The following is a 69913-nucleotide window of genomic DNA, read 5'->3' on the forward strand; positions in this document are numbered from 1 at the left end:
ATCCCGGGCCCGCCCCGCCCTCCCACCGGAAGCGCTCACCGGCGCCGGCGGCCAATCAGAGCCGGGCAACGGTTGTGCGCATGCGCAACTCGCCACGGAGACCTGCCCGCCGCCATCTTGGAGAAGGGCGCGGCCCTTTGCCGGGCGCTGAGGGAAGGGCACGCCCGGAGCTCCGCCTGGCCCCACCCCCGCAGCACTGCGCATGCTCTGAGGGATCTTTCCCGCGCGGCAGGAAATAGGAGGCGATTGGGCTGGACCGTGGTGGGCGTGGCTATGACTGGGCACGCCTGGTGTGGGCGGGGCTTGGTGGGATTGGGATTGGGGAGGGGGATTGGGATTGGAATGGATTGGAGATGGCATAGGATGTGGTGGGATTGGAGATGATTGGGATTGGGGAGGGGGATTGGGATTGGAATGGATTGGGGATGGGATGGGATGTGGTGGGATTGGAGATGGGATGGGATTGGGGATAGGATAGGATGGGATGGGATTGGGGTTAGGAATAGGGAGGGGGATGGACCCAGGCCTGGCCCTGATCCTGCAGCTGGAGCCGGAGCTGTCCCTGGATCCAGCCCTGCGCCTCGACCCCCGCCATCCCCCAAGGCTGCCTCCTGGCTCCTGCCCCAGGAAGAGCTCCCAGCGCTCTGGATGTGGCTCCTGGCTTTGTGCCCGTGCAACTAATTAAGTAATTAAGCAATTAAGCAAACCAGGGAGAGGCAAACCCCCCAGCCCTTCCAGCCCTCCCCAGCAAGGACAGCAAAGCTCCATGGCAGGGAATCCTCTGGATGTTCCATGTCCTGGGGTTGCCTCAGCCTGGAGCTCCTTGTGGCCGCTTTTCCATTGCTTTCCATCACTTTTCCATCACTTTTCCACTGCCTGACCTGGCCAGGAGCGAGGACATCCCAGATCATTAATCTGGGGGATTAATGTTAGGAAAACATTAATCACAACATTGAAACCCAGGCCCCAACTGCTGCCCCCCAAAATCAAGGAGCTGGGAACCACTGGTGCTATGAGGGTGTCTGAGTTAGGTTTTATGAGCTTTTGGGATCTATATTACACTTGAGATAGCTTAGCTACTTCAGATGGCATAAAATTAGCAGGATGGCTTTTGTGGTAGTGTTGGAAACAGAAAAGTTTCAATAAAAGGCAAAATAATAAAGTTTTTTACAGAAAACTGAACTAAGGTGAAAAGTTCTTACTCTTAGTAAAACATGTCACAAAAACCATTAGTTTCTTTGTTCTCTTCTTTGTCTAATAAATTACTTTTAAAAAATTTTCACTTTTATCTAATTAGCTATCTTTAAAGTAAAGTTTCTAAAGTCTTATGAAATGTCTTTTTACCTAATTAAAGAAAAAAAAAAACTTTTGAGCCTTTTTTAAAGAAACAAAAGATAATTTTGCTGCTCCATCACCAAAAAACACATTCCTACCCACTGGAACTCCAGACCTGCGAGGCTGATGCAGATCAAAGCATTCCTCATGGCTCCCAAATTCCTGTGGCACCTGCAGCGACGAGAGGTGGCTCAGCTTAAGAGGCTTCAGAGGGGACAACAGCCCTGTGGGGACATTGCAAAGGCTGGCACTTCCCTCAGAGGATTAAACCCCGGGAGGAGGGGGAGTGATCCCTGCGTGGGGCTGGGGCTGGAGCTCGGGGCTGAGCGGCCCCGTGGGTCTCCAGGAGGATTTTCCGTCATGGAGGATTTTATTTTTGCTCTCTCAGCAGAGCACTGAGCCCAGGAGCCCCAGTCCTGCTCGTCCCTGGGGGGAACGCTGCTCCTGGGCCTGGCAAGGGCTGGAACTGCCCAGGGAGGAGCAGCTGAGGAGACACGGCCCAGAGGTGCCCATGGATCCTGGAGGGCACCCCAGGCAGAGCCCCGGCTCCAAACGCTGCCTCGGCGTCACCTCCAACCCTCCCCAACCTCCAAAATGCCCTGCAATGCCTCCAGCCCCTCCAGAGCCCCTCCAATCCCTCCAGAGCCCCTCCAATCCCTCCAAAACTTCTCCAATTCCTTCAAAACCTCTCACTCACCTCCACAACCCCTTCACCCTCTCCAAAACTTCTCTAACCCCTCCAAAACCTGTCCATCTCACCCAAAACCTCCACAACCCCTCTAACCCCTCCAAAGCTTCTCCAATTCCTTCAAAACCTCTCCATCACCCCCAAAACCTCTCCAACCCCTCCAAAACCTCCCCTTCACCTCCAAAACCTCTCAATCATCTCCAAAACCTCCCCATCACCCCCAAAACCTCTCCAACCCCTCCAAAACCTCCCCTTCACCTCCAAAACCTCTCAATCATCTCCAAAACCTCCCCATCACCCCCAAAACCTCTCCAACCCCTCCAAAACCTCCCCATCACCTCCAAAACCTCTCCAACACCTCCTCAGCCCTTCCAACACTCCCAGAACCTCTCCATCACCTTCAGAACCTCTCCAAAACCCCTGCAACCTCCCCAAAATCTCTCCGACCTCTTCAAAACTTCTCCAGCATTTTCAAACCCCTCCGAACTCTCCAAAATCTCTCCAATGTCTCCAGTACCTCTGCAAATTCTCTCTGATATTTTCAACCCCTCCATGCCTCCAAAACTTCTCTGACTCCCCCAAAACTCTCCAATGCCCTCAAAATGTCTCTGATATCTCCAAAACTCCTTCAAGACCTTCAAAACCCCTGGAGCACCTGCAAAACCCCTCCAGCCTTCCCCAAATCTCTCCAACATCTCTAAAACCTCACTGAAATGTGCCAAGTCCCTCCAACACCCTCTAAAATCTCCCACCTTCAAAATCCCTCAAACACCTCCCAATATCTCCCTGCATTTCCAAAATATCTTCAGCATCTCCAAAGCTTCTTCAGCACGTCCAAACTTCTGAAAAATTCCCCCAAAATCTTCTGTTGCCTCCAAAACTCCTCCAACACCTTCAAACCCCTGTGACTCCTCCAGAATTTTTGATAAACTCTTCCAAAACCCCTCTGAAAGCTCCAAAACACCTGCAACCTCTCCAAACCCTCTTCAACATTCCCAACACCTCCAAAACCCCTCCAGCACCTCCAAAACCACTCCAAAATCCCCAAAACTCCTCCAAAACCCTTCCAAACACCACTCCAGCATCTCCAGAACCTCTCCAAAATCTCTGCAATATTTCCTTCCCCATCAAAACACTCCGATGCCTCCAAAACCTCTCCAACACTCCAAAATCTCTCCAACACCTCCAAATCCTCTCCAACACCTCCAGAACTCCTCTGACACCTCCAAACCCCCTCCAAAACTTCCCCAATGTTCCCAGCACCACCAAAACCTCTCCCACACTTCCAAAGCCATTACAACACCTCCAAAATCTCCCTAACACCTCCAAAGCTCCTCTGCCTGCTCCAAACCCACTCCAAGAGCTGTGCACCCCCCGGCTTAGCCGAGGGTGTCCCCTCCGTGTGGGGCTGGAGCTGGCCCCTCGGCAGGGCTCCCATGGGATGCGCAGCTGGGCGGGCTCGTTGCCATGGCGATCATTAAAGGATAATCCCATTACCAGCGTTTGTCATCCCGGCAGGGCTGTGTGGACACGTGCTCTGAGGAGCTGGGGACAGCAGGGACAGGGATCTCCCGAGCCTCCCCAGCCAGGGACCTGCTGCTCCCACCGCCGTGGAGTGGGGATGGGCTTTTTGGGGTCCCTGAAAGAGAAGCAGCTCAGATGCCTGGGATGAGGAGGGAGGGAGGGAGCAGCTGATGGGAACCTAAAGAAGGAACCTCCTGCCAATCTCCTGCATCCCTACAGGGAGACTTCTCTATCCCATGTGTCCCTGCAAAGGCCAAGGATGTGGAACAGGGATGTGAGGCTGACTTTTGCAAGCCTTTGATTTAGAAACATCTGTCCCAAGGTAAAGGAATCATAAGGCATGGAAAGGTTTGGGTTCAAGGTACATTAAAACTCATCTCCTTCCACCCCCCTACCACAGGCAGGGACAGCTCCCACTATCCCAGGGTGCTCCAAGCCCTGTCCAGCCTGGCCTTGGGCACTGCCAGGGATCCAGGGGCAGCCACAGCTGCTCTGGGCACCCTGTGCCAGGGCCTGCCCACCCTCACAGGGAACAATTCCTTCCCAATATCCCATCCAGCCCTGCCCTCTGGCAGGGGGAAGCCATTCCCTGTGTCCTGGCTCTCTAGGCCCTTATTAAAGGTCTGTGTCCATCTTCCTTCCAGGCCCCCTTTAGACACATCCAGGTGTCCCTGGTGTCCTTGGTCTCACACAGGAAACCCCAGGGCTCACATGGCCCTGTCAGGGACCTCCTGTTGTTGTTGATCCAAGAAAAGACAAGGTGGGAATTCCCCATCAGCCTCCAGCATCACTGGAGCATGAGGAGGAGCCTGTCCTGGGAATGCAGCCATGCCAGGCCCCAGGCCTGCTTTTCCCATTGTTGGAAGCACCATTTCTCCAAGAAAATGAGCAGCCGCCCAAACCAGTGACTGTACCAGCCCTCACTTCAATGTGGGGCTCTTCCATCCCTGAAGAGGGAGCAGCAGGGCTTGGACTGCACCTGGACCTGCCCCCAGGCTGGAGAAGCCATCCACCTTCTTTCTGAATTTATTTGCTAACTTTATGTTTTAAAAACACAGAAGGAATTGAAATGCCATGGAGCTGAACAGCTGTTCGGGGAGATGAAGGGAACAGGATTTGTGAAAATAATTTGTTACCACATGGTTTATCTCTCAATTTTTATTGCAAGCAGCCACTGAAATGCCTGTTCTCCAAGCCTCCTGCACTGCTCCAGCCTTGATTCCAGCCCCTTCAATCCTACGTTCAAATACTCATCTCATTTAATTGCTCTGTTCCCATTTTGCAGCGTTTGGGTTTTGCCCTCAGGGTGAGTCTGAGCCTCACACAGCTGGCTGTGCTTCCCCTCACATCCCTCCCCTCTGCTCCCATCTCCTTTATTGTTCCTGCCACAAACCGAGCTGCAGCTCATTGGGAATGAAACGGAGAAATGAGCATTTTACTGCCCTGCCACCTCATGCAAAGCGATTTGATGAAAAGGGTTAAACTGTGTTTTATAAGTCCAATCAAGCAGCCTGGAAAAGTTTTGTCCACAAAGCCCCACGGCTCCCCATGGCTCCCAAGTTCCTTGGCAAGGAATTTGCTTATTTAGCAAGCAGTAAAAACCCAGCAGGTAAAAATTCCTGAGTCCAAATTCCTGAGGAAAGTACAGAAGTGGATAATTAATGACATGAACCCAGCAGAGCCTGGGGACAGGGAGCTGTTCCCTGGGATGGGGCTGGGTCCTGCTGGGGTGTCCCAGGGGTGCAGGGTGCTCAGCTGGGCACACTGCTCGGGGTGGCCGTGGTGGCTGAGGGACCTCTGTGGCTTTGTGGCCACTGCTGGTCCTGGCCAGGTGCTCCTGCCATTCATCTGGGACTGTTCTGGGCTTCTGGCACTGATCCCACCCCTGGGAATGGCTTCCCAATGCCCTCTGGAGGGTGGCTGCTCCCAGCCTGGGGCTGAACAAGCCCACGGGGACTGGGCAGGTCCCCAAAGGACTCTTGGAGGGGAGCACAGCAAACCCAGCTCCAGCCAGGTTTTGTGGGTCTGATGGCTGGAGAGTATTGAAAGAGAGCCCTGGAAATTCAACCCAGCCCTCCCAGCAGCTCCAGAGGCAAGGAGCAGCTGGAACCAGGGCACGTCTCTCCCTCTGCTCTCTTGCAGGTGGGGAGAAAGGACTCGTTCAGGCTGTGGCTTCTTTTGAACCTACACCAAGTTCAGTCTGTCCCAGCCTTCTTCCCTGATCTCAAATCCACCCAGACAGCACAGCAGGGGGTCCTGAGCTGCCCTTCTGTCCCTCTCCCTGCTCTCAGCATCCCACGGCTCTGGGGGACACCATGCCTTGATCTGAAAAGCCAGGAAGGCAGGAGCCTCCCCTAACATGGAAAATGTAAACCCCCTCCCTCTGAATTATTGTAATTTTGAAATTAAGAGGCTCTTGGTCAAAGATATGGGAGTAGCAGTAACAGTTCTTTACTAGGAAAATTAAAAATACAAATGCAATAGTCCAAAAAAAGAAAACAAACCACTGCCAGAGTCAGAACATGCCCTGTCCCCCTATGTGTCAGGATGGTGGCACAGTCCCATCCCAGGGGGGCTCAGCCCTCCTGCAGTGCCAGCTGTGCTTCTGCTGGAGCAGGGATCCTGCACAAGGCTGGAGTTTTCCTCTGGAGCTCCAGGGCTGCTGGAGATGGGCCTGCTCTCCCTCTGGGAATGCAGTGGGCAAAGGCTGCTGTGCTGTTCCAGGCTCAGATTGTATCCAGGTAGGAATGCTTGGCTCCTCCCCTGGGCGGAGCATCTCCCCATGGGATGCTGGAATTTGATCAGCCCAGCAGGGACACTCAGTGGCCATGGACAGCAGAGATCTCCTGGAGGGAGGATGGGCTGTGGGAGAGATAAAGAAAACTGCCCCATGAAGAGCAGAGAACTGCCCAGCTCTGACAGCTGGGAACAGAATCCACCCCCCAGCCACACCTTCCAACTCAGGACACACCAGCAGAGCTGCAGGTGGTGCTGGAGAGGGATGATGGAACCTGGGTTCCCATGGGCAGGGTCTCATCCTGAGGGTCTGTCCCTCACCAGGAGCTCCTGTGGGGCTCCACCAGCAGCCACACAGATTTGTGACTGGCCCCTTGGTCCAACATTGTGGTGGATTTTATTTTGTGAGGCAGGAGTGTCCTGTAAGCCAAGAGGGGTGTCCTCTTTTTCCAGGAAGCAGAGGGTACAGGGGGAAGCCATGAGACACTGGGCACTCTCATCCTCTTCCTTTTTTCTCCAGGTTTCTGCTCCACTCTGCTCAGCCCATTATCTAAGGCATTAAACTTTAACATTTTTGTTGCTCCTGCAGCATGTTCCTGGTGAGTGGGTGCCTGGGTGGATGCCAGGCCCTGGCACCAGGGGACCAGGGGGCCTGGGGACCTGATCCCATGCACTCCCCCAGTGCTGCCTGGGGGATGCTGGTGCTGCTTCTCCCAACACCCAAGGACCAGCATGGACAGAGGGTCTTTGCAAACACCCTGCACAGCCCCAGGGGAGCCAGGCTGGCAGAGCTGGGGGTGCTCCCCCGGAGGGGAGAAGGCTCGAGGGACACCTCAGAGCCCCTTGCAGGGCCTAAAGGGGCTCCAGGAGAGCTGGAGAGGGACTGGGGACAAGGCATGGAGGGGCAGGACACAGGGAATGGCTTCCCACTGCCAGAGAGCAGGGATGGATGGGATATTGGGAAGGAATTGTTCCCTGTGAGGGGGGGCAGGCCCTGGCACAGGGTGCCCAGAGCAGTTGTGGCTGCCCCGGGATCCCTGGCAGTGCCCAAGGCCAGGCTGGATGGGGCTTGGAGCAGCCTGGGACAGTGGAAGGTGTCCCTGCCATGGCAGGGGCTGGGGTAGGAGGAGACAAGCTTTTAAGTTTCTTCCAACCCAAACCATTCTGAGATTCCAAGATTCTGTGAGACAAAATTGGGATCATCAGAGTCTCCTGGGAGGACAGGGCCCAGAGTAGCACAGCCAGGAGCTTTCTGGCCATGAGGAATTCAAAAGCCATCGATTTCTGCCATTAGCAGGGGTGTGGCTGGAGCAGACGCCACAGGCAGAGCCACTCACTGAATAATTCAGGGAGAGATGACGAAGCCCAAGGCCAGGCTGGGGAAGCCTCTTCCTGTTCTCCTGCTCACCTTCCCAAGGACGTGGCTTTTGCTCCTGGCCCAGGACACTGGGTACAGGCTGGGGCCAACAAGGATTCGGTCCCAAGGACCTGGGGGACGCGTGTTGGTCCCAAAGGATGGGGAACAGCGACACATCAGGGCTGTGTGACTTTGGGGGTCCTGACCCAGCCTGGCCTGGTGTATCCCCATGGAACAGCTGGACACTGCCCACAGCATCGGTCCATTTTGGGACAGGGACACTCATGTGGGGGCAAAGGGACACAGGGCAGGAACACTCATCAGGGGACACAGGGGCACTCATCAGGGGGCAAAGGGACACTGCAGTGGGGCAGGGACACCCCTCAGCAGGCACCCTGGGGCTCCCGTGCTGTGCCCTGTCCCACCGTGCCCATGCAGGGGGAACACCCAGGGGCGGCTCCCAAGGGCACCTCTGCCACCGCCAGCAGGCACGGGCCACCCACGAGCACCGGGGCTAAGAGATTTCCCCCTGCTTGTGCCACGTCCCCCGTGCCAGGGCTGGCCAGAGCCTGGGGATGTCGGGGGGACACAGCACGGGCTCCCCAGTGGCCCGCGGTGCCCCGGGCGGGCGGGCTGGGTTTGCCCGGTCTCAGCCCGTGCTGGCGAGCCCGGAGGCAGCAGCGGGCACCGGGAGAGGGCGGCTGGAGCACGGGCAGACGGCATTGGAGGAGTTAATTTCCAGCCTCGCCGCGGGAGTCGGGAGCTATTAATACCCGCACGCTGCTTTAGCTGTCAGAGCGAGCGGCTGCTGTGCCGGTGAGACGAGCCCCGCGGAGCCGCCGCTCCACGACGGCACAACTTTCCCCCTCCGTCGGTGTGTTCGGCTGCCGGGCCCTGCCGGACCCTTCCAGACCCTTCCAGACCGCGCTGGGTCCTGTCAGAGCCCGCCGGACCCCACCTGCTGCAGGGGACATTCCCCTCCCCGCGGCACGGCCGCTGTCCGGTGCCGAGGGGCAGCCGCTTCCCGCGGCCTCTGAAGCCCCGCAGGGCTCGGCCGGTGCCTCGGCCCAGCCTGCCGGAGCCCTGGTGCCGCTGATGCCAGCCCAGGTCCCTGCTCGCACCCGCTGAGGCTGGCAGTGCCGCCGGCCGGGCAGCGCCATGGGTGCCGGGGTGGCTCTGGGCATCACCGTGAGGGCGGCGCGGGACGCGGCACAGCCCGGAGCCGCCTCCGTGCCCGGGGAGCGGCCGGTCCCGGCGCTCAGCCCGGCCGTGTGACGGGCTCGCCGGCACCATGGCCCCGGGAGGGCCAGCGTGAGCCTCCGGGCACCGCCGGCACGGCGAGGAAGATGCCAACCCCCCTCCGGCACTGCTCGCCCTGCGGTCGCCCTCGCCCGGGCGCGGTGGCCACCGGACCTGAGCCATGGATTCCTTCTGCTTCGTCTGCTTCCAGAAAGAGGAGCTGCAGCCCCTGCACCTGCACAGGTCAGTGCCAGCCCGGGACAGCCCCGGCGGGGGCACAGCGCTGCTGGGACACGCCGTGAACGCGGGGAGGACACGGCACGGAGCGGGCACCGAGCCGGGCCGTGCCAAACTTTCCTCGGGAGCGGGGGCGTCCTCTCCCGGCAGAGGAGCCCGGAGCCGGTGCTGTGTGTCCTCCCGGGATGTGCTTCCCTGGCAGCAGGGAACCCGCTGGGCATCCCGTGCCGTGCCGTGCCGTGCCGTGTCAGCTCAGCGGTGCTGCTGTGCCCATGGGAGCAGTGGGGCTGTGGGCAGCAGCGTGTGCACCCCAGGGCCTCCCGGAGCCATCCCAGAACCGCCCCCGATCCATCCCGGAGCCGTCCCAGCCGTCCCCGCTCACCTGAGCAGGGCCTGGGCAGTCTCTGCTCCTCCTGCCTGGCCGGGCCCGGGGCCCAGTGCAGGTGGGGGGTCCGCAAGGAGAGCCTCAGGCTCCCCGAGGCTCGTCCCTCTGGGCAGCAGCACCGGCGCTCGCCTCCCCCTTTCCCGAAATCTCCTCTCCCATCGGCGCTGCTGAGCGACAGCCAAGGAGAATGTGCGGAGCCGGAATGAGCCGGGCAGCCGGCAGGATGCGAGGCGCGAGTGCTGGCACATGTTGTGCCCAACTGCTCCTCGGTGGCACTGAGCCACTGCCGGCTCCTGTCCCACGCTGCCGGCCCCGAGCACAGCCACTGCCTGCTCCCTCCAGGCACTGGCTGTCCCCAGCGAGGTCTGGGGGCCCCAGGGCCATCAGCTGGATCAGTCCAGGCAGTCTGGCCTTCCTGATGGGTGGCAGGAAGCTGTGGGGTTTGTTTTGGTGTAAATAATGAGGGTTTGGAGCCTCAGTTCCTGTGAGTCAGTGCCCAGGTGGGGAACAGGGGTCGGGAGGGCCTGGCTGTGGGTGCTGCTGGCCAGGGCCGTGCACAGAACTCCTAGGGCTCCTGTCCCACAGCCCAGCTCAGAGCTGACCAGCGGCACCCAGCCTGTGTCAGGCCACAGGTGGCATGAGCCTGGCATCCTCAGCCAGGCAGGGAGCACCTGGGGTGGCAGTCTGGTGGCCCAGGGTCCCGTGTGGTGGCTGCAGGGACCGCCCCTCCCTGCTCGGGGCACAGCGAGGGATGGACACCCATGGCTTGTGCCAGAGGCTTCTCCCTGTGCTGCCCGGCTTCAAGGTGGGCTGCACTGGGGGTGGGCTGTGTCCCGTTCCTGAGCACCCCCCTGGTTGTCACCAGCTTGTCCCCGGGTCTGTCTCCATCCCACGGGCTCACAGCTGCCATCGCCTGTCACCTCCAGCAGAGCCCCACCGGAGTGGGCTCCCCGGGGTGACAGGAGGTGCTGCCAGAGGTGCTCCCTGCTCTGTCACCGCCCCTGACACTCCCCGACCCTGTCCCCAGTGCCAGGGGCGGTGCTGGGCCCCACGCGTGGGTGCTGTGGCAGTGTGTCTGTCCTCCATGTCTGTCCCCACGTGTTTGCCCCATCATGTTTGTCCCCCCATCATGTTTGTCCCCCCGTGTCTGTTCCCCCATGTCTGTCCTCTCGTGTCTGTCCCCATGTCTTTTCACCTATGTCAGCCCGTGTCTGTTCACGGCGCCCGTCCCCCCGTGTCTCTCCCCCCGTCCCCGCGTGTCCGTCCCCCCGTGCCCGTTCCCGCAGCCTCTAGATGGTGCCAGGAGAACGGGCAGCGAGCGGAGGCGGCGGCCGGGCGGTGCCGGGTGCTGTGGGGTACCGGGGTACTGGGGGTGCCAGGACGGGCCCCGTGGCTCTGCCCGTGCCCCCAGCTCAGCCCCTCCTTCCCCTCGAAGAAACCCGTTGTGCTTCTTCCGCCCATCCCAAAGAGCCCCTGCGTTCCCGTTCCGTCCCGGTGGCTGAACAGCCGTCACCGTGCTCCGGGGCCAGCGCCATTCCCAAGGTCCCGCCTGCGGCCGGTGCTGCCCCGGCCCGGCCCGGGATCCATCCCTTGGGACGCTGTGTCCGCCGCGCTCGGTCCCTCGCAGCCCCGGGAGCACGGGACGGGCTCCGGGCCGGGGCAGCCCCCCGAGGGTCGGACCCCCTGGCAGGGGCTCGGCGTGTGCCCATCACCGCCGGGGCTGTCCCACGGCTCCGGGCCGCGGCCCCTCCCTGACCTTGAGGGCAGCCCCCGGGAATCCCCCCGGCTGTCACCGCCTGGGGTGGCAGCTCGCGCACGGGGGGACACCGAGCTGGGGGCTCCGAGCCCTCGCCCCGGGCAGCTCCGGCACCCCTTTCCCCTGGGAATCCCCGTGGGTGGGCTCTGTCCCCAGAGACCGAGGGGACACCCGGCGCCCCCGGCACGGGCGGTGCCCCCGGGCTGGGCGGGGGCTGCTGGCCCCGCGGGCGGGACACCCGGAGCCCCCGGGGGAGCGGGTCCCCCCGCCCGGGCTGCGGCTCCCGGCGTGCTCCGCTCCCGCCTTCCCTCCCTCCTTCCCTCCGCTGCTCCTTCCCAGCATCCCCGCAGCATCCCCGGCAGCTTTGGCTCCTGTCACCGGAGCGCGACAGGCGCGGGTGGCCGTGGGACCCCGGCCCGCGGCCGTGTGGGGCTCAGCCCCTTGGCTCCCGCTCTGGCCGAGCCATGGCGAAGGGACAAGCGACCTTCACGCTAAATTCCGAGGGGATTCGGCACGCTGGGAATATTTTGGGCTTTCCAGGTCATTTCCCGCTGCCCACCCTGTCCAAGCACATCCCACGGTGTGCACGAGCCGGATGTTCCCTTTCCGAGCATAAATCCCAGGGGCACTCGTGGTCCCTTGGGGAGGCGGGGGCTCTTCGCACGGTTTGGGATTGCACGAGGTGATAAACATGTTTGATCTGGCTCCTTTCATCTCGTTAATCTTAATTAGTTATTAATATTCCGGGAGTGCTTTGAAGGCCACGAGCTCAGTGCGGGCGCTCCCTGGTACAACTGGTGTTACTATGGCTCAGTGTGCGTGTCACCCATGTGCCACCGAGGGGCAGGGACGCCCCAGAGGGACCTGACTGCTCCCATGGAGCCCCGTGGAACCCCCTGGGGTCACATGGAGCCCTGCTGAGTCCCACTGAGCCCCACACAGCCCCGCTGAGCCCCATGGAGCCCACAGAGCTCCACAGAGCCCCGTGGAGTCCCAGAGAGCCCCACGGAGTCCCAAAGAGCTCTGCTGAGCCCTGCAAAGTCCCATGAGGACCTGCTGAATCCCGTGGGGTCCCACAAAGCCCTGCCAAGCCCCACAGAGTCCCACGGCATGCCACGAAGCCCTGCCAGGCCCAGCTGGTCGCAGTGCCAGCTCAGCCCCTGTGTACCCAGGGCACAGCACCAGGATGGTGACACTGGGGGCTGACCCACGTGTGGGGCGTGTGACAGTGTCCCTGCAGCCTCCCCGCGGTCCCCGGGCTGGCTCCCCGGGCACCGGCACCTCCCGCCTGACCTAGAAACAGCCCCGAGCTATAAATAGGGAGAGAGCTGACAGAGAGCTCGGAGGAGCCGCGAGCGGGAGGCTGCGGAGCCAGGACGGCACCGCAAGGACAGGCAGGGGACACGGGGGGAGAGGGGCGAGGCTGGAGCCACCCCATCCCTAGCGGCCCATGGAGGGGGCGGGCGGCTGCGCCCGTGTGCTGCTGCGGTGACACCGAGCGCAGCCCAGCTCTGCCCATCTCCCCGCTTTCCCTCTTTCCCGCACCTCCACTGCTCAGAGACTCTCCTGCCCCGTGCCAGCCCCGTGCCAGCCCCGCAGCGGCCGCTCCGAGCAGCGCCAGCCCGCACCCAGCCCAGCCCGGCTGGCCGGGCACTGCGCTCCGGCATTTCTCCTCCCAGCGCCGTTCCGATGCCTCCACCCCGCTGGGAATCACCCACCCTTGGAGCGTCCCAGCCGCAGGAGCCGGGAGCTGTGGCAGGACCCGAGCGGAGGGGGATGGAGGGAGCGGCCCCGGGAGCCGCAGCCGCCCCCGCCGCCCTGCCCGGGGCTGGCCGTGCCCGTGCGCAGCTGCCGGGCGGGAAGAGGGTGACAGTGGCACAAATTAAAGCAGAGTGTGATTCAGCCTCTTGCCTTAAAGTCATTCATGAAAAGCCTTAATTGCTCTGCATCCTCAGCGCGAGCGGAGCGGAGCCATCCGTGAGTCAGAGCCGATGGCTCCCCGGCCCTCCCCGCTCCCTGCGGCCTCGGGGGGCAGTGGCACGGCTCGGTCCAGCGGGGGGCACAGCTGATGTGTGGGAACAGTCCTTGTCCCCCTCGGAGGTGGGGCAGCCCCACCTCTGTGGGTCCCTTTAAAGTGACAGTGCAGGAGCCAAGGGACCTGGCACCCAGCCGAGAGACACGGAAGTGCCAAAGCAAATCCTGGCCGGTGTTAAACATCCCTGCTTGGCCTTGGTGGGCACAGAAGGAAATCCGGGAAGATGAAGTGTGTGCAGGGATGCTCCAAGAGGGAGCACAGTGCCAACCCCTCGCCTTCCTCCTGGAAAGCTGTCACTGTCCCCCAGGCTGGGGGTGCCTGGGAGCTCCTGGTGCCCAGCTCCGGCATCACTTGCTGAAAGTGTTGCCAAATTTAAGGCACCTGAAGGGAAGCCCCCGTGATATGCTTGCCTCATCTGGCATTCCCTGGGTTGGCCTGAACGTTCCCACCATTCATGAGCCACAGGGGAAGCCACATGTCCTGCACACATTGAGGAGCAGCATTTTTGGGGGCTGTCTGTGCCATGGTGGGCATCACCTGTGCCATGGTGGCTCATGTTGCCCAGAGAAGCTGTGGCCACCCCATCCCTGGAGCTGTCCAAGGCCCTGTTGGATGGGGCTTGGAGCAGCGTGGAAGGGGTCCCATGGCAGGAGTTGGAACGAGATGATCCTGAAGGTCCCTTCTAACCCAAACCATTCCCTGACCCAGGGTGGGCATCACCCACCTACGGGGGCATCACCTGTGCCAAAAGAGAGGGAACAGAGTCTGGGAGGGCTCAAGGACAGCAGGGCCCAGGGAAGCAGGACATGGTCCTGTGCTGGTGACCCCCGGATCAGCCTCGGGTGGGGTCGGGTGTGAAGCCGCCCCCTGCGGAGCACCGCTCCCATCCCCATTGTCCCCAGCTCCGCGCTCTGCTCCGAGCCGAGCCCGCGGTACCGGAGCTCCGCACCCGGCGGGGAGGGGGCGGCTCAGCCCCGACCCCCCTTTCCCGGGCTGCTCCCGCACCGACTCCCCCCGGCTACATCGGGGGGCGGGGACAGGCAGCGCCCCGCATCGCGCATCGCTCATTCCGCATCCCCCCATCCCCGCGGGGCCGGCGGCGGAGCCCCCCCGCGCCTCCCGCTCCTCCCGCTCCGCGCTCCCTCCCCGGGGCGGCGCCGCTCCCGCCGGGGACGGGGCGCGGCGGCGGCTCGCCCCTCCGGTAAGGCGGCGGTGCGGGGATGGGGCGCGGGCACGGGGGTGCGGGGATGAGGATACGGGGATGGGGGTACGGAGATGGGGGTGCGGGGGGCGCTGCCCGCCCGGTACCGAGGCCGCCCTTTGTTTGCCCGCACGGCGCGGGGAGGGGACAAACCCCCATCCCGGTACAACCGGCGCTCCGGGATGAATGGAGCGGGGTGGGCACCGCGCGGTGCGGGCGCTGCCCCCGGGATCGGTCGCCCCCCCCGCCCCGGGTCCCTCCTGCGGCCGGTGGCACCTGCGCCCCGGGCGGCCCCGGTACGGCGGGGGGGCGAGGGGGAGGGACGGGGACGGAGGGGCGTGAGTGACACCGAGCGGTGCTGGGGCCGCGGGGCTGGTCCCCGGGGGCTCCCGGCGGGTTTGGGGTGTCTGGAAGGGTGCACTGAGCTGGAAGGCAGCTGGGAACAGGGGAAGGGGAGAGCAGGGAGAGGCGGCCTCGGGGGCAGCTCAGGCCGTGTCCCCTGGTGTCCCCTCATTGTGTCCCCTTGTGTACCCTCACCACCTCCCCATCTCATCTCCCCTTGTTTCCCCTCATGTTCCCTCACCTCCCCTTGTTTTCGCTGACCAGCTTCCTGTCTTCCCTGTTACCTCCCCTCATGTCCCCTCATGTCCTCTTGCCACCTCCCCTCATGCCCCGTCCATCATCTCCCCTCCTTTCCCCTCATTGTCTCCCCTCATTGTGTCCTCTCTTGTCCCCTCATCATCTCCCCGTGTCATCTCCTCTCGTCATCTCGCCTTATCTCCCCTCGCATCCCTTCACCACGTCCCCTGCTGTCTCCTTGTGTCCCCTCACCACCTCCCCTAGCTCCCCTTTCACCTGCCCTGCTGTCCCCGGGCCGCGGGGCTGGCCTCCATCCCCCCCCGGCGTCTCCCCGGCCGCAGCGGGGAAGGGGGAGCGTGACCCACTTTCCTCCCGGTCCGGCCTCGCTGCCGCCGTGGCCGCGGGCGGGCGACGCCAGCCGGGAGCCCCGGCACAGCTCGGGGACCGGGGACAGGGCGGCCCGGCCTCGGCACCCCTTTGTCCGGGACCCACGGGGCGGCAGCGGTCAGAGCTGGCTGTCCGTGTGCCAAGCCCCCGCGCTGCCCGGTGTCACCGTGTCACCGCGCCCTGCCCGGGCTGCCGCGGGAGGGGACCACGGCAGAGGTGTGCGCATCCTCCTTCACCGGAGCATCCCGGCCGGCGGCAGGCTGAGCTGAGGGCACACAAAGCGCCCTGGAGCGGAGTCAGGGCTGGGTTTTGTGGCCGAGGGAAGTGTCCCTGTTGTCGCCAGGAGCGAGCGGGGCCGAGGGCCGGCTGGCCCTGCCGTGGGGTCGGGCAGGTGCCGCTCGGGGCGTTTGTCTTTGCAGATCCCAACCGTGCGGTGCTGTCGGCGCTGGCGGAAGAGTTTTTGGGAGGGAGATGATGACAGGCTGATGAAACCAATCAAACAATGAAGTAATCATAAGTCCCCGGTGCTGGCGGCGAAGGCGGGAGGAGCTGCAGGCTGGAGGAGCTGAGGTCCTAAGGAAGCCATCCTGCCCGGCAGCAAAAACCCCACGAGGCCAGAAGCGCTGAAAAGCAGCCAAGGTCCTGTCATCGGGGCCGATGGACAGAGACGGCCCCGTGTGCAGGAGGGCAGGGAAAATCAGGCTGGCAGCTCCGGGAGAGCAGTGCGGAGGGCGCAGGAGACGGTGGCAGGAAGGAGGAGCGGTGGCTCCCCGGGGAGCCGGCGGAGGAGAGAGTACTGGCACGGCTTGGTTTGCTCTTCCCGAATCGGTCTGTGAAACCTGAATCCTGGGACCAAAGGCAGAGGAAGCTTGTCACAGGCTGCTGGCCAGGATGGGAGATGGTTCCTGCAGCGAGGGACACCACGGATGGCTGTGACAGGGCCTGACCTGCCCTGCATCTGGAACATCTGCACTGGGAGAGCAGCTCCTGCCACTGGGAGCCCGTGCCTGGCTGGGCGTTCATTGGCTTTGCCGAAGAGAATCCTGCTGCCAGGCAGGCTGCTCTGCTCTGGGCAAGGAGCTGGTATGAGAATTGCTGGATCACCTGGAGTTTGGTGCCTGGCTGGGGCACTGGGGGGTCCCAGTAGCTGCAGGTTCCTCGGTGCAGGTTTGGGGCTGGTTCCCGTGGTGTCCACGGTGCTCCAGCCTCTCCCGGAGCTGTCCCGCTGCTCTGGAGCCAGTGCACATGGAGATCCCTGCTCCTCCTGGGCTGAGGGATGATGGCAGAGAGGCTGTCCCCAAACCACTGCCAGCAGCCAATGTCCCCATGCTGCGTGTGACCTCCCGGACGCACTTGGCTTGTCCTGAGAGGCTTTGCATGGCCCTGGGGTGGCACATGGATGCAGGAACCCTTTCCCTGTGGCTGTTCTGCTGCTTTGGGTGAGGTGGGAGGTGGTGGCCGGCCTGGCTGGAGGCTGCCTGGCCCTGGTGGGTGCCCTGGTGGCTCCAAGCCCCGCTGAGATTCCTGTCCTGCCCCCGCAGCCACGTTGTCCCCGTTAGGCCAAGGTGCCTTTGCGAGCCCTCCCTGGGCTCCAGCGTGCCACAGCCCCCGGGAAGCACAGCTCATATCTGGTGTGCGGGTCCCAGGGGCACGGAGAAGAGGAGAGGATGTCCCTGGAACGGGGTCAGGCAGGAATGGAGGTGTCAGGGGCTGGAAATCCAGTGGGGCTCCGGGAGGCAGCGGCTCAGCGTGGGGCACGGCCAAAGCACCGCTGGCCCCTCGTTCCAGTGACACCAGGGTGGTGCTGGCATGTGGAGAGCTGGGAGAGGGGATGGCTCTGGCAGGGCCCAGGGTGTGACTTTGCTGGCTCGGTGCATTGTTTAGGGGAAACAGGGCAGGTTTGGAAGCTGGTTGGGTGTGGAGGGAGGGAGATCCCTCCTGAGGGATACCCTGGCCCCCAGCCTGCTGGGCTTGGATGGGAGTTGGTGTTACCTGCTCATAACTGAGGGTTTGGGGATGGGAAACAGGGAAATCAAATCTCTGCCAAGTGCAGGGACAGAGCAGTGTGGGCCTCTGCCCATCCCACTGCTGCATTTCACATTTCTCCCCTCTTTAAAGAGGAATCTGGGTTTTGCAGAGCCCCTGCCCTGCATAGATTTTCCCTTCATCGAGTCCCAGCCCCCAGTGCTCAACCGTGCATCAGGCTCAGCCCAAACCCTTTTCTTGTAACCTCCCTCAATAACTGGGTTGTTTTTCTGACAGTCTCTGATGTGGCCAGAGGGATTTTTTTCCCCCTTTCCCTCTTAATTTCCAAGCAGCCGCTGCTCCAGCAGCCTTCTCTGCGGGAGCCTGGGGCAACTCTCCCGGGCGGCCTCTGCTCCTCTCAATGAGCTCCTAATGAGTTTGCAATTAGTTATCGGCAGAGCCGATGTGCCCAGGGCTGGGCGTGCGGCGGAGCGGGATGTGCAGCGGGATCCAGAGCAGGGCAAAGCATCCCCCGGCAGGGAACAGCGCTGGGGCAGGACTGTCGGTGCCAGCCTCGGCTGCTGGCAGGATGCTGTGGCTGTGCCATAATGTCCTTCCGGGATGTGCTCCACGGTGCTGGGGATGGAGCCGGGAGGTTGGGGAAGAGGAGCGGCAGCTGCCGACGGGAGACGAGTGGCTGCCTATAAATACCTGCCAGGGAGCAAGGAAGAGGTGGGTGGATTATCCTCCTCACTCAATGAGATAAACGGTTCTGAAGCTTAAACACAGAACAATTTTAGTCTGAATAGTAGGAGAAATGGCTCAGGATGCAGAGATGACGGCAGGAACCGCCTGTGGTGAGCGGCAGGTCCCGGGGCCGCGTGGCAGCAGCTTCGCCGCCTCTTTGTCACTCCAGGACCTTGAGCCGTGGGGGGCTTTGCCGGGACTCGGCTGGGATGCTCATCCTTCCTTCTTGCTTGGGAAAGCTCCTTCAGGAACACCTGGAACTGAGCTGGAGAGGGTGTGTTTGTCCCCCTTCGGATGTAGTGCTGACTCCCTTCCAGAGTTTTGGGGCAGGAGAGGAGCTGGGGTGCTGGGAAAGGCCCGATTGTGGCTCTGGATTGACCCAATCTGGTGTGTGGCCGCACAGGTGCGCCTTGGTGGGACTGGCCTGGCTGCAGAAGGATAGGAGACCTTAACCCCGGCCCCTGCCAAGCTGGTGGCATCTCCTGCCACACTGGCACTGCCATCCCTCTGTGCCCCGCTGTTCCCGCATCCCCGCTGTCCCTGGGAGTGCACGGAGCTGGAACGGAGCTCTCGCTGCCTCCTGCCGCCGCCCCGCTTCGCTGCTCACATCAAACCCGACATGCTTCCAAAAGCCTTTCAATTTTTAATGAAAACTTCTGTGTTTACGCTTTCCGTGGCCTCGGCGTGTCGGTGTTTTGGTCGCCGCCGCTGTTTGGCTCCTCCTGGGACCGGAGGTGGCCCCGTGTTCCCGTTAGCCCCGAGCAGGCGGGGCTGCTGTTCGGGGCTGGCCGTGCCACTGCAGCAGGATCCCGGCACATCCCGTCCCTGGCAGCACAGCCCGGTGCCAGCTGTGCCAGCCCATGCCAGCACGCGACCTGACTCGGCGGGATCCCTGCTTCCCGTGGATGCTCCTCTGTTTCTGGCTGGGAAAGAGACACCTGGAAACACCAACAGGCTGAGCCAAGGGGAAAAGCAAACAGCCCTTGACTTGGAGAGCACTTCCACAAGCTGCCAGCCCTCCCTCTCCTCTCTCCCATCCAACCAGCAGGGTTTTTCCTCAAACCCAACCTTCCCGACTTGAATAATTGCATTTTGACGCCGGTTAATTAAGGGACATTGATGAACACAGCCGTAAATCCAAGCGTAGCCAGAATTCTTCATGCAGGATGCTGGGGGCTGTTCTCAGTCCTGCCTCCAGCGAGCTGCTGCTGATCCACCTCCACCTCCAGCACCCAGACACTGAGATGGTGCTCCTCTGCCAGGGGGCCAATGAAACACTATGGAGATGAGCTGCTTCGGAGATCTTATGAGTCAAACTGTTACATTTTTGGAACATCATGATGTTGAAGTTCCTTTTCTATTTTTTCCCCAACTTCCCAGGGAAAAAAATATAACTATAATGAGTGAAGAAGCTGAGCTTTGGTTTGGGATGACAGGCAGCAGGATGGGGGGAAGGAAGGAAGGAAGGAAGGAAGGAAGGAAGGAAGGAAGGAAGGAAGGAAGGAAGGAAGGAAAAGTTGGAGACCTGACTCAGCCTTATTGGGAAGGGGCTGGGAGGATCCCTGTGTGTGAATCTGACCGTGGGGTGGGGTGGCTGTCACAGCCCCTGCATGGGGCTCAGCCCGTGGGCACCACCTGGGCTCTCTCTGCCCATCCTCACCCACCAAGTGCCCTCCCCACATCCCTGGCTGCCCGGGGTTTGGGCTTCTGCAGTGATGGAGTGCTCTGAAGACATCAGAGGAGATGCTGGGGTGGTTTCACTGCTGTGTTGCTGTGGTGGGTGACTCCAAGCTTGGATATTCATGTGGGAATGGTCAGAGTGAGGAGAAAACCATCCCTGGTTTGTTGGGAGTGAGGAATGTTGGTGCTGGTGTCCATGTGCAGCTGGCTGGGCCAGAGAAAACCATCCCTGGTTTGTTGGGAGTGAGGAATGTTGCAGTGTCCATGTGCAGCTGGCTGGGCCGGCCTCTGCTCTGCTTTGGTGAGATCCCACCCGGAATGCTGCATCCAGCTGTTGGTCCCCAGCACAGGAAAGACATGGATATGTTGGAGCAAGTCCAGAGGAGCTACAATGATGATTATTGGGATGGAACACCTCTGCTATGAGGAAAAGCTGAGAGAATTTGGATTGTTCAGAGAAGACTCTGGCGAGACCTTAAAGCCCATTTCAGTGCCTCGAGGGGCTTCAGGAGAACTGCAGAGGAACTTGGGACAAGGGCCTGGAATGAAAGAAGACTCTGGCGAGACCTTAAAGCCCATTTCAGTGCCTCGAGGGGCTTCAGGAGAGCTGCAGAATGGGCCTGGAATGAAAGGCTTCCCACTGCCAGAGGGCAGGGCTGGATGGGATATTGGGAAGGAATTGGGAAGTTCCCTGTCAGGGTGGGCAGGCCCTGGCACAGGGTGCCCAGAGCAGCTGTGGCTGCCTCTGGATCCCTGGCAGTGTCCAAGGCCAGGCTGGATGGGGCTTGGAGCAGCCTGGGACAGTGGAAGGTGTCCCTTCCCATGGAACAAGACTGGCTTTAAGGTCCCTTCCAACCCCAAAGCAGTCTGGGATTCTGGGATTCTCCACACCAGTCTGGCACCCTGGCTGGCGAAGGCCAGGAGTTGGTGCTGATGGATGGTCAGAGATGTGAGGGAGGGATCTGCTGCAGAGCCATTGTGTCCCTCTTGGTGCCAGGGCATGGCCCTGGTTCCACTCTGGAGCTTCCCCAGCTGGGGTGAGGCTCAGCTCTGGAAGGGCTCAGTACTGGAGCAGACAGAGCTGGCTTTTGGGGTGTCCACTGGGGACACAGCAGGAGAGGGGACCCCCAAAGGGCCTTGGCTCCTGTCCTGCAGAGTGGCTGGGAACACAGCAAGCCTGAGAAAATGTGTCTATGTGTGTGTCCCTGCTTGTATCCATGTGTGTCCTTGTCCCTGTCTCTGCCATGCCTGGACTCCTCCCTTTGCCCCAAACATCCACATGGCTGCAGCCCCTGTGGAGGCTGGAGCATCCCCTCCAGCGCCATTGGGTTGGTGGCCCTTGGGGACAGAGGGGTGGCACCCAGTGTGTGCTGCTCAGCACCACCCTGGCAGCCCAATCCCCCTTTTCCATGGCTGGAACTCTGGGGAAGGGACAGGACAGGGTGGGATGGGATGGGATGGGATGGGATGGGATGGGGTGGGATGGGGTGGGATGGGACACAGTGGCCCTGCAGCCCCCACGGAAGCAGTGCCACCTCTGCCTTGCAGCGCAACCATGAGCGCGGGCTCGATTGAGCAGGAGCCGTCGCGCAAGCTGGGCTGCTGCGGGGTGCCCCTCATCACCGAGGACATGCAGTCCCTGGCCATCCGCACCCTCTCGGGCACCGACATCACCAAGCACTATGACCTCATCCGCGAGCTCGGCAAGGGCACCTACGGCAAGGTGGACCTGGTGTCCCACAAAAGCACAGGTGAGGGCAGCGGGGCGTGTGCTGGGAGCGGGGTGCTGGGTCTGTCCCAGCCGAGGGCTCACTCCCGTCCCCTGCCCTCCACAGGCACCAAGATGGCCCTGAAGTTCGTCAACAAGAGCAAGACGAAGCTGAAGAACTTCCTGCGGGAATTCAGCATCACCAACACGCTCTCCTCCAGCCCCTTCATCATCAAGGTCTTTGACGTGGTCTTCGAGACCGAGGACTGCTACGTCTTCGCTCAGGAGTACGCCCCCGGCGGGGACCTCTTTGACATCATCCCGCCTCAGGTGGGACCCCCGGCACCTCCCGTGGGAGCCTCTGTGGGATGTGGGGGCTCAGGGGGTGCTGAGCAAAGCTGCCCCTGTGCTTTGTGCCCATGTGGGAGGGTGCAGGTGCAGGGACTGGGCACCCCCATCTAGGCTGGGCTTGACCACAGGCACCTACAGACAAGTGTGGGACCCATCACCCATCCTCTGGGTGGCCTAAGATTCATCATCCGTCCCTAGGGTGGCCTGAGACCATCACCCTTCTGCTGGGGAAGCTGTGGTTGCCCAATCCCTGGAAGTGTCCAGGGCCAGGCTGGATGGGGCTTGGTGCAACGTGGGCTAGTGGAAGGTGTCCCTGCCCAGGGCAGGGGGTGGAACTGATGATCCTTAAGGTCCCTTCCAACTCAAACCATCCTATGGGGACCCTGAGACTCATCACCCATCTCTTGGGTGGCCCAGGACCCACCACCATCCCCTGCCTCAGAGCACGCAGATAAAATCACCCACGACCATCAGACTATGGAGGTGTGGGTGCCCGGGCTGGGTGGGTCCCCCCAGGGCTGACGCCGTGTCCCCCCCGCAGGTGGGGCTCCCCGAGGAGCTGGTGAAGCGCTGCGTGCAGCAGCTGGGCCTGGCCCTCGACTACATGCACAGCAAGAGCCTGGTGCACCGGGACATCAAACCGGAGAACGTGCTGCTCTTCGACCGCGACTGCCGCCGCGTCAAACTGGCCGACTTCGGCATGACCCGCAAGGTGGGCTGCCGGGTCAAGCGCATCAGCGGCACCATCCCCTACACGGCGCCCGAGGTGTGCCAGGCCGGCCGGGCCGAGGGCTTCGCCGTGGACACCAGCATCGACGTCTGGGCTTTCGGGGTGCTCATCTTCTGCGTGCTCACCGGGAACTTCCCCTGGGAGGCGGCGGTGGCGTCCGACGCCTTCTTCGAGGAGTTTGTGCGGTGGCAGAAGGGGCGGCTGGCGGGGCTGCCCTCGCAGTGGCGGCGGTTCACGGACAGCGCCCTGCGCATGTTCCAGCGCCTGCTGGCCCTCGACCCCGAGAAGCGCTGCCCCGTCAAGGAGGTTTTCTACTTCATCAAGTGCGACCTCATGGCCGAGGTGCGGTGCCGGCCCTCGTACCGCTCCCGCAAGCACGCCAGGGACAAGCTCCCGGCCGGGCCGCACTGCCACGAGGCCAGCGGCTCCTGCACGCCCGCCCCGCTCAAGAGGACCGTCCTGACCGAGGGGAGCGGAGCGCGCGGCCCCGAGCCCGGCGCAGCCGCCCCGGGCACGGCGAGCAGGACAGACGGACGGCAGGACAAGGGCAAGGGGCAGATGGTCCTGGCCACAGCAATAGAGATCTGCGTGTGACGGCGGCGGCTGGCGGCTGCGCGACCCGCCCCGTCCCCCCGCCCCGGGACAGGGATGGGGGAGCACATCGTGGTGGTGGTGGCACGAGCCGGGCCCGGCTTCTGGGTTTCCCAAAGGAAAAAAAAAAAGGAAAAGAATCACGATGGAAGAGGAAAAGGACAGAACTGCTTGCGCTCTGTAGCGCCGAGGATGCCGATCCCCCCGCCCCGCCTGGGCGAGGCCAGCGGCCGGAGCCCGGCCGAGGGCACCGCTCACTGCTGGGGAGGCTGGGGGCACCCACAGCCCTGCCACGGCTGTGCTGCCCCCTTAAGGCTCCCCCGGGGGGCATGGGGAGGGGTCTCCCAGTGCGGGGAGGAAGAGTCGGGGGCAGAGGGCAGCGGGTGACCCAGCGGCTCTGCCCCACCCCGTGCTCGACCCCGCCCGGGGGGCGGGAAGGCCGATGACCCTGCACCGTGGAGGAGGCCTTTGGGGAGGTTTGGGTGGGTGGTGATTTGCCCTCTCCCACTGGTCCCTGCCGCGCTGCTGGGGACTGGGAGGGCATGGGGAGGTGGGTGACGGGGAGCCGGGGGGCTGCCAGCAGCCCCGGACCCCCGGCAGCCCCGGCTGCCTCCCTGCCGTGGGAGGTGCTGGCAGCCATTGATGTAGCAAGTGTCCCTGTCTGTGTGTCATTGTGTGTCCCAGCCGCTGCCACTGGCAGCCCCTGTCCCTGCCCTGCCCCACAGGGCTCAGGCCCCGCCGGAGGGACGGGTCCCCTCTGGCCATGCCGGCCACCCAGCAGCTTGGATGCTCTGCCGTGCCGGCGGCCCCTCTGCAGACCCTCTGTACGCAGGGACTGCAGGAGGTGGCAGCGGCGCAGCCCAGGCTGGCCTGCAGAGCCCGGGAGCAGGGGAGGGAGCTCCGAGCGGCCTCCCGCGGGCCCGCCTGCTTCTCTGTGCTGTCCCCGTCACCCCTCGTTGCTGTCACCCCTTCCCAAACCTGTCACCCTCCCCTGGGGCTGGCGGGGAAGCGGCGGCGGGCTAGACCCTGCCGGGGCTGGCTGCGGCGAGGCAGGGCGTGGTGGCCCCTTAGTGACAAGGTCCTGGGTGTGCGTGGAGGTCACACCTTCCCTCCTGGATTTGGGCACCCAGCAGAGCGGGGAGCTCACCCCACCGCCGCGGTGGGGAAGCTGTGGGGGCACCCCAAGAGCACCCTGCTGTGGTTCGGGCTTCCCTCCCATGGGGCGGGTGCCGTGGGGCAGCCCCTGTGCCCCAATTCCCCACAAAGGGCTATAACGCTTTCCAGCAGCAGCAGCAGCAGTTTACAGAGCAGGGGCCGCCCCCGCCCCCGCCGTGCCCCGTCCCCGGCACCCCCGGGCCCGGCGTTAGACGTAGCATTGCCCCACGTAGAGAGCTAGGCACCGGTTTTACTCCTCTTTGCCTTAGGTCCCTCGATGTCCTCTATCTTTCGTGCAATAATGTAGATAAGGGATCCCGGCCGCCCGGGAGGGCTCGGTGGCACCGCCCGGGGTGTGTCCCAGGGGGTGCCCGGTGTGATTTCTGTCCCCGTCGAGGTCGCTGTGTCCGTAGGTTGTCAGGTTTTTATTTCCAGTTCCCTCAGCTGTCGGGTTTCGGACCTTCTTCCCGTAGGAGAGGCTGTAGTGTCACAGACGTTACCTCAGTTTGTCACTGTTGAAAAGGATTTAAAAAAACCACAACTGAAACCATAAAAAAAATGACAAAATACATAGTTATAAAAGCAACAAAAAATTTCTCAGTGGCGGTGAAGATTTTTTTTTCAGTTATTGACTAAAGGAAGCATGATGCTGCTCGTGCGGGGGTGGGGGGCACGGCCTGTGCCCTGCCGTGGCCTCAGCAGTGGCTGTCCCTCCACTTCCACCCTGTCACCCCGGGAGGGAGGGAAGGGATGTGGGAGCAGCACCGGGGGGCACCTGGGGGTGGGGGGCACCCAGCAGCCCTCGGTGCAGCCCCCACCAAACAGCCAGCGTTGCCGGATGCCAATTGTATTCCAGCCACGTCCGCGGGCTAATTTCAATTTCCTGGTAATTATGCAAATGAATGTGGATTTAATTAAGGGCAGATTTCATTAAAGTCTTCTTGGGGAAATGAGAGCAGGGTGGGGGAGAGCGAGGAGGAGGGGGCGGTGGCAGGGAAGCAGAGATGAAGGCAGCGCCTGCCCCGGAAGATAAACGGCCACAGGGGATGCGGAGGGGCCGGCCGGGATCCTTTGGGAGCGGGGAGGAGGCCGGAGCTGTGTGGGGCACGGCTGGGGCAGCGCCGGGGAAGGATCCTCGGTGCATCCCAGCCCCGCTCCGGGGACCGGGCAGCGAGTCCTGCCCATCCCCTGCTCCAGCAGCGGCGGCTCCCGGCTCCTTCCCTCCCACCAGGGCACGGAAAGCATTGCTCTGACACGTGATTCGTATTTTTCTCTTCCCCGGCTAAAAATACAGATTTGGCCACGCCGAGAGGTCTAGGAAATCAATGTCATTGTCACCAGGCGCTGGCTGGCAGGACTCTCCCCTCCCCTACCCAGAGAAGAAAGGGATCGCTGCCATTTGACGTCTCGGAGGCGAAGCGCTCGCTCGGCTCCAGCAGAGCTGCCTTTAATCCAAAGGAAAACGGGGATAATTTTATCCCGGCAAGGTCGAGGTGCTGCGAGCCCGGCAGCGCCGGCGGGGCAGGAGCTGCTTGTCTCCAGGCAAAAGCTCCAGCCACAAAAAACCGAGCTAAACTTTGCCAAGGCACATCCTGCCCGGCAGAGGTGTCACCTGCCCGGCAGGGCCACAGCCTCCCCGGTTTGGCCCGGAGGGCAGCCGGACGTCCGGGGACACGGCCCTGACCTTGGGCAGTGCCCGGGGGAAGGATGAGCAACACAGTCGCTGCTCTGAAAGGAAAATAATCCTCCATTTGGGCAGGTCCTGGAGGAGCGGAGGGAAGGGGATGGGGTGGCAGGTGTGGAATGGTGTGGGTGCAGCATCCCGTAAAACCAGATCCTTCTGAGCTGGGAAGGCCAGGAAGGCCCGGCTCAGCTGCTGATCCCGCCTCGGATTTCATCCACCCCTCGATTCCGGAGCTGGATTGTGCCCGGTTTTCCTCACAGACACTTTGTGAGGCACTGCAGCCCCAGCTAAAACATTGGGGGTTGGGAGTAAAAATAACCGGGAATGATCCGCTCCTTGGGAGCACAACGATCAACGCCAAGCTGGCATTGCACGAAGTCCCACCCCAATCGCAAACAATCCCTTTAAAAGGTAATATTTTGCCACTAGGATGGTGCTTCAGCTCGCTGCTGACTCAGGAGGGGCCGTGGGATGAGGAGGGAGTTCCCACGCATCCCGAGCAGCGCGGGCAGCGCAGGGTCCGGGCTGCCGGGGGCTTCCCCAGCCCGGCTCGGGGACACGGGGGGACGCCAGCCCGGCGTGGGGAGCATCCACGAGCTGCGCTTCTCGGGGCTGATCCGCTTTCCAAAACTTCCAAAAATAGCGGCGGCACCACGCTGGAACGGGCGTAGGGAGGAAGTGTGACTCATGTGCCACCCGGCGCCCCGGCGGAACCGGGCGGGCGCCCGGGCAGGAATGCGGGAATGCGGCAGGAGGGGAGCGGGCACGGGGGCATCCCGAGACTCTTTCTGTGGCAGCAGACTGCCCACAGAGGGGACGGAGCTCGGGCTCGTCCCTGCCTGTCCTTCCCGCGGGGACCCGCTGCTGTGTGCGGTTCCAGCTGCCAGGGATGATGGACAGATGTCAGTCAAGGCCTGGCAGCGGCCGAGGGCCCCAGCGGGAATGAGCTGCCGGAGACAGACAGCAAGAACTGTCCCGAGGTGGGGGAAAACGCAGCCTGTGCCGCCTGGCAAGGCTCAGCAGGCTGGGAGGGAGAGGTGACCTTGCGTGATGACCCAGCCACCTTTGGGAGCAGGGAGAGCAGAGCTGGCTGCGCCTCCAGCCCCGTCCCAGCCCAGCTCCCAGCACAGCCGTGCCGGCCGGGAAGAGCCCTGGAGCATCCCACGGGGAACGGCTGATGGCGGCCGGACCCTGCCGGGGGCTGGCCGCCCTTGCTGCAGCCTCGGCCCGCCGGGGCTCTGGGCTCGGGCCCAGGGGAGCAGGAAACGCCACGGGAATCTCCGCCGGGATCTCCCCCGTGCGCTGCGCTCCCCACAGCGCCTCGGGCACGTCTTCCCACCCAAAGGTGTTTTCGCCGTGGAACAGGCAGTGTTTTCAGCGGGGTCCTTTGGCTGAGGGAAGGGTGGGGGTGCCAGCTTTGGGAGGAGGGGGTTGAGGGCAGGTTTGGGTGCGGGGAGGTGCCGGGGCTCAGAGGGGGGCGGGGAGCACCCCCAGAGGGGTGGGCTGTGGGCTCCAGCTCGCAGGCCTCCCACGTTGCCATGGCAACTGCAGCATCCCAGCTTGGCAGGGATGGGAAATCTCCTCCATCCCATCAGCGCCTCGCCCGGCCCTGGCTCTGGATCTGGCACAGGCAGCATCCCAAACCCACGGAGGAGCACGAGGTGCAATTCCTGCTGGCTCTGAGGGCTGGGCCACGCTCCTCCTTCCTGCACAGCCCTCTCAGAGCCACACGGCTGCCAGGGCAGGGGCAGGAGAGATTTCTGCTTTTCAGATGTGGATCTTCCCATTCCAAACCCTTCCATCTGCTCTGGATTTGTGGGGTCCTGGCAAGCAGAGCATCCATCCCCCAGGCTGCCCCCACACCTTCCTGTCTTCTCTGGGGGGGACACAGTGGGCAGTGGGCTCCCAGATCACGGACCCTGCTCCCCCAGTTGCCCCGGATTTGGGGGCAGAAGAGCCAGGGGTGTCTCTGGGCTGGTGTTACCCCATTAATCAGAGCATCCTCACGGGCATCCTCATCGTTGCTCTCTGCAGCCTCCCAACCCTTCAGCTTCAGCCTGGAGAGATCCCGAGCTAATTCCTCACTGACAGCAGTGGCACAGGGCTGGGGAGAAGCTTAGCTCCTCTCAGAGGCTGCTGCACCTCCACAAAAGTCGCATTTGAAAAGCATTAATACAAGATTAATCGAGGTTTTAATAAACAGCGAATGGAGTGCTAATGGAGCCCGACTTGTAAGCCATGTGTAACACCCCGGGGGCTTAAAGGCATCCAGAACACGGCTGGAACGCGCCGAAAGGGGATGTTAATCACCTTGTAGCCCTGAAGACACCGCAGGGGAAGGGAATCTTAGGGAGAAGGCTGCAGGTGAGCCTGGGCACGACCTCACCCCTCCCACTGCTTCAGGATATGGGGGATTTACAAGAGTTTCCCCCACCCCAGCCCTGGCACGAAGGCAGGCAGAGGAATTTGGGACACCTGAGTGCCCCCGGGGCACAATGAAGCAAGGCCAGTTTACAAGGGAGGGCCAGATGTGCAGATGTGCCCTGTCCATTCCCAGTCACAAAGCACGGGGTGGGAACTGGGGACCATTCGGAGGGGACAAACCCTGCAGCTGGCCTGGGGTCCCTCTCCTGGGGCTACCGCACCCTCCTGGGCAGGAGCCCACCAGCACCTTCCTGGCTGAGGCTGCTCCCAGATCTGATAATCCCAGACAGGGATTTCAATTCCCTCCATCCCAAGGGAGCTCCAGCTCCCTCACTCCAGTTTGTGACACCTCTGCAGCCACTCGAGGGCCAGGCCTGGCTTGAGGAGCAGTGCCAGGAGCCATTTCCAAGTACCAAGGTCTAGTTCCAAAGTCCCCCTGCACCCTGTGAGGATGGCTGGCTCTGCAGAGCTCCTGGGTCACGTCTGCCCCACAAGGCTGGCCAGGATAACTGGTGTGTGCCAGGGCTGGCTGCCCCCAGCCTGCCCAGACAACTGGCTTGGCTTCAGGGCCAGGGGCACTCCAATATTTGGAGGCTGCCAGCTGTGCTGGCCGTGGCTGTGGCTGGACATGGACTCTGGCTGGGGCTGTGTGGGAGCTCAGCAGCTCAGCATGGATGGACTGTGGTGCTTTAGTGGTCAGGAGCTTCTCGGGATGTTCAGTTTGCTCCAGAGCACCTCAATCACTTCCATGTGTTTGGATAGCCCCGTGTGGGGGAAGGAGCAGCTCTGCAGGACCCCAGGGCTGACAGCAGGGTTAAAGCAGCCCAGAATTCTCTGTCAGGAGCTGAACACCATCCAGGCTTCCCAAGGAGGCTGGGTCCTGGGGAAGGACAGGCCTGGGGACCAGCCCAACAATCCCATTTGTGTCACAGTGACCTCCCTGCAGGACGAGGCCTCCAGCCCCGAGTCACTGCCCAGCTTCCCACCATTCCTGGGAGCCCCTTGCTCCTGCTGCTCCACAGCCCTCAGGGGGCATTCACTGGCCAGTCTGCTGTGAGAGGGAATCAGGCACCACCAGCTCAGGATCTTCTGCCAGAGCTCAGGAGGAGCCCCACACCCAGAGCCACCCCTCAGAGCTGGGACTGCAGCTGTGGCTGTCATGGGCTCTGGAGCCCCACGAGCTCCTGTGAGCTCTGTGAGTTCCTGGGAGCCAGAAGCACTCTCCAGTCTCCAAACAGTGGCTGCCAGCTGAGGGACAATGGCCTGCTGAGGGAGAGGAGCAGGGACATCCTACCCCACCCTGCTCCCTCCTTCCCTCTGTCACTTGAAGTCTCCCAGGTGTCAGTGCCAGGTAGGTCAGCTGGTACATCACAGCATCCAGATCACAATTCCAGAATAGTTCTGCTTGGATGAGACCATTGGAGCTCAGCTGGTCCCACCCTGCTCCAGCAGGGTCCCCCAGAGCATGTGCTCAGGATTGTGGACAGATGGCTCTGGAATATCTTCAGGGAAGGAGCCTTGAGAGCCCCTCTGGGCCATGCTCGGTCACTGGAAGTTCTTCCCCATGTTGATGGTTTAGTGGGAATGCTCAGAGCTTGGCCTCACTGATCTTGGAGGTCTTTTCCATCCCTAATGATTCCATGTCCAAGTAGAACTCCTGGGATCAGTTCCTGCCCATTGCTGGGCCCGGAGCAGATCCTGGGCCCTGCCCTGCCCCTCCCTGCACCCAGGGACACCCAGGGCTCAGGGTCCCTCTCAGCTGGGGCTCCTCTCCAGGCTGAGCAGCCCCAGCTCCCTCAGCTTTTCCTCACAAGGAGATGCTCCAGGCCCCTCACCATTCTTTTGGGCTAACCAGTCACAAACAGGCCCATTGGAGCCACCTGGGGGTCTTGAGGACCTGCAGCATCTTGGTGATCTTGCTGGACACACATTTTCATCTTCAGAATCATCTCTGAAAGCTCACAAAGATGTCAGGAGGCTCCTGATGGCCAAGAAATGGCCAACATCCCACAGGTGTGCAAGGAGGAGACTCCAGGGGTCAGATCCATTGGTTCACCTGGCAGAGCAGCCAAGCACAGCCTCAGGACAGGGCTCAGCTAAGGCTTAAACATCCCCACAGGGATGGATGGATGGATGGATGGATGGATGGATGGATGGATGGATGGATGGATGGATGGATGGATGGAGACAGACAGACCCTCCATCCCCTCAGCTGAGTTCCCCAGGAGTTTTTGTAGGCCCATCAGCCCCAGTTGACCCCACGCTGTGTGAAACTGTCCTGGCAGAGCTTCTGCCTTGGTTGACTGGATCAAACTGGTCACTTTTGGGGACAGGCAGTGGTGTTGCTGCTGGGCCATGGCCGTGGCCATGCCAGGAGGGCCCAGACAAGGCACTTCCAGCCCAGGTCTCCCGTGTGACCCAGTCAGAGCCTGAAGTGAGCTTCTGTGCCTGTTCTGGCTGAGCATCCCCTCCCCGGGTTAATTCCCCGCAGTGACTCATCCCGGCCCCTTTATCACACAAAGCGCCCTTTGTGCTCCTCCAGCCCGGCCCGGGGGAGTGCCAGGGACCAATTAATCACCAGCTCCTGCTGCCACAGGCCTGGAGATGGTGCCTTGGGAAGGGGGAGGTCAGGGATTGGAGAAGGGCCACTGCCTGTCCCATGGGACAGAAGTGGGACTGAAGGCCAGGTCCTGGTCCCACCCCCCAGGGAGACAGTGGTGAGGCAAGGACCAGCCACCACCCTGTGGTATCACAGTCATGGAAGGAGAGTTGGGCTGGGTGTGAAGGGACCTTAAAGATCACCCAAATCCCCTGCCATGGCAGGGACATCTTCCACTGTCCCAGGCTGCTCCAAGCCCCATCCAGCCTGGCCTTGGACACTGCCAGGGATCCAGGGACAGCCACAGCTGCTCTGGGCACCCTGTGCCAGGGCCTGCCCCCCCTCACAGGGAACAACCCCGGCCCAATATCCCATCCATCCCTGCCCTCTGGCAGTGGGAAGCCATTCCCTGGGTCCTGTCCCTCCATGCCTTGTCCCCAGTCCCTCTCCAGCTCTCCTGGAGCCCCTTTAGCCCCTGCAAGGGGCTCTGAGGTGTCCCTGGAGATCAGCAGTGGCTCTTGGCCAACACAGGTGCTTTGGCTCTGTCAGCCAGAGCAAGGCAGATATTTGTGGGCATGGGAGGTGCATGGCACAGGATGATCGAGTTTGGTGAGTCTGGATGATCCAAGGACAGCTCCAGCAGATCCATCAACTCCTCCTGCTTCCTGAGCCAGCCATGGACCTCAGGAGATGAAACCCAAGTGCCCAATTTCGAGTTTGCTGGGAGGGCAGCAAATCCTGCTGGCTGTGCAGTCATTCCCAGGCTGGTGGCTCTGGGAGGTGACACAGGACATTCCCAGGGCTCAGCAGGGCTCATGGGCACAGGGCTGCCCTGGTCACAGCCACCCAGAGGAGGGCATGGCCAGGCTCTGCCCAGTGGGGATGAGCTGCTCCTGCAGCTCCTGCCAGCTCTGCCCCTGCCCTGCTCAGGCTGGCAAGGGCAGTGATCTGGTCCCCTCGATCACCTGTTGGGTGTCAGTGTCCCTCTGCTGCTGGGGACAGCCAGGCAGCAATCACCAGGGTGCTAATTAATTAAATCTGTCCTCAGCACAGGGGAGCTACAAAGCTACAGCAGGAGTGAGGCTCTGCCTGTGCCCTCGACAGGGGAGAGCATCCAGCACCTGCACATCCCTGGGACACCAATCCTTCCTGAGGAGGCACAAAGGGCACCCCTGAGAGCTCCCAGTGTGTGAATGAACACAATGTGCCCACCCCAGGGCACAGCAGGAGCTGCTCTGCCCCCAACACCCGCCCCTAAAGGGAGCAGGGAGAATGGGATTTCAGCACCAGGCACTGTGTTCCCACTCTTGCCATGGCAGGACCCTAAGGAGTTAACAGCAAATGCCACCTCCTGTATTTTATCTCTCCTCCATTGAGGCAGCTCTGACACTGGCAGCAGAACAATGCAAAATTCTGATTAGCTCTGGTTTTCCAGCAAGAGGGGAGGCACAAGAGGGTGGGGATTTAATACTATTCTGCATAATTTTTAATCTAAATTCCATTTCTTTTCTTTTCTTTCTCCAGGAAGCAAACAATCTAGGGGGTTTTGTACTCAATTTCTTGCTTTCATAATCTAAATGAATTGTTTGCAAGTAGGAGCCAGCTGCAAAGCTGGCAATCTCGGATCAAATCTGCCTTTCTCCTAGTTCTTTCAATCATTAATTTGCTCCTCAACTCTGATTAGCTAATCCTGGCTGCCTTGTGGCAGTTTCCAGGGAAAAACGGTGCAAGAGCTGCAGCTCCCATTCATGGAGGGATTGAGTCCTGGTGGCTCGTAGTGCTCCTGGTTGTCACTTCTCCAGAGACAAGTGGGGTATTCTCTAGGAGAAAAGGCTGGCGGGGTTATTTCTGGCATGCTGGCATTTTGGAAATACCAGAGGATGATGCTTTCCCCTGCTCTGCGCAGGGTGTGCGAGTTTGTTACGCTGAGATTAATTAGCTGGGCTTTAAAATAGGAATCCAAAGCACTGCAGCAGTTACTTGCTCAGAGATATCTGGGTGCTGCCCCATTTTTGGGATGGTGCTGCTGTGCCTGGGGGATGTGGCAGAGCTGCCACCTCCATTTCCTAGGTGGGAAACTGAGGCACAGGGCTTTGCTTGCTGGTGGATGGAGCTCACAGAGCTCAAGCCTCAGCAGGGATGTCTGCAAGGGGATGGGAAACGGGATGTGTTTTGTGCCAGGCCCTGGTTTGTTACACAGTGAATTGATTTTTACTTAGAAGGTGGGCAGGCCCTGGCACAGGGTGCCCAGAGCAGCTGTGGCTGCCCCTGGATCCCTGGCAGTGCCCAAGGCCAGGTTGGACAGGGCTTGGAGCAGCCTGGGACAGTGGAAGGGGTCCCTGCCATGGCAGGGGGTGGGATGGGCTTTAAAGTCCCTTCACACCCAAACCAGCCATAATTCTCTGATTTAATAAATTAATTATATGAATTAATTAATTAATTGGCCTCAGCTCCTGGGAGTGCTCCTGCCAAGCCCAGGTGGGCTGGGGGTGTCCCACTGAGATGTCACCTCCCCAGGCTGACTGCTGGCACTCACCAGAGCATCTCCTCACGATGTCCAGCTCCAGCCCCACAGGGCTGAGGGCCCAGGTGAGAGGGACAGGGCTCTGTGACCCTTGTGGCACCAGGCTGGCCAGGTCAGGGCTGCTGCTGCCTTGGGTGCCCCCTCCTCACGTGCAGCTCCACAGGGCTGCTCCCTCAGCTGCTCTCTTTATTCCATTCCTTTTCCAGATAAATTCCCCGAGTGCTGGGGGTGGATCCTTTTAATTTCCATTTGTTTCAAAGCCATATAGGCTTACAAGCATGACAGAAATGTGCCTGGAGTGGAGGAAATGGCCTACTTAGCTGCAGGAGCAGAGCAGGCTCCTCCAGCACAGTGACTCCCAGGACCTTGTCGTCCCCAGGGACCAGGGCAGCTGCCTGCTCCCCTCTCCAGCTCCTGTCTGATGTTTGGTCCCACTACAGAGCCCATGCAGGCAGAACAGGGCTGGGGGGCAGAGGTTGGGAGAAACTTCCAGGGTTGGACAGGGCTTGGGAGCAACCTGGGATAGTGGAAGGTATCCCTGCCCACAGCAGGGGGTGGGATGGGATGAGTTTTAAGGTTTCTTCCAATGCAAACCAGGCTGGGTTTCTGTGATTGTGACTGAAATGCTGTGTGAGGTCAGGCCAGGTCACTGTCCCCCTCACACCTGGCTGGCTGTGACAATCTCTGTTGGCTGTTCCAGGATTAGGGAGGGACAGGCTGGTTTAGGACTGGTACCTGCTGAGGAAGCAGAGCTTGCATGGCCACACCTCTGACAGCTCTGGGACTTACTGGGCACTCCTGTCTCATCTGCAAAGGGACAGATCTCAGCGGTGTCACTCTCACAGCTGGTGAGAGCTGGGAAGGAGGAGGCTCACCCAGGCTCACCCACAGCACCCAGAGCTGGGGTGGCCACACTGCTCTGCCCTCACCTCTGGGACACTCACAGGGACTGTCCCTGCCACTTCTGCCATGGCTGGAACTAGAAGCATGGGTGGCCACACTGCTCTGCCCTCACCTCTGGGACACTCACAGGGACTGTCCCTGCCACCTCTGCCACGGCTGGAACTACAAGCATGCACAGAATGACAGAACCTCTCCAACAGCTTTAGATCCTTCTGATATTGTGGCACCCACAGCTGCCCCAGACCAGGGGTGAGGTCACACCAGGGCAGAGTCTAAGTCTCTGTGCCTTAGCAGGGCAGGTGGGAACAGGAGGCTTCCTGGGCAGACTGAGAAGAGTCTTTCCCAAAGGAAAAGGACCCCAGAGTGTCCCAAGAAGGCTGTGGGTTTGTATTAACAGCAGCTTCCTTTCCTCTGGGCTCCCAGAAAGGATGACAGGACCAGCAGCTGCTGCAGGAGGAGGAAGAGGAGGCAGGGCCGTGTGCCCATGGCAGGGAGCAGGATGTGGGCTGGCACAGCCCATGACAGGGCTGCTGGAGCAGAGGCAGCTGAACATTGAGCTGTCCAGCCTTTAATCTTACTGAACAGCTCAGCCTGGTGTTCTGAACCTCCAGGGATGCAGCTTTCCCTCTATTTCCATTTCTTTTGCTGGGGGTTTGTCTTTGGCTCAGAGGAGCAGCAGCAAGCAGAGTCTCTCCATGAAGTCTCTGAGGCCTGGGGGAGGTGGAGTCCCCAGGCACCTGAGAGACACAGCAGTGAGCACCTGGCCCTGTGTTTGCTTCCTGAGGTGTTCCCAGCCAGAGGAGTGCTCCAAGCCTTGCTCCATGCACACAAGCAGATTGTCTCTGGATGGGCTCCACTGGGAAGCACAGGCACAGTTCCCAGGGGTTTGTTTTGGGGCACTGAGCCTTCCTCCACCACTCTCATTTCTCTGACCCATGCTAACACCTCAGACTCTGTGTTTAATTCCAAACAAACAGTGCTCTTAGGGCTGCTTGTGCCTGTGTGTCCATCTCCACAGTGGCATCCAAGGCTGCCTGGGGGCCTTGCCCATCTCTGCTAGCAACGCTGGACTTCAATTTGGTGGATGCTCTCTGATGTCAGGGAGTCAAAAAAGCAGCAGAGCAGCTCCTGGGCCTGGGGAGAAACCAAGGAAAGGGTTGGAAGAGAGCTGTGACTTCCGTGAGTGGCAAAGAAACCTTTTTCCAGAGGCAGGTTTCTTGTGTGGAGGCTGCTTCTGGGCTGGATTAATCCCAGCACAGAGGTGGCTGTGAGTGTCCCACAGCAGGGGACACTGCTCCTTGTGATGCTCGGGAGTTATGGTTGCAAGGAACTGAAGAGAAGCAGCAACAAGCAAGGTGCTAAGTGGGCAATCCCCTCCCTCCCTGCTGCTCTGCCTGTCCTTCCCAAGCCCAGCCCCTGGCACGGCTGTTTGTGAGCTGGAGAGGCCCATGGGGTGCCAGGGGCTGCAGCCCAGCCTGCCATGCTGCCTGTGCTAATGGGCACCCGGGCCCCAAAGCACTGGGGATGCTGTGCTGCCACCCACCCACACAGCCCTCGGGCCCTCCTGCCAGCCCTGCCTCTCCTCACAGCTTTTCAGGGGACTGCAGCCCCTCTGCCTGCTGCTCAGGGGAGAGGATCCTGCCAGGAGGGGCTGGGAGGTGTTTTTCCTGTTCCACATTTCAGGAGTCTGCAGGTGGCTCCAGGCAGAGTGCAGGGATTGCTGCTGCCAGGGGAGGCTGGGCTGCTCCCTGTGGGCTCTCACTGAGGGACAGAGACTGTGTCACCCCACTGCTCTGACAGCTGATGGTGGCAGGTCAGTGATGTCACCGAGGGACAGCCACTCTGTCCCCACAGTCCCATCCCAGCCAGTCACTGCTGCAGGTGAAGGGGGAGTGTCCAGCCCCAGGGCATCCCAGTCCCCAGGCTGAGCACAGCACTCCCTGACCACTCCCTCAGCCCTGGAGACATCCCAGTTTGGTCATGAACCAGCTGCAGGGACATCTGGGACACCCCTGAGGAAGGTCACCAGCCCCTAATGGTGGCACCAACAAACCATGGCTCTGTCACTTCCAAATGTGAGCCGTGCTGAGTGTGCCTGGCACCTGCAGGGTCACTGTGGGCAACAAGGAACTCGCAAAGGCTGGATTTGTCTGCTCCTCAGGGCAGCTGAAGGTGCTCCAGGAATGCAGCAGAAGCAGGCACAGATGTCAGCACTGCACCAGGCCACGTTTGGAAAGCTGATTTCTCATCCTGCTGCCTAATCCCAAATCACACTGGGAGTGAGGATGATATTCCATTTCACTTCCACGGCTTGACTCCACCAGGAAAGGCTGCAGCTCTGCTCAGACCATGAGGATTTGAAACCCATGTTCATTTAACCCTCCTGAACTTTGCCTGATATCGTGTTGTTGCTCATTAGCTTTGCCCCGCAAAGCCTGGCTGACATTTCACAAACTCATTAGCAGGAGATCAGAGGCTCAAACATCATTCCTGGGGCCATCCTTTGAGGAACAGATTCCCCGGTGGGTTTGCACCACAGATCTCACTGTGATTCCTGAACCTGCCCTGAACTTGGGAGAAAAAAGCCCATTGGAGACCCAGCAGGAGCTGCTGCTGTGCTTTGGTACCCCCAGGGAGATGTGCTGCTGCCCCAGGACTGCATTCCTGCTGGAAACTCCGAGCTCCCTGCTTCCAGAGGGATTAGCCTGCACATCCCAGGCTGCCAGGAGCAGAGAGAAGGGCTGAGCACATTTGCTTTTTCTCCTCCCTAGCACAAAAAGCCCTCTAAGCCTCTCCCTGATAGGCTCGTTCCCCAGCGCCGGCAAGCAGCAGGGATTTTATGTCAGGCACAGAGATGTAATGTCCTTTCAAAGCAAATCAGGAGACAGCCTGGACTTGCTGGCCTGTCACATTCCTTGGCAACAGCCTGGCACCCTGGCAGCAGCAGGCAGGGCTGGGCGAGCCCCGCAGAGCCGTGCGGGCAGCGCTGCCCGGGCGCCGGGATCCGCTGTGCCCTCGGGAAAGGGCCGGGAACGCGGCTCAGCCTCGCCGGGAAGCCGGGGTGGTTCTTCTGTCTGCGTTAAAAGCAGGAATGCACGCTTCAAAAAGGCTCGGTGCCTTTTAAGGCTCAGTCCTTAGAGCACTGGTGCTTGAAGACAGCAGCTCTGATGTGTTAGATGAGGTTACAAACGCATCTCGCTCTCCTGCTGGGCTTTTCTTGGGGAAAAAAAAGGATCCAGAGGAGAGGTTTGTCCACTTGCTAGCGTTTCTCACTCTCCACAAGTCTTTTATCACAGAATCACAGAATGGTTTGGGCTGGAAGGGACCTTAAAGCCAGTGTCACTCCACCCCCCTGGCATGGGCAGGGACACCTCCACCAGGACTTCACATCTCCTGATCCCAACTCCTCAGGCTCTGCCTCCTCTCTCCAAACCTCTCATTTGTTTGAGCTAAACTTTGATGATTGCAGCCCGAATTTTGAATGTATTTATGCAGTTTATTCCCATTAGCTGCCCACATGTCTGGAGCTCGGTGTTTCCTTTCTTGGGCTGAATTACTGAGAAAATATTCAGCTAGACCATCCCTGGAATGGCTAATGGCTTCACTCCTCCTCTTCCACTTGGATTTGGGCTTCTGAAATGCAACTTTCAGAACACAGGACCTGTGCCAGCTTGGCCATAGGGCTGAATGAACATTTCTTATCACTATTTTTGACAAATATCACAGACACTTGAAATTCTGTCCTGTGAGGGTGGGCAGGCCCTGGCACAGGGTGCCCAGAGCAGCTGTGGCTGCCCCTGGATCCCTGGCAATGCCCAAGGCCAGGCTGGATGGGGCTTGGAGCAGCCTGGGACAGTGGGAGGTGTCCCTGCCATGGCAGGGGGTGGCACTGGATGGGCTTTAAGGTCCTTTCCAACCCAAACGATCCCACAATTCTGTGATATTTTTCTCAGTGTTGATTTTTCATAAAAACTAACACAATTTCTATGGAAAATATAGAACCTTTATCAATATCTCCAAATGTTTTGATTCAAAACTGTGTCACCACTGTAATGTGGGAGACAGTTTGACAGGATTTTGGTCCCACCTTCCCCATGTTCTGGGCTCTCAGCCTAAGCCAAGGCTTGGGGCTGTCACCACCTCTGACTCACAAAAGTTATCATCTTCTTTGAAATTTCAACCAATATTAACAACTTTCCTACATCACAGGAGCACAATGAACACATATCCATACCACAAACTTCTCTACTTGCCTGATTCTCATTCTGGGGATAAAGGAGATGCTCTGCAGTGTCCAGGACTGACTGATTCTGCCAGCAGGCACTGGGGGCAAAGAGAAAGGGAAGCAGGGTTATTTTGCCATGTCAGCTGGGAGGGAGTGAGATAACCCAGGTGGGCAGGTCTGAGCTCTGTGCCAGCAGCTTCAGCCACAGGCATCTGCTGCTGCTCCTCTTTACACAGCTAAATCCTGGGTTTTACAAAGCTTTGTGTAAATGGCTTTGCACTATTTAAATACAAACCTTCAAAGAAACTTTAAATGCCAACTGGACAAGCCATGTCCAGTTGCATAAGGGCGGTTCTGTGGGAAATGCACATAAATGTGGGTACCTGGCCCTGGGCAAGGGACTTTTTCTCCACTGAGATAATCTGGGTGTTTTGCCCCAGTGCCAGGATTACTGAACTGCCTGGAGCAGCAGACACTGCCTCACCAGTCCTGGTTTTGCTCTGGCTCTCCTCAAGCCACACATGACCTGACCTCAAAATGTATTCCAGAGAAATGGAAAGGCAAGGTACCAAGTTCAGAAGTGCCTTTTAAAGGGACTCTGTGCACACTTGGAGCCTCAGGCTTGAAAACCCCTGAGGCTTTGGAAAGCACTCCCTGCTCCCTCCCCCAGAGCCAGGTATTGTGCTTGGCAACAGTTTTCCCTTCACTGGTTTTCAACAGCTCCGAGAATTTACACCCCATGTGTTCATTTTTTTTGGTTTTTTTTTTTTTTTTTTTTTTTTTTTTTTTTTTTTTGTAATTTCTACATCTCCTTCCCCTCCAAAGCTCCCCGGGATGAGCTTCCTATAGGGATAACATCGCTCCCTGCTAGCAGCAATTAGCACTTGGTAAGAATGTTTCATCAGAGAGAAAAACATCCAGCTAAGTTCCTCAGCTCTTGGCTTCTGCTCTGATTGCAGTCCTGCGTTTCAAGGCAGGCAGGCACAAAGCCTGGCCTAAACTCTAATTTTTTTCCTGCTGCAGCTTGGTTTTGGGGGTGCTTTAGCCAAACCCTGCCTACTGAGCTGAGTTAACCAGGTGAGCTGCTAACTCTGTGCACAACACAGGTTCTGACAATCTTAAAGTACTTTTAAAATGCTTAAACCATAGAGGAGTAATCACTGTGGAACCAGCATCACCTCTTAAGGCACTTAAATCTGGTTTGTCATGCATAAAAAGCAGAGCATGCCTTCCTTCCAGGAGTTGCTTTGAATCTACTGCTGTAAATTCTTGCCTCTGCCACCCTGCAGCCAGGAAATGTGGCTGTGAAAACAAGTTATGACAGGGAAAATTCAGATGCTTTATCCTGAGCCATCCAGGCAGCCAGATGCTGACAGAACAAGAAAGGTGAGTACCACATGGTTTTCCCTTGCCTGTGGACAGGATGGGGTCACTTCCCTCTCTGGGGTCCCCACTGCTCCCTCACCTGTTCCAAGCACCCCCTCTGCCCTGTCAGCTCCCCTTGGCACACTCCCAGATTCCAACCAACCTGCCAGGCTGCTTTTGTGCCCACACCCGCATTGTTCTGTCCCTTTTTCTGTGCTCAGTGGTTTTTGGTGCAGAAATGATGCCCTGGATGTCCAGGGAGCAGCCAGAGCGGGCCCTGCTGCTGAACAGCCACAGCAAGGAGGGTCCGGGGCTGCCTCCAAACCCCCAGGAGGTGAATGGCTGTCCTTGACAGAGCTGCCTTAGGAAAGCTTTAACAGGCTCAGGACTAGGAGCAGTTTCACTGGCAGAGCCCACATCGTTCCTCTCAACACCTGATTCCTCTTTATCCCAGCCCATCTCTGACATCACAGCCGGGCTTCCATACACATGGGAACGTCCCTCCCTCCCCGCGGCACAAAGCCAGAGAAATGTGGCTCAGCTGGGACTCAGGGGCTGGAAAATAATCCCTTCACGGCGGTGAGGCTCCAGCAGTGCAGCTGAACCGCAGGGACCCGGCAGGTGTTGGAATGCTGGGTCCTGGCAGAGCCAGGGAGATAAATATCCAGCGATTTATCCGGGACGGAAAGGGCTGATGGAGCTGTGGGAGTAATTAACCTCTGGTGTTATTTAAAGGGAAGATGTCTTGGCATGAAGTGTCCTTGGGAGGCACCAGTGAAGTCAGGCTCATTTTAAAACGTTCGACAGCTTGAGAGACAAAAAGGGTGTGAGCTCCTGATCTCCCTGAGGATCAGAGCCCTCCCTCCTCCCGCCCTCGGGCACACCTGCTGCCCCTCCCTTCCACAGGCATTTCCGTCATGAAGACAAAAAATTTGGGTGGGTTTTTTTTTTTTTTTTCTTCCTAGAGCTGGTTAGAAAAGGCTCTGTGATCACTGGTTCTGGCACTGGGGGGAGAGGCAGAGTGGACTCTGCTGTTTGGGGGGGGGTGGGGGTGGATCCATTCCTTTGAGAGTGGATGCTGCTGCTTGGGGCTCATCCTGCCCTTTGGAAGTGATCTCCTGACGCCCAGGAGGTCACAAATGGATATTTTGGGGCTCAGCACAGAAGTCCATCCTTTGTACAGAGCAGGAGGGGGTGAAGGGGCAGAGATTGGCAGCGATCCCTGCTCAGCCCCTCGGGGTTCTGGAAGCCTGGAGAAGCTCGGGAGGTGTCTCTGGAGGGGCTGCCTTGGCACTGGCCCCTGGAATCACAGCCAGCCTGAAGGACAGGGGAGTGCTGGGCTGCTAAGCAGCACCCATGACTGTGGTGCTGAAGAAAATACAGATATTGGGATCTTTAGTGACTCTCTCAGAACTACCTCCAGCAGTGACCTCCAGGGTTCCCAAAAGTTTTTTTCATTGTGAATCAGAGAAAGCTGGGAGAAATCTCACCACAAAGGCCTTGGCTAACTTGCTGTTTGTCTCCCCTTGCAGAGCAGAAGGTTTGGGATGTGGCTCCCAAGGGTGTGATTTTAAATGAATGGAAGTAAAGTCAAAATGCTATCACTAGCTTAAAAACATTTTTGAAAAGTTACCAATGGAATCTGTTCCAACCATTCCTCCCAGGTGTGGCCCTGGGAACATTTCTGCACAGCGAGAACTCTAAGGTGCAGCCACGTGGATATTCTGTCACCATCGTATTTTCTGGAAAAATCTCCTTGCCCAGGATTTCTCTCCTGGGAAGCTGAGAAATCTCAGAGAAAAATGAAAACAATAATTATCTGATTTGCTTCTCCTGTGTTTTGCTGCTGTGGAATGTGTTTGGACATTATTTACCAACAGGTAGTTGTTTCATTGGTTGCATGTGAATTATTTCTACTTTTTGACCAATTATGGGCCAGCTGCATCGAGGCTCTGGAGAGTCACAAGTTTTCATTAGTATCTTTCTAACTTTCTGTATCCTTTCTGTATTTTTTAGTATAGTTTAGTATAGTTTTAGTGTAGCATTCCTTAATATAATATAATATAATATCATAAAATAATAAAATAGCCTTGTAAGAACATGAAGTCAGATTCCTTCCTTTCTTCGCCTTCGTTGGGGCACCCAGAAAATACAACAATGTTCAGCTTTGATCCCTTGGAGTCTGCAAACTCCAGCATCCCTGAATCCACTGACAGCACTTTCTGGAAGCCCTCCAGAGGGCACAGCCAAAGTCAGGACGGGGTTTTTGGCATGGCTGCTGGTGCTCCACATGGGATGTGGCACAGACCTGACTCTGGGTTCCTGTGCCAGAGGAGCCATGTGTGAGAGCTGCACATGCCAGTGCCAAATAGCAGCCCCGTGCAGGGAGCCCTTCCCTCTGGGGAGCACAGGGTTAATTGCCCTGCTAATCACTCTCTTTCACTAATCAGTCCCTGCAGAGGGGTTCTGTTTGTTTTTCCAGGCTTATACATCCTCTACCCAGCATTTCTGGTGATTTATTTAAGAGGCTAATTTTTGATTTTCCTTTCTGGTGTTTATTTTAAGGTTTGGTTTTCTGTGTGTGTGTTTTTTTTTTTATTTTTTCCTTCACAGCAAACATAAAATCTGCTAAGATATTTCTCCTAGGACTTTTATTGATTCAGCAGGTCTATTCCCAGTGTGAGTCCTAATTTCAGAGAATTCCCTGTATTCATGGAACCAGGCTGCTGAACCTTATGGACACTGCAGCTCCTTAACAAAGGACACAACTTGGTTTTTAAAGTCCTGAGTAGAGGATACATGACTTGGAAACTGGGGGACACTCTCAGGTATTGGGCCACTCATGACAAGAGACATTGGAGGGCATGTCCAGGGAAGGGAACAGAGCTGGGAAGGGTCAGGAGCAGCTGAGGGAGCTGGAAAGGGGCTCAGCCTGGAGAAAAGGAGGCTCAGGGGGACCTTGTGGCTCTGCACAACTCCTGACAGGAGGGGACACCTGGGCGCGTCGGGTTCTGCTCCCAGGGAACAGGGACAGGAGGAGAGGGAATGGCCTCAGGCTGGGCCAGGGGAGGTTTAGGTTGGATGTTGGGAGACTTTCTTCGAGGGAAGGGTGGTGAGGCACTGGCACAGCTGCCCAGGGCAGTGGTGGGGTCACCATCCCTGGGAGAGTTAAAATGTGTGGATGTGGCACTCGGGGCCTGGTTTAATGGTGAATGTGCTGGTTCCTGGCTGGACTTCATCCTTCCCAACCTTAACAATTCCATGACCAGTGACTGACCACGAGCAAGGTGACTGTGCAGAACAGGCTGCCCTTGAGTGAGAAGCACAGAAGAGAGGTGCCCCACCTCAAGGCAGCAGCTCCTCCTTACCTGTCCAGCAGGGAGCCCAGGGAGGTGACAGCACTGTCCCACTGTGCTGCCAGCACCAGGCACAGCCCATCCTTCAGCAGGGAGCACTGCAAGAGAGGGAGGAACCGAGCTTTGGTGCTGCTCTGCACCTGGAACAAGTCTCCAAGTCTGGCTGATGGGTGAGGAACAGGAGCCACAGAACAACAGATCCCCCCAGGCAGAGGCAGTGCCATGTCTGAGCTGTGATCCCCACAACCCTCCAGCCCTCCAGTATTCCTGTTGCCCTCTCTGAGTGAAAGCCAGCAGAGTGTCTGGGTGTGTTATTCAGTCACCACCTCTGCTGGAAGCAGGAACACCAAGACAGGTAAATATTGAGATATACTAGCAGAAACACTCAGTACTTGAAGCAGCCTATCTCTCTCCTAGAGAGGGAGAGCAAAGGCTGTGACATTCACCTTTGGCTCAGCAGTGCCAGATCCATCTGGAAACACACCAGCTCTGCCCAGGGCCATTTATCTCTAACAGGAGGAGGGAGGGATGGCTCTGCTCCCCCAGTGCTGATTTGTCCTTCCTAGAGAGCTGTGCACATTCCCTGTGCAGAGGGACGGATCCTCGGGGGACTCAGGGCACAGGCAAGCAGTGCTTACACTAATTGGCTGCTAGATGTAATTGCTGTTCCATACAGATGTACTTCAAAGGGATGTTGTCAGTTTTAAAAAGCACAACCTGAAAAGATCTTACATGCTCTTATTACAGATAACACCCAAGACTTAGAACTGAGAGCTGGAAGCCCAAATGTTTAGTGAAGGGGCTGCTGTGGTCTGAGAGCCCTTGGGTGATTGTTGGTTTGCTACTGCCACTGTAATTACTGTCCCCCCTTGCTTACTCTCTGCTGCTGACAGCATTTCCTGCACATTCCACCTTCCAGCTCTGCCCAGGCACTGTTCCTGACTGGGTGGGCTTCTCCTACACTAAGAGGAAAACAGTCTGGGCCTGATTTTCTGCTGCTGTGGAGCAATGCCGGCTCAGCCCAGCAGCACATCCTGTGCCCAAATCCCAGGCTGGGCTGCACCTGCTGAGAGCCACAGAATGGCCTGGGTTGGAAGGGACCTCAAAGCCCATCTTGTCCCACTGCTGCCATGGGCAGGGACACCTTCCACTATCCCAGGTTCCCCATCCAAACTGGCCCTGGGCACTGCCAGGGATCCAGGGTCACTTCTCTGGGGACCCTGTGCCAGAGGCCTGCTCACCTTCAAAGGGAACAATTCCTTCCCAACATCCCATCCAGCCCTGCCCTCTGGAAGTGGGAAGCCATTCCCTGTGTCCTGTCCCTCAAGTCCCTTGTAAATTGTCTCTCTCCATCTTTCTTGTAGCTCCTTCACACACTGGAAGGCCACAGTTAGGTCACCCCAAAGCCTTTTCTTCTCCAGGTGAACAATCCCAATTCCCTTTCCTCCCAGCAGAGCTGCTCCACCCCTCTGACCATCCTGGTGCCTCCTCTGCACTGGCTCCAGCAGCTCCAGGTCCTTCCTGTGCTGGGAGCCCCAGAGCTGGAGGCAACACTCCAGGTGGGAAAACCTCTGGCTCAGGCTCCAAGAAGAAGAAGAAGAAGAAGGGTTTTTTAACATTGTAGAGGAGGATTAATGGGGTGGGATTAGAGAGAGGGAAATAAAAACTATTTATATGGAGAAACAAGAGAAGAGACAGCAGCAGAGCACACAGAACACGGTGATGGCTGACTGGAATGAAACATTCTATAAATGACTGGTGGATGGACCATTACCATGAGGGCTCCCAGGGATGTGGGACCATCAGGAAGTGTCCCCAGTGCCCACATTACTCACCAGAGGTGCCAGGGCTCAGAGTCAGTGCTGCAACAGTGCCACCAAAGCCTCGGGGCAGCACATCAGAGCAAGGCATTACAAGGCTCTTCTTTTGTGCCAAAGAAGTAAAGCCCAGCTCCAGCTGTTCCATACCTTTGCTGCAACACTGCCCTTGGCCCTGCTGAGCATCTGGGAGATGCAGAGAGCCTGGGGTGAGTCCAGCACAGCCAGGCGAGCTCCAGTCACCACGAAGCCTCTGCCCACGAGCTCCTCCAGCAGCGCCACGTACGGGGGCGGCTCCGAGCCCCGCAGGATTATCCCGGGCAGCACCAGGCAGGTGCTGTGGCAGGGCTGCTCCAGAAATGCCTGACCTGATGGAAAAGAGCACAACATTTATTTGGTCTCTCCCCCAGCACCTCTGAGCCCTCTCAGTGCCTCTGCCCTGGCACAGATGCGTCCGTGGCAGTCGGGGGCACCACGGCGCTGGGATGTCCTGGGATGTGCCCTGGGAGGTGCCCAGGGGATAAGCCCTGGGCGCCCTGGGAGGTGCCTGGGGATGTCCTGGGATGAGCCCTGGGATGTGCCCTGGGAGGTGCCCATCCCGAACTGCTGCATGCCTTTGTGTCCCTGTCTGGAGATCACAAGACAGCAGGAGTGACCCCATTTCAGGAGTCAGACAAGGACAACTGCTGGTTTGCTACAGGAGCTACTACTCCATTTTCATTTTTGCCAAGCAGAGAAAGCTGCTAATCCAGCTGCTTTTATAATCCCAAATGTAATTCTGCTCAGCATACGTGAGGCTTAATGTATTTCATATTTTCCTCATGATAAATCTGTCTGTCCATTAGGCAGCAGCTTGGTGATAATTATTTGCTGGAAGGAGCTTTCCTTGTGTGCAAGAGCTTCCTCTAGTGTCCAAGATGAGCCCAGAACGTGAGTGATGTGTCTGCTTTGCTGGAGGCACTTACGAGATCGTGCCTGACAGTTCAGAGATCACGTGGACTTGCTTTTCCAGGGCAGTAACTCTTTGAAATACATTTTCTGAGACACAAACACATCAGGCTGTACGCTGTTTTCCTTTTCACTCTGCTTAGGCATCTTCAAAGCTGAGATATCCTTGTGTAGCAGGAAATTAGGGGCATGTATTTTGAGATTAGCTCCCGCCACTGAGCTGTGCAAAGCCTGCAGAATACCTGTGCTCTCTCCACAACAAGCTGTTTTATTATTTTGTTTTATGCAATCTCTTCTACAAATCAAGTGATTTGGTCACAGCAAATCTGCACTAAGATGATGGGGAAAACACCCTTCCCAAATACCTTGGGACAAATCCTCCTTCAGAGACCCCTTGCACACAAGTGACTTGGTGTTCACCCCAGGAGCAGAGGACTTGATTTACCACCACCCCCTTGCACTTCTGCACCTGCTGGTAAGTGACCAATGCCCCCAAAAGTCCTGTGTCAGGCAGGACAGGGCTGTGATTCTGTCACTTTTTTATCCTGCTCCTCTCCCATCCACAGCAATGCTGAGGTTCCACTGCTGGGATTAAGGACTGCAGTGATCAGGTGTAGCACAGGAACATTTTCTGAGCTGCCTACATCAGTCACATCAGAACTGAAGCTACAGGAATGGGAATAATTGTTCTAAATAACTCTGTTCCCCAGGGACCACCACAGGGATGCTTCACGTGGTCCCTGCTTGTTTAGAAAGGCTTGGGATCAATCCACAACATCCCAAGGTGGGAGCATCCCCTCGTGTCAGAGCCATCTCCTGCCCCTGCAGCACAGCTGTGTTTACACATGTCCATCAAGCCAAATCAGCAGGAAAGGCCCTGAGGAGCTGCTGCATCCCAGGAAGTGTCAGCCTGGCTGAGGCTTCAGCTCCCAATCAAAGTCAGCCTGGCCATAGCTGGGAGTCATCTGGAGCTGGCAGCTGCTCAGCAGCAGTGGGAGCTGAATGAGCTCTCAGCTGAGCTCAGGAGAGGCCTCTGGCCACGCTGCCAGCAGCACTCCCTGCACCAACTGATATTTATCTACTCACAGCACAGAACAGCTCACCCTGCCCAGCCCTGCTGCCTCCCCAGGGGAGGCTCTGAATGGACACAAACCACCAGGCTTGTGCTGAGACACCTGGGAAGGGTTCAGAGAGGAACATGTGCTGCTCTGACACCAGCTGTGTTGTCAGTGTTTGTTCTGCTGCTGCTGTTAAGGTCAGCTCTCGTGGACAGCTCTGTCTAAAGCCCTGAAGTGCTGGCAGGTGAACAGTTAAAGGCTGGACTCCCCTGGAGCTGTTCTCTGCAGCTCAGAGTTGTCTCTCTCCCTTCTGAAAGGACATCAATACCCAATCTTGCTGCCACCAGATGGTTTGTCTTGCTGTCCAATTAATCAATAGCAGTTCCACTCCATAAGAGGAGTTACATTTCCTTACCAGGACTGCCTGGCTGCTCAGAGCCCAGGACACTGGGATGTCTTCCTGGGTCACGGGTTAGGATCTTGTGCTGCTTCCTGATTCCCAGGCTGAGGATGGTGTCGTGTTTCAGGTTATGGATCTGCAGGAGGGAAGACAGGGAGGGAGGGAGAAGCAAGTCATGTGAACACATTACCTAATGAGGAGGGATAACACTCCTCAAGTATTGATTCAGGCAAGCTGTGAAGCTTTTGTTGTTGTGGTGTACTTCTGTAATTGCCAGCCTAGAAAACACCTGCTTGTCTGGAGATACAAGAACATTTTGCATGCATTCTTCTTTTTAATTGAGGTTTAATTCAGTGCAGCGTCTCATCATCCTTTTCAAGGTCCCATATCCAGCCATCATTCTAAAGTCTCCACTCCCAGGTATTCAAGGCCAGGAGCTCAAACAAAGCCCGTGAGAGTGTGACAGCTTTACCCAGTGCCACACTGGGGTGTAGCAGCTCCCTCTGTCCCTGAAAGAACTGGCACAGTCAGGATGCCCTGCACTGAGCTGCACACCCACACAACTGAAGCCTGTTACAGATGTGGCCATTTCCAGAGCTAATCTCCTGAGAGGACCATCTCAGCTGGGTCACCTGAGCCACAGCAAGCTCAAACCTTTCCATCTGTTGGCTAAGCATATCCCAATCATTTTCACATCATCAGCCATCCCATCCCTGAATGACACAAAGCTGGTAAAAAAGCAGCTCCTGGGTCAAGTGTGCTCTGCAGCCAGGGTGAGGCTGCTGTCCCTGCTTCCAAAGCAGTGTTGACCTGAGCCCTCCCAAATTCACAGCAGAGCTTGCTGAACAAACAGATCTGCAGCAGCTCTTCCCCACCGAGGCTGCTGGGCTCAGTGCAGGGGGAGGAACATCCCCAGGACCAGGGGAGCCTGGCAGCTCAGGAAACACACCCAGAGCTGCATTATCTACAGCATAATAGCAGAGAAGGCACAGGATAGCAGGGCCAAAGCTGCTGCTGTGGCACAGCAGGATAAGCTCAGGAAGGGGCAGATTCCTACCTCTTGCTCCTGCACTGGCTGGTGCTGGGCACAGCACAGCCCTTCTGGGAAAAACAGCTTCACATCCCGCACTGCCATTGCATAGGATCTGGAGCCTGAGAGAGAAACACAATGAGAAGATTCTCTCAGGCCATGAATTAAACATTCTCTAGACTCACACTCATCTTTTGGAGAGATTGATGATGTGCAACTCACTGCAGTAATTGCTTTAAAGGCCAGCTGTTCTGTACAGTAATAGCAAACATTTTAAACCATTATATTTAGAATAGTTCCATTGCCTCTTTGGTATTTTGGTTCTGTCCTACTATCACTCAGCAGCTTCCTCATGTAAACAAGATTCCTTCTATTTCCTAACAGTGGAGCTGAGGGAATCATGTTAAGGAGACTGTGAAACCTTTCAATTCCAGCTCTAAATCCTGTTGTTCCCTTGCTTCTGGATCACACCAGGCTGCCCTTACTGAATGGGAAGAGCTCCTGGTTAGTAAAACAAATGTACTTAGTAACAATAATGTAGGACCCAAATACACTGGCAACTCTGACTGGCCAAGCACATCAGAATTAGCACAAGACACTGCTGATGGAAGAACGTTTTTCTGTTCACCTCTGGTCAAGAAAGGTAAATTCAGCCTGCAACAGTCAGAGGAATGACATGAGGATGGACTGTGGAAATGGAGAATCCTCTCAAGAGTTAAACCAGACCTTGGCTTGTTTGACCCAACACAACCCAAAGCTGAGAAACAAATCTGATTTCTGATAAACACTTCAGGGTAGGAAAGGTCAGAGGTGTAAAAAGAGCTACTTAAAATAAAGTCCAGATAATGGCACAGGAATAAATGGGCACGAAGTGTATGTGGCTATATTTAAGTTTGAAAATGTAAGAAGATTTTTAGCTCTCAAGGCTCTGTGACATCCATCCAGTTGGGGTGGGTGCTTATGGAAGGGAAAACGTGATGGGGCTGTCTGTGAGGGAATTAACTGAACTCAGTGACTCGAGAGGTGCCCCAGGCTTAGCAGCTGAATATTTCCCTAAAAAGCAACAGTGTTATAAAGCATTACTCAGAATGTTTGGAGATTTGTGGATGGAAAATATTAGAGGGAAAAGCTATTTCTATGGGAGTTTAGCTAGATTGTCAGTGTGCTGGCACAGATCCATGCTCCTGGGGTACAAATATCCTCTGAAATATTCCCACCTTTGAGGCTGCCCATTCAAAGGATCCCACCTGAGAGCACTCAGCCCTGTTGGAGCACCATAATTCCAGGTCTTGTATAGCCAGAGCCCTTAAGGCAGCAGTTTACAATCCTGAGGTTGTGTAAGTCCCAGTGTATGAACTGGGTTGGATCCTTTCCATCCCTCCACACCAAACCTCCTCTGCTTCCATCACTGGTGGCATTACAGAGAACACAAATGCTCCCAAATGAGCCTTTTACTCTCACTTTGCTCAGGGTACAAGACAGTGTAGGGTGCACATGTAAGATCTCTTTGGATGCAAGAAAAAGCACAAAAACCACAGTGCAATGACTTCCCAAGCCCAGAGGAGATGGGAGGGTGCAGCTTCACCTCTGCAGCTGAGCCCTACAGGATTAAAGCTGCATTTCTTGGTCCACCAGTCTCCCTGGTACCCCATCTTCATCTCAATTGCATCTCTTTTGTCACTTTGGGAGGAAATAGTAGGAGTTTACTCTGCTTCAGGCATTAACTGAAGTTCTTCCTCAGCTGGAGCAAAACTAGGAGAGCCTAGAATTCCCACCTAGGAAAGGAGCATGGGCTTGCACAGCGCCCCAGTTACTCACTGAAGGTTCTTCCAGCTTAACTGTGTTGGAGGAAAAGCTCTGGGAGGTGCAGGGGGTTGGGAACACTCCTTTCCTCATGGATAGATGAGATGCTGCAGCTGCATCCCTGCTCCTGGAAGGAGTGCAGGGAGGGCTCTGTGGGCCAGCCCTGCAGCTGGGTCCTGCTCAGTGCACCAGGCACAGAGGGCAGGGCCAGCTCTGGGCTCAGCCCACAGCTGAAGAGCAACCTATGATCCCAGCCTAGGGGTATGAAGGGATCACAGCATCCAAGAATCTCTCTCCCACAGGGAGCTCCCTGTAACTCCCAACAGAAATGAGATGAGACTCAGCTCCCCTTGCTTGTTTTCACTGAGTTATGCTGGGGATGCTCCAGCTGTAGCAAACATCTGAAATTTGGGATGTATATTACCCATTCTTAGCCATGCCTGAGGAGTTTCAGAGCAATCTGGATACACTTCATTCATCTCAAGAGCAAGAGAAGCAGGTGCTGGCAATGGAAAAGCATTGGCTGGAGAGCCCTGATCACTTTTTTTTTTTTTTTTTAATATAAGTAGATCCTGCTCTTCAGTCACTCCCACAAACCCTGTGGGATCTCTCCTGGCTGAGTCCAAGTCCTCAGGTTCTGCAGCAGGTGCTTGGTTCTCTTTCCAAAACTGTGGCTCCTTCACTCCCTGCCAGTTCTCAGCAGCCCACTTGACATGGATGGAAAGAGAGAGTGACTTCACAGCCCAGATACAATGGGAAAGCCAAATAATCTAATGGATCTTGTCAGGAAAGTTCCTCTGGGACTCTGGGCACACAGCTCACCTGAGTTTACAGAAATTATTGCTTTATTTTTTTATATTCCTTTAAGTATTACAGCAAAATCAGTGCAACACTGAGGAGAAACACAGGCAGGGAGCTAACCACCCTTAATTCCCTTTGAATTTTGGAATGACATCCTTCCCTCCTTGTGGCAATGATGTTGGGCTCTCCACAGGCTGCTCTCTCCAGGGACACTTCCCATTTTCCCATCCTTTACCACCCCCCACACATCCCAGTGCCTCCCTGCTGGCAGAGGAGCTGGGATGGGGCAGCATTCCAAGGATGCTGACTTGCCCTCTGCCTCTGCCCATGTGCCAGCTGGAAAGAGCCTTTCCAGATGGGAAGCAGCTGAGTTTCCCTACTTGCCTCAGCAGGTTTGGGTCACCTCTCTCCTGCCAGCCATCAGCATCGTGAGATGCTACAGGATGTCCTGCAGACTTTGTGAAATCTTGGAGCTGGCCAATGGGTAATGGAGACATCAGGAAGGGACACACAAGCAGGGAAGACAGATGGGTTCTTGGGATTAATTCCAAAATAACCAAGCTAAAAGTACAAAATGACCACGCAAGGAAGAGATCAAAGGAAATCTGTTCTGATAAAGCCAGAGCTGGGCTGCTCTGGGAGGAAGCCTTTTGGAATATATCTTCTGGGAGAATATTTCATTGCTTGAGACACACTCAGCTCAGCCACCAAGAACACTGGGCAATTTTTCTGGGGAATAATGGCCTGCAGTGCCTGCCAAGGCTGGATCTGTAGTGACAGATCTAGTGACAGGAGGGAACAAACACAACATATTTGTATATCTGAGTCTTTGGAATTTCTTTTACAAAAACCTACCATAAAATCCATTCTGGACTGTGCTGGTGCCACACTGAGCCCTCCAGAGGCATGGATCCAGTGCTTGGGCCAGCTGAGGATCCTCTGGTCCCAGGAGATCCATCAGCTTCTTCACAGCATTGGGCCTCTGCAGACACAGCACAAGGGCAGTGCCCGAGGTCAGGTAGCTGCAGTGAGCTTCCACAGCAGCTGGATCCTGAGAAGAAATCAGAGATGAACAGGTCATGAGGAGCTGGTGAGCACTGGGAACATCCCAGCTTTCCTTTAGCTAGGAGGGAAAGTTGTGAGTAAGCAAATCTGCTGTTGCTCCTTGTTTTCTCTCCTCTTTAATACACTGCTGGTGTACTAAAGATTCCAAAATCTAAAGCTCAGACACCAAGCAGTGCCCATTTTGTGCCCATTTGTTCCTGTGCCATTATCTGGACTTTATTTTAAGTAGCTCTTTTTATGCCTCTGACCTTTCCTACCCTGAAGTGTTTATCAGAAATCAGATTTGTTTCTCAGCTTTGGGTTGTGTTGGGTCAAACAAGCCAAGGTCTGGTTTAACTCTTGAGAGGATTCTCCATTTCCACAGTCCATCCTCATGTCATTCCTCTGACTGTTGCAGGCTGAATTTACCTTTCTTGACCAGAGGTGAACAGAAAAACGTTCTTCCATCAGCAGTGTCTTGTGCTAATTCTGATGTGCTTGGCCAGTCAGAGTTGCCAGTGTATTTGGGTCCTACATTATTGTTACTAAGTACATTTGTTTTACTAACCAGGAGCTCTTCCTGTGACATCCAGCAGGTCACAGGAGGGCTGGTCCTTCAGGGAGATCTCTGGATCAGGAAGAAGCACAGGCACAAGCAAGAACAGCAGGGTTATAGATACCCTGGGATGAGAAGCCACATTTTAATTCTTCAGCTGATGTAAAGTGATGGGTCACAAATACCAGAGCATTGCTTTTCGAATTCACAAATGGCAGGACACCACTCCACACACACCCTGCTTCTCCTGAAGAGTGAACACTAGTAAGGATCAGGATTACAGAACTTAAAAGTAGGAGGGCCAGACCAGGGGCTGCAAGAAATCAGTTTGTTCTCCTGGCCTTGTCTGATGTCTTTTGCCCCACATCAAATTCCTCCACCTTTGCTCCTTTCCCAAGCATGGTCAGTTCAGGCCATGCCCACCCCTGAGCAGAGCTGTGGGGCTCACAACACCCTGGGATGGCACCCTGAGGAAGGATGAGAGGAAATTACAAGAAGCAACCACTGCACTGGTGAGGAGAGGCTGGGCACAGCCAGCCAGGCAGCCCTGGGACCCTGGGACAGGCAGCAGAGCTGGGGCAGGCGCGTGGCAGAGCTCTCTGGCCTTGCTGCCTGCTTTAATCAAGAAAAGCCTGCTGCAGATGTCTGGGCTGAGCACAAGGTCAGGGTGCTCACAGCAGCTGCAGCTCTGCCTCCTCCTGCTTCTCCATCTGAATAACAGGGCAGGAGCATCCAGTTCTGCCTCTTCCTGCCCTTCCAGCTGAATAATGTGGCAGGAACATCCAGCTGTGCCTCCTGCTGCCCCTCCATCCAAACAAGGTGCAGGAACACCCAGCTGTGCCTCCCTGCACCCCACAGAGCAGCAGCCAGGGCTGGATGTTCTCACCAGTTTAGAAAACAAGGGCATTTCCAGCTCCCTGCCAGAATCAACCCATGACTGTTTATTTTTTTCCCCAGTTTTTGAGGAAATAAAAACAAGAGGGGAGAAAAACACCATTTGATTTGACTGAATCACGTCATTCACAGAGGTTTTAATTCCTCTATTTTTTAATCTTCTAAAAGCAGCAGAGGATAGCAATTCTCTAGATAAAACATTTCCAAAAGCAAATCCTATCATTTCATTTAAAAATATGGAGATAAAACACTTCAAGGCCTCTCTGCTTTTCTATCACGTGAAGCCATTCAGTGCCTTTGACCCAAATCTTCTCTCACTCGCTGCCTCCTAAATTGCATCTCTGAGAAGTAGGTTATGAATTGACAACCAGGGGATCAAGCCTGATATTCTCCCCTCTGTTTGCAAAGGCAAAGTATTTCATGAGAAAAGCCCTCTGTGCTTAAATTGGTGAGTATTTAGGGGTGGGGTGTGGTGCTTGCCAATGCTCCTGCCCCGCGGGCACAGGCTCAAGCGTGTCACTCAGGGGCTCTCTGGTGACAACAGCTCTGCTTGCAGGAGGATGAAGAATTCCAGCTTGTCACAGTGCACTGAGAAATGGTGACATTCATTCAGTTCTGTATAATACAAAATAATCCCTTCCTGTTTGAAAATTTTTGTTAGTTAAAAAAATGGATTTAATCCACTTTTCTATGGGTTTTCTTTTGGGCAATGAAAAACCAGTGATATTTTTCATTACAACATTCAAAAGGACTAATAAAACATATCAATATTCATCCAGGTTGGAAACAGCTGCAAAGAAAACATTCGGTTTCTGTCAAACAGACCAGAATAAATGAAAGTATTTTGTTCCAGAGCTTATAACCAGTGATTTCAGATCTAAATAACAAATCTCTTTTGTCTTTTGGCTGCTCCCCAGCAAATCCACGGACTTGGGGTTGAAGATGATGTTGTTTCTCATGGTCAGTGATGGTGCCAGGGAGCTTCTGGCAGCTCCTCTCACACCAGCCAGACTCGGCCAGCCCGGTGCTGCCTTCACTCCCTGCATTCCCATCCTGCTCCACATCCCTGTGCAGCTGTGCTGGGGCTGCCCCTGTGCAGATGCCTGGAATTCAGGGAGCAGTTTCCTTGAGAGGAGGAAGTTCCAGCTGTGCCCTGGCTCGGGAGGACTGAGGGGATGAAAAAGCAGAGGAATTACCCGGCTGCATTTACCGCTGGCAGCAGAGGATGGGGCTGGAGGGAACGTGGAGTCCCTGAGCCCTGCTGCTGCAGGCAATCACAGCAGCTTGTGGCTGAAAGTCTGCTCAGAGAGAGAAAGTCAGATAAACTCTCCCAGGCCTTGTCCTGGGGGAGTTTGAGGAAGCTCAGAGAAAGAATTAAAATAATCCTTAATCTTTGCAGCTGGTGTTTTGAATGTGTTGTTTCTTGTAAGATGTTTACAAGAAGGGTGCTGTTCCTAATTAGCCAATGATGGGAGAGGTGTTGATGAGGACCAGTCAGGTCCAGCTGTATCCTAACTGTCTATAAAAATAATGTGGTGTCTAATAAACCTGGCATTTGCCTTCTGAGACCTTGGAGTCTGTATGTCACTTTATTCACCTGTCCTCAATACAACAGTGGCAAACCCCCACAGCAAGATCAGGCCTCAGTGGAAAAATAAATCCCAAACTGCCAATCTGCAGAGGGCTGGATGTGCTGGATGTGCACTGAAGGGAGGGACATCCAGCAGAACCCCCTGGGAACAGGCACTCCTCGCTGGCTGCACACCACCAGCTCAGCCTGAAAGCTGGGGACAATGTCAGCTCTATTTACATGACCTTTATTTTCTGTAATCATTATTAAACTTCAGATAAAACATCTTGTTGTGGCCCCTGTGACTCGATAACCTCAGCAAAGAGCAGAGCAGGTGTTTTTTCTTGTGCTCCAAAGGCCACATGCCTATCTGAGCTCAGGGGGACTATTTCAGTAGGAAAACCAATCACAGAGCTGAGCTGTGCTGCCAAGGATATTTGTCAAGTGTATGTAAATAATACATTAGAAAGGAAAAGGAGATGTGAGGTTGTCTTGCTTGCAGTGAATAAACCCAGATTTGCTCTCAAAACACAACAAACCAGCACTTGGAGGTGCTTGGGGGTTCTCTAGAGATGGATTTTGGAGCATGCTCCAGGTGAAGTGAGAAAAAGCCCTGGACAGAACTTCTAGCAGGGACAGACACACTGGCTCCATCTTCTTCAGCAGGACATTTCATCATGCATCTCATCAGTCCATATAAATGTCTCCAAGGGGTCAGGGGATAGTGCCAGGCTCTCTCCAGCAGTGCCCAGTGACAGGAGGAGCAGTAACGGCCAGAAACTAAAACACAAGAAATTCCAGCGGCACCTGAGGAAGAACTTCCTTCCATGGAGGGTGGCAGAGCTGTGGAACAGCCACCCAGGCAGGGCTTGGAGTGTCCCTCTCTGGAGACATCCCAAACCACCTGGATATGGGGATCTGCCCTGGCAGGGGGGTGGGACTGGATGATCTCCAGAGCTCACTTCCAAACCCAGCTGGGATTATCCCAACTGGGATTCTGTCACCTGCTAAATGTCAGCAATTTGCCCCCATTTTAGGAGTCTCATTTGAAGCCCACCATTGCACCCCTTTGTGCCACAGGCTGAGGAGCAGATCCATCATGAACATTCCTCCCATTCAAAAGCTGTACATGGAATTTAGCTGGGAAAAACAGCCCTGCCCCCATGGCTGCCATTGAGCCACTTACCCGCTGGATTTTGTAAATAACCCGGTCCCTGGAGCCTGCTGAGGCTTTTTCCAAATCTCCCTACTTATCTTGGGAGCTCAGCCTTTCCCAGCCCTCCCCAGTGAGAGCCATTCCTGCTGTTCTGAAAAGGAGCAGGGGCCCCTGGACAGCAGAAAGCATTTCCCACTGTCTGCTCCCCTTCAGCAAAAGCAGTTCTCTTTGCTTCCTCACTTTCAAACCCTGCTTTTTTCCTCGTGAACAGTCTGTAATTTTTATCCTCATTAGTCACCAGCTCTTCAAGGCAACTGAATCAATGCTCAACAGCTGCTCTGGTGTGTTGGAGAACTCCAAAAACAAGGAAATTTTCAGGAAACAACCTCTCCTCACATTTACCCCTCAGGCATCTGCATTGCTTCCTGAGGATATTTGGGGTTTTAAAGATGTTTTCTGTTTCAGATTATCAAAAAGGCATTTTGTATTTAGCTCTGTGATTAAATAACATTGGGAAGCACATCCCCATCAACCCTAATGGCCACTATATCCCTCTTGCCAGTGTAAATATTTCAAACTCAGATGCCTGTGCTCACTGCTACCATGCAGAAGGTATTAATTGTTCCAAAGCACTGCCTTGGCATGTGCCTGTTTTCTTCTGGAAGTCTCTACCAAGAATTTCTAGGAGACAATGTTATAAACTTTCCAAACTTAACCCCAATGCAATATCAATTATAAACGTTTGTTTTTTATAAAGTCAAGTGGTTAAATGTCTTCAGGAAAGCAGTCAAATAACATAGATTGTTTTTCCTCAAGGCAAGTAAAAAAATAATTATCCATCTCCTCTCAAATGCCCAGAGTTCAGTTTCCTGGCTTTCACAGTATCCTTACACTCAGGGTATGTCAGGTTGAGAAAGAAAAGGTTTCTAATGCCATGAAAGAACAGAAACAAACATCTATTTTTAGCTAATCAACCCCACAATGCCCTAAGATTTAAGAACCCTCTTTATTGCTTATTGGACATGAGCAAGAACAATTTCCTCTCCTTGCAGGGGATTTTTACAGACTGGCTCCCAGGGTTCAGCTGTGTCTGCAATGCAATCTCAGGTAACAGCACCCCAGAGATGTGCATTCCCGGCAGGCAGGAGGCTGTCCCAGCTTTAACCACATGGAATAAAGCCAGGCACACGTGCTCCCTGGATGTGCCCTACCTGGAATGACCTGGGGCAAGGAACAGAGGACACCTGTTTGGCAGAGCTGAACAGACTCCTGCGAGGTCTGCATTGCCCATACCCTCCCCAAAGTTTCGTTTGGGAGAAACCAGGGCTGTCTTTATGGCGTGTGATAAAAGAAGCGCTCAGCTCTTTGTGCTGATGAGGTGCAGATCTGATTGTTCCATACTCCCAGCAACAGCTCTGAAATCCCGGGTGGGAATTGCTGAGGTTTTCAGGAATGGATTATCCACAGCTCATCCCTTTCCTCCCCACACAGAGGTGCCGTTCCCTTCACCGACCTGCTGCAGCTCACAGGGCAGGAGAGCAGCAGCAGCAGCTGCTCCCAGCTCCAGGTGCTTCATTCCCACCACGCAGAATTTCTCCAGGTGCAGATCCCGCAGGATCCTCGGCAGCCTGTGGCTCCACACCCCGGGTTTGATGAGCAGCACCGTGCAGAGAACCTGTGCCCCTGCAACAAACACGGTGGGGTTTGTTTACTACCCTGGCCACGGGGAAACCTGGCAGGAAGTTCACACAAATACCAGCAAAACGAGTCCATAAAAAACCTGGGCATATGGGATCATTTCTTGATTGGGGTTCGCTTTGTTGGGTTTTCAGATTAAAAATGTATCTGAAACAGTCCAAGCTTGGAGGTTTCTCCGTCAAGGAAATCTGCTCCAGGTCCTAAAAGTTCTTGTGGCAGCTCTGTCGGATAAGACTCAAACCTTTATATTACAGATTAATGTTTTAAGAGAGATAAAATATTCCCTTTTGCATTTTTCATGTGAACCATGGTGATGTGATGCTTAAGCAGCTCTTACATTCTTACTCTGGTGTTCTGTGTATTTTAGAGCTCTGTTTCAGAGAGGCACTGACAACCCTGACAGGTCCCAATTAATGTCATAAACCAATAATTAATTGAATTGTCTTTACCAAAATTGACGTTCCAGAAAAAACTTTCTGCTTCTGACACAGCTCTCCCAGCAGAGCTGCCAGGAAGGTGCAGCACTATGAGAAGCAGAAAACAAACCAGACCAAGAAAGCTTTGCTGTCTGATGGAAATGGATTTAAAGGCAGAAAATGCAGAAAATACATAAATTCCGTTTTTAAATGACAGCATTTTCAAATTTTTAGTCTTGCTAAAGTACTTGCTACCAAGAGTACAGTTAATATTTTATCCTTATAACATCTTGTGGAGATTTATTGGCAAGTGCAGTGTCAGAACCAGTCTGTGAGGCCCAGGAACTGCTGGTGCTGAACCACATCAATCAGCACGAGCACAGGAGAACATCCTACAGGCTGCTAAAACTGATCCAAGCTGATCTGTTTGGGTACAAAACATGTCATTTGCTGTTTCTGTACACCCAAGTACTAATTACACAGATGTCAATGCAGCAAAGCATCAGCAAGGCTACCTCAAACTTAATGCTGTTATTTCCAGGTGACAAGCAGGACATGGCACAGAAACACAGGATCAAAAATAAAAACCAAGATTATTTCTTCCCCAGTTGATATGGAAACTTAACCCTTGTGCTGCAGGGAGCCCTCCTGTTACAGATGTGCTGTTTTCCTCCCATCATTCCTGAACAAAAAGGTTCCATAGCAACAGCCTGGAAGTGCAGGAAGCTGCTGGGCTCCACCTCAGCAACCTCACCCCTGTGTGTTATGTAAGCACTCAGTGGCCTCCAGATGTTTTGCTCACCATCTACTACGTTTTTGGGCAGATATTCTCATTCTTCTGCTGTGTGAGTCACTACCTGCTGCATTTTTAGGGACTTTAGACACTTCAGGAGGATTGCCAGCTTGGTTTGCTCAGACACCTTGTCACCCAGAGCTGGCTTTCTCTCCTCAGCAATTACAAGTAACAAGAACTAGAGAAAATACCACTAATTACAATGGAACAATCTCTGCTGATCATGAATTAGCAGAGGGACCTGTTTGGCAACGTTAAAACCTGCCTGATTTCCAGTTCTGACTGCTCAGAGCCTTTCCTGGTCTTTATTACGTTTCTCTACTTTGTAATACTTTTAGATCCATTCCTCACAATCCTTTCATTTTTTCCTTCCCCAAAAAATTATTACATAGGTTTTGATTTCATAGCCTAACAGTGAAAATAGAGTTTAGTTTATATGTTATTTATAGATAATAGTTCAGCTAGGTGTGACTTCAAATAAGTGGAAGTCAAGACAAGCAGACAGCACATCTCCTGGCATGCTCAGAGTGCACCAGGCTGGATTTCAGCCTAAGGAAAATGTTGGTATAATCCTTTTTTTGCTTATTTTGGGCTGGTACATCCGGATGATTTAGTTCCACCAAGTCCTTGTCAAAGGACATTTTTCCATTTGCTCTTCTCTCACCTGCTTGCAGGAAGGAAAACAGGGATTCTGCTCGGCACCTCCAGCTCTCACCCACTGCAGGAGAGAAGCAGATTTGAGTGAGTTTTGTGTGTTCTGAGACAATCTGAGAATTGTGCTATCATTTGTACATAAAGCAGCCAATATTAGAGTGACACACTGATGTTTTAGGGTGTTACACTGGGACTGGGCTTGATTTCAGATGTCCTGGGACACCCTGGGAGGGGTCACACTTCCCCCTTCTCTGGTAATCCCAGGAGCACAGGCTGAGCAGGACTGCAGGTCCTAAACCATGCTGGATCTTGGTTACCTTTTCTGGGATTTCAGGGAGTGGTTAACAGTGGTTTTAAACCTAACTATGCTCCTAATATTCCACAGTCAGGTCAGATGCTGCCCTGTTTCTGGTGTTTTATTTGATTCTCTCTTTGGTTTTTTGTCTCTTTGATTTTCTCTTTGTTTTTTTCTCTCAGAAACAAAGAGGTGCTGTGGATCCTGAGTGCTGCTGATAAAACCTCCCTGGCACTTCCCCAGCCAGCCAGGAGTGGCTGCTCCAGTGGTTCTCCAGGAGAGCAGAGCAGGATGAAAGGAGTCTGGGGAATCAGAACTTAGGACAAAAGCCAACAGAAAAATGTTCCCTTCAGTCTAATGTAAAACCTGCAGTGACTTGGAGATGAGGAAAATCAAGGCACTTCAGGCACATGAGAATTGAGAAGTTATCAAGATCTAGGGCACACTGAGGGGAATCCTGCATCAGACTGATAAAAGAATTCTTTTCCAGTGACTGGCAAGTTTAGCCACTGTGACATGCAAGGTAGATAAGAAAAAACTAAAATTTGTTTGCCAAAACGAATTACCTTTTTTATTATTTTTTTTTTTGTATTACTGTCCAAAATCCATGTCTATCTACTTTCCAGAGTTATGTATCTGGAAGGTATTTAGCCAAAGAGTTGGGGTTTTTTTTCCTAATGAACCCTCTTTCTCTTTCCACACGTTTGTTGCAATAATAAAAGCACAATTAACAGGTGGAACCAGCCCTAAGGTCCTTGCCTTGTCTCATAAGTTTTTGGTTCATCCTCCCAGCACCAGCTTTTTTTCCTTAGTGCTGGAGTTACCTGAAAGGACTTTCAGGATCTGTGAATCCCACGGTGACCTGGGCAGCACTGGGATGTAAATGACAGAGACATAGGAAATGCATGTTCTGCTCTGATTTCACCTCTCTAAAACATCATGAAAATCAACATTTCTGGGATCTACACCTGAAAAAAGCTACTAAAGAGCTGACATTAATTACTTTTCCAGCTGACTTTGCACACCATCCCTCAGCAGGTGCTTCTCAGGACTGTGGAGAGGATGTGATGTGACAATAGTCACACCTTCCCCCACACGGGGGAGACCCAGCTGGCCTTTCCTCCCCAACTGCCTGGGATGAGGATGTCTAACCAAAGGTTTACTAATCCCATTTCAATGGCTCTGACAGAGGTCACACAGTTTTCTTCAATCTATTTAAGAGTCTAAAATAACTTGTTTTTTTTCAAGAGGCAACTGGTGCTTACCTGTGGTCTTCCCTTCAGTCCTGGAGCTCCTGCCAGGTGGTGGCAGGAATTTTCCAGCAGGGCGGTGTTCTGCATCTGGAAAAGGAAGGACAGGTATTTTTATGGATTCAAGATGGGAAACCCTCAGTGTCTGGGGCAGGAGGGAGACAAAAGTAATTTTATTTAGCAGGACAGATGTTCAAGCTGCTACAAAATATTGTTCTTGAGCACGGAGGTCTCTCCATTCCTCCTACAACAATAAAAACACAAGGAAAAAATGGAATTGCCTTATAAAAGAGACAGTGCAGGATGCTGAAGTTTGGCTTCAGCTGTGCTCCTTTGTTCCTCACAGTGGCTTTGATGCAAAAGGCTGTCACTGCCATTACAACCTCCCTCAATAAACTCAGCTCACAGCTCTGCTTTCCTCTTATCCTGCCTTTCCATCTCAAGATAACTTTAATTAAGGGCTGCAGTGCATGAAATCTTTAGACTTTTAGACACCACTCTGGGATACCTAATGCCTTCTCTTCTGGAGGCTCCTCTTCTTGCTCACCAGTCTCACAGAGAACACCCCCATAGTTCACTGACAAATCAAACTTGCTGTGAGCCTAAACCCAGGATCTTTTCCCAGACAAATCTTCCTTCGTGGCATTCAGCAAAGCACATTTGTTACTGCACACTACACAGGCACAGTGGGTTTGACACAAGTGGCTAAGTTTGTGTTGATGACAAAGGACTTTTCTTCCCCAAGGAAAGATAAAGGAAGGGCTGTAAATTCAAAGCACGAATGCACTTATGGGACTGCATCACTCCCCTTCAGCTGATGCATGATGTTACCACAATCTCTGATTTCTCTCTGCTTCTGAGTAATCATAAAATCCCACAATGGCTTGGGTTGGAAGGGACCATCTTGTTCCAACTCCCTGCCAGAAACTGTCAGGGCTCAGAGCTGTTTCTCTCTGGGTGTGAGGAGTCAGGCAGCCCCAATTCTTCTCTGAATATTTCACATTAAAAGAAAACAGTGGGAGCTTGTAGTCTGCTGCACTAAACCATCCAGTATCAATAACCCCACAGTCTGCACAGTGATTTAGTTTTAAGAGGCATGGCTATACATTTCCTGCTACAGGAGGAAACTATCAAATTTACTGTGCTGAAAGATCGATGCTGGCACACATCACTGAACTCTGAGAAGCTTTTGACAGCAAAGGTCTCCATTCCTCTCTTCATTCTCCTCCAGGATAAAAAGAAATTCTTAAGAAATCTGTTTTCTTACTGACTGGTCACACCTTCAATCTCCTTGAGCACAGGGCCAGGCTGAGGCATCAAGCTGAAAGTATGGCACCACAATTAGAGGCCCACATTTAGGTGTGAGAGCTCTTGGGCTCTGATCTTCAGTTTCCCTTATAGAGAGGGTTTAGAATGCATGGTATTATTTACTGATCCTGCCAATTGCTCTGATATCTAATTAGTACTTATGGAGTACCTCAGGATCATCAGAAAGGGCACCAAGCCACATCAATTAAATAAGCTACCTTGTAGGTGACCTCAGCTGGCTCCTCCTGGGTCCACTGCCTCATCTTAATTCAGCCAAGCACAGAATTTACCCCCACATTATTACATTTTCCTGTGCCTGAGAAAACCCCCAGCACTGGATTCCTTTGTCCAAGCTCAATCAATTCCCACACACCTTACAGCTGAGGAGAACACAAACAGTACAAAGGTGCCTTACCAGTTACCAAATCTGCCTCTGTGAAGAAGAGCATGGCTTGTCTGAAGGTCACTTCTGGGGTCAAGGCCATTAGTGCCTGTGGGAGGCTGTCACCCATGCTGGGCCTGTCCCTGCCCTGTGTCCATCCCTGCAGGGCAGCTCCCAGGGCTCGGAAGGCGTCGATGCCACGGAGCACACACAGCAGGACGGGGCTGCACATCAGCGTGTCCAGGCTCCTCTGCCAGAGAGTGTCCCCAGCCTCAAAAGGGGTCATTTCTCTGGCCTGACACCGAGTGAGATGGGGCAGCCACTTCAGGCCCAGGAGCTCAAGTCCTGAATCGGGCTCTGCTGCAAGTCAAGAAAAATGTTTTTAGCACCAGGCAGCAGCTTGTGTTTTGTAGAAGCTGTGCTTTATTTTGGACACAAACATTTTATTTCACATGGATTTTGTCCCTGCACGAGTTCCAATGCTGTTCTGACTTCTGTTTCATCCAGAATGGACTGTAATGCAAATGTAGGAATATACTGGGAAAACCCACAAGATGAAAATTCTAAGAAATGCCATTACAGTGAAGAACAAAAAAAGGGCTATCTGGGAAATCAACAGGGAGCCACAGGGAGTAAGTGCCATGATTTGATTAGAGAGCACAGCTAATGGAGGAGAGGTGAAAGGGAATCACTGAGAGTACACTGATAACAGTGTGGCTTGGCACAACATAATCCATAATTATGGATCCTTTAGCACCTCTCATAACACTTTAAGGAATGTTTAGCAGAATAGCAAACTACAGCAGAATGCTGACTTGTCTCTAAAGTAGCTTCAATGTTGTCAGAGTTGTAAAGTTGTCTTCTGACTATGTAGGAAGGTATTTAGGGCTCAATCCATGAGTGCTGGAAGTTTCTGTTGGCTCAGATCTCAGATAGAGAACTTCACAGGATTTCAAGTAGGATTTCAACACGATTTTGGGAGAGTTGGATACAGCACAGTGTAAGACAGGCAGACTTGAGCCCTTTGTGCCTAGAGCTCCTGTGTTATCACACTTCAGTGCAACCTGCACATGAAATTGCATAAACTCCCTGTCCTGCCTAGGGCTTGACAGCCCTTTTCATGCACACATGAGCAGCCAGTGTGGGGACAGCCTCGCTGCTCCTCCCGCGGGGGAACCGGAGCGTGAGGCCATCAAGGGCTTTGGTTCTGCTCACCAAGGCTGTCACTGCACAGAACAGAGCCTGTGACTCCCAAATTCCTGCCCCACTTCCAGCCCAACCTTACCTCCCTGTGCTCAGGGAGGGACACAATGCTCTGTGTTACATAAAAGCTCTTCAAGCCCAAGCACTACTTGGAACTCATTTGATGCTCTCTGAAGCAAATTATGCCCACCTGAGCTGTTTGTGATTGCCCATAACAAACCAAGAGAAATTCTTCAGCTCTTTAGGGGCGTAACAAAGAAACCCATTCTTCCTGAGGCCCCTTCACCACATTTTCCATTATGTTCCTGGTCTGCTAAAAAGAGCTACTCAGGATAACCCAAGGTCTCCAGCTCTGGGGTTACCTGCACTCCAAGACTGATCCCTGAGTGGGGGCAGCAGGATCTGCTGGAGGAGCTCTCCAGCACTCTTCAGAGCCTGCATCCCCACCACTGTCAGCATCACCACCTGCTCCATCCCGGGCTCAGCAGCGTAGGCCCGGTGGCACAGGAAATCCAGAGGGATGTGCTGGGGCTCTGGCACCGCACTGAGGCTTCCTCCTGCCCAGGGACACCATCAACACAAAACTGTTACCCCATGAAAAAACATCTCAGGCTTTCTGCTGTGACGGAATTGCATAAATCCCAACCAGCATTTCACTGTCTCCTCACACTGCTGCTGAGGAAAAGCCTCCTGAATGAGGAATATTAACACAGCAAAGTCCCTCTAATTAGTCCCAGTCCTTCCCTGGAATTACATTTTGCCATGTAAAGCAAATACATTCCTTGTAATTTTGATATCCTTATTCACACCATTAGGCAGAGTTGATAGATCTGTACCAAAATGATTTAAGGCACCAGTTTTGGGTTGATAACTAATGACTGACTTCACATTAAATCAATACCTCATTTTGCTTTCCAGGACACTGCAGGGCACACAATTGGGAGCTAATTTGGGGACTGCTGTAACACTGTGCTTCTATCCCCAATCCTGTTGGGAACAGCACAGCCTGGAGAATCCCTGGCCCATCAGAAATCCCTGTTTGCTCCATACTGATTCACTACAAAATTATGTAAGCAATTGTATCAATAAACATTCATTTGCTTACTTATTCCTACATCATAACATTTCATAATGCTAGAGAATTGTGAATTACATGCATTTAATTTTCATTTTTCCTTAGGATTTAGAGTCTGTTTGGTTTTGGAGATCAATATATTTAAACTCAGACTCCTAGCATCCAAATTTTCAAATAACTAAATTAAATTAAGCTAAGTTAACTTACTGAACACATAAAAACCCCCAACATGTAGTTAGTGAAATAAACATGGGATTTTTTTACTGCAAGTGTACAGAACTAGGAGGTTTAAGACTCACCCATGTGAGTCATAGATTAAGAACAGAAAACCCATTTCCTTGCTGTTTGAAATCTTATCAATCTCCCAGCTTTGAATGAATGAGTTACCAAAGTGAATACAACTGTACAAACTGAAATGTAGAATATCTGAGTAAAATGAAATTGGAAAGTGCCTTTTCTGCACCTACAGAACTATAGCTGCCAGCATTTGTCACTTCAGCACATTCCAGTTCTACACACAACCACCAATTTATCTCATTTTAATATTTTGACTTCTCTTGAAACTATGGCAATAAATACGTATTGATTGCCTATTAATCTTCTAATTATCTTAATTAAGGCTTAATTGGATGTTACTGTGTCACGTTTCAATAATTTCTTTTTGCATATATCTTTTAATTTACTTGAAAAAGGTATTTTCCCTTTGATTTCCATTGATTCTTCCAGGAGAGTTACTGTGATTGACTGGCAGCAGAAGAGTAAATGAGATCCTACAGACAAAAAGCATATTCCTAATGGTTTTATCCAGGAAAATCCCTTGTTAGTGTGGCTGCTCCATCCCTGAAGTGTCCAAGGCCAGGTTGGACAGGGCTTGGAGCAACCAGGGATAGCGGCATGTCCCTGCCCATGGAGTGGAATGAGGTCTGAGGTCCCTCCCAGCCCAGAGCACTGCCTGGTGTGTGCTCCCGGAGGAGCCAGGCTGGAGCAGAGCCCCCGACGTACCCAGGCTGCGCAGCGCGGCCGCGGCGAACGGAGCCCCGTGGAAGCAGAGCGCCGGCTCCTCTCCAGCAGCTGCAGGGGGGATGCTGAGCCTGCTGCCAAGGCCTGCCTCTGCCAGCTCCTCCATCAGCCCTGTGCTCAGAGCAGCAGCAAATGTGAGCATTTGACATGAAAGCACTCTGCTGGCAAATGTTTGAGTCACTGGCCACAGCTCCTCTACAGACTGAGCTTACCGGAGACACCACACACAGCTGAACCATCCCCTCTCCCCAAAATCACATGGGTCACTTAAAAAGGGCCAAGGAGCTCTTGAGAACTGAGGCTGGCCCACAGCTTTCTCTGGCTTTTTCAGCAGCACCCAGTTGTTTCTGTCTCCTTCTTACTCCTGCTGGGAACTGAAAGGTGGAACAAGTGCACAGAAGCTGCCTCAGAGCTCCTGAATTTGAAAAAATATCTTAAATAAGGTGGTGTCCACTAGGAAGAGTCCCAAATGTGAGCCCAGTGCTCACAAGGAGGCCCTCAAGGTGTCTCACACTTCCAGGCACGAGGCCGAAGTCCTGCATCGCACAGGGCCCTCGTGGGCAGGGAGGTATTGCTGGGGTGACAGACCTGAACAGAGACATCATGTTCTGCTCCTGTGATTTCCAGCCTGGAAAATATCCCATTCCACACACTTCTACAGACACTAAGTGCTTAAAGCCACAATCTCTCAGCTCCCATTGCCCCTCTAAAGAGCTGGGCTGTGCACAGGCAGTGCATTAAGGTGTTGCATACAGTACATTTCCACAACAATTAGTTCAGCCTTCTGTAATAATGTTTCAGGCCACAGTTTTAAAGGCTTGTTATTTTTTAAATTACTTTGTACACATTTGATTGCTTCCTACCGTACAAGCCTGTCAAAAATTCACTGTAGTGGAGCATGGGAAATGGATTATTGGTGTTAAAGGCTGATGGCAAAGCTTAGATATCAAATGTACCACTGACAATCACCTGCTCCTCAAAATTCAAAGGGTATGAGGCACCAAAAATGGGCCATCACTGTCCCAGCAGTATTGCCTGTTGTTTATTCAAACTCAGGGCATGGCAGAAAGTAAAGCTTGGACAAAAATGTGTGGTGTTTGGACCTCAAGACAGACATCCTTACCCACCTATTTATCTGCTCTGTTTCAGGAGTATTTGTCAAATTTTAACTTGCTTTGAAAATTGAACAGAATTCGAGACCTTGAAGGGAGAACTGCTTTTCATATTGATTACAAATGCAGAATTTCTTAGTGAGGTATTTACCCTACTCCAACCTCAGTGCTATTCTGCACTTCCCAGAGGCCAATCCAAAGTCTATGGGGAAAGAATATCAGCTTCCCCTCTCCAGGGCCCTGGAATATGGACTAAGATGTCTTTCAGCAGTGCAGGACTGATGAAAATAGCACAGAACACATGGAAAGAGGCATTTGCAAAATCTGTCACAAACAAAGAGAAAAACTCTGAGTTCTGCAGCATGAGGGAAAATATTTTACCTTTCCAGATTACCCTTCATTCCAGCCCCCTATGTATTTCTAGTGGAAATTTCCCCGTGCAAAACATGAACACAAAACATCATCTGTGGCACTGAGGGAAGCTGCAGAAACTGCACTTTTTAATGAGCAACTTTCCCTGGGTGCAGAGGCAGCAGGTGACACGGGGCTGTAATTACTGTGCCATGATTAATCCTCTGTGTCTGCACATGTTTTCAGAACATTCTGTGATAGTCTCAGGAGAAAAAGCCCAGGACTATTTGAATTGTCATTGTTTCCCCCCCCTCCCAAACCTCTAAATGTTCTTTCCTATTGTGGATAAATTAAAGGAAGCAATTGGGATGGGGATGAATGTCTCCACAATGGGCTGTGTGGGATGGTGTTAATGGAAGGGTCACCCACAGTGACCCCTTCTTTGGAAGGGGCAGGGCAGGATTTCTGTTCCCTCCTGACCACTTGCTGTTGCCTCTGATCTTCCCCACTTGAGGTCCATGTCAACTGATCCTTAAGAAACCAGAAACTCAAGTAAGAAGATTTAAGGCAGCAGCTTGGTTGGGGGTTTTGGCAGTCCCTCCACCTTTGGGTGCTTGGAAGTCACAAGGATGCAGAACCTGGTGCTGCCTTCAGGTTCAGTGGCACAGCTGGATTTTGGCTACCCTACCTCTCTGGGCAAAAAGAGTTTCTGAGAGGAGGTGACTGAGGCCATAAAATCCCAGCAAGTCCTGAGCTGGGAGGGACCCACAAGGATCACTGGAATCCAACTGCTGGCCCTGAGCAGGACAGCCCCAACAACACCTCCAGGCACTGGGTGTGAGATGCCAAAGTCAGGCACAGCTTTGAAGTGTCCAGGGACAAGGCTCACAAATCCAAACAGGAGGTTACAACTTCACATAAAGGAAAAACATTTCCCATAATGATGGATTAAAGGCCCAGGGAGGCAGGAAAATCTCTGTCCTTTCAGATTTTCAAGACCTGACAGAAAAAAGTCCTGAGCATCCTGAAGGAATTCATTGCTGGTGCTCTGCTGAGCAGGATGTTGGATGAGAGGCCTTCTGAGGCCCCTTCCACCAGGAACTACTCGGTGATTCTAAGTTCAAGAGGACTCCAGAGCTAAAGATCAAACAACTGGCAAAGGCCAGGCAGCTCTGTTGGATGTGTAGTAGTGACTGATTCACACCTTGGTCTGGAGATTCCTACAGCAACATGAGCAGGCCTTGATATTCCCAATAAATATTCCATGCACTGTACAGATGTGGTTGGGCTGCTGATGTGGAACCCACTGAAATGCAAACCCTCCCTGCCAGGTGCTGGGCAGGGCAGCATTACCTGTCAGCAAGGCAGGGATGTGATGTGTGGCGTTCTCCTTCCTCAGCAGCAGCACCAGGCAGTGCCTGCGGCGCCCACCAGGGACTTCTCCTGCAGCACCAGCAGGTGAGCTTGAACTCTTGCCAGGGCAAAAGACAGCAATCTGAAATAATGAAGGGCAGATTAGACTGCTAAATCCAGATGTAATTACTATGGGGCTCAAGCAAATAGACAAATTACAATGGCACAACAAGATACAGCTCATCACTGAGCCATAGGAACTCCAATATCTGGGTGCTCTGTCAAATTACAATGGCACAACAAGATACAGCTCATCACTGCCCATAGGAACTGCAATATCTGGGTGCTCTGCGTCATCTTTTCCTGAGACAGAGAAACTTAATTTAAACTCAGGGAAGAGGCTTAACACAAAATCATTCTGCCCTGCAGCTGGGCTGGGCTAAAACCACAGCAGTTGTAA

At 55.1% G+C, this 69913-nt stretch overlaps 1 protein-coding gene across 3 annotated transcripts; it reads left to right on the top strand.

The window, feature by feature from the left end:
- Positions 1-8302: 8302 nt before the first annotated feature.
- Positions 8303-24981, top strand: SBK1 (SH3 domain binding kinase 1). 3 transcript variants are annotated; one of them, XM_041408992.1, is made up of 4 exons: positions 8303-9122; positions 21400-21602; positions 21687-21889; positions 22452-24981. In XM_041408992.1, the coding sequence occupies exons 1-4, from the start codon at positions 9061-9063 to the stop codon at positions 23232-23234; spliced, it is 1251 nt and encodes a 416-aa protein (XP_041264926.1). In that variant the 5' UTR covers positions 8303-9060; the 3' UTR covers positions 23235-24981. The 3 variants fall into 3 exon arrangements, with proteins under 3 accessions (XP_041264926.1, XP_041264935.1, XP_041264944.1); XM_041409001.1 differs by lacking the exon at positions 8303-9122 and adding an exon at positions 14449-14493; XM_041409010.1 differs by lacking the exon at positions 8303-9122 and adding an exon at positions 16034-16542.
- Positions 24982-69913: the final 44932 nt, after the last annotated feature.

Source organism: Onychostruthus taczanowskii, unplaced genomic scaffold (genome assembly GCF_017590055.1).
Source record: "Onychostruthus taczanowskii isolate IOZ18803 unplaced genomic scaffold, ASM1759005v1 scaffold10, whole genome shotgun sequence".
Taxonomy (NCBI): domain Eukaryota; kingdom Metazoa; phylum Chordata; class Aves; order Passeriformes; family Passeridae; genus Onychostruthus; species Onychostruthus taczanowskii.

Excerpts from the sequence above, each read along its gene's own strand:
- SBK1 (XM_041408992.1), top strand. The coding sequence starts at position 9,061 with ATGGATTCCTTCTGCTTCGTCTGCTTCCAGAAAGAGGAGCTGCAGCCC. Across the intron at positions 21,603-21,686 it reads GGTGTCCCACAAAAGCACAG|GCACCAAGATGGCCCTGAAG; the intron begins GTGAGGGCAGCG and ends TGCCCTCCACAG. Across the intron at positions 21,890-22,451 it reads TTGACATCATCCCGCCTCAG|GTGGGGCTCCCCGAGGAGCT; the intron begins GTGGGACCCCCG and ends TCCCCCCCGCAG.